This window comes from Myodes glareolus, chromosome 12, assembly GCF_982192425.1.
Source record: "Myodes glareolus chromosome 12, mMyoGla1.1, whole genome shotgun sequence".
Lineage (NCBI taxonomy): Eukaryota > Metazoa > Chordata > Mammalia > Rodentia > Cricetidae > Myodes > Myodes glareolus.
The window spans coordinates 38,885,271-38,946,218 of record NC_142037.1 but is presented as its reverse complement, the minus strand read 5'-3'; the positions used below and the strand labels follow the sequence as shown (position 1 = coordinate 38,946,218).

The 60,948-nt window shown below is 40.9% G+C and overlaps 1 protein-coding gene across 1 annotated transcript; it reads right to left on the bottom strand.

Annotated features, from left to right (window-relative positions):
• Positions 1-7,394: 7,394 nt before the first annotated feature.
• On the bottom strand, positions 7,395-45,885 carry Sucla2 (succinate-CoA ligase ADP-forming subunit beta). Its single transcript, XM_048421914.3, has 11 exons — positions 45,734-45,885; positions 39,136-39,316; positions 36,903-37,002; positions 36,611-36,773; positions 31,311-31,439; positions 28,981-29,119; positions 17,584-17,745; positions 17,350-17,492; positions 15,451-15,571; positions 13,887-13,975; positions 7,395-8,179 (listed from the first exon to the last, which is right to left on the bottom strand). The coding sequence occupies exons 1-11, from the start codon at positions 45,821-45,823 to the stop codon at positions 8,105-8,107; spliced, it is 1,392 nt and encodes a 463-aa protein (XP_048277871.1). The 5' UTR covers positions 45,824-45,885; the 3' UTR covers positions 7,395-8,104.
• Between the last annotated feature and the right edge of the window lie 15,063 nt (positions 45,886-60,948).

The following is a 60,948-nucleotide window of genomic DNA, read 5'->3' as shown; positions in this document are numbered from 1 at the left end:
ACATGCTGAGAGCTGCAAGACAGAAATGCCAAATCACATATAAAGGCAGGGCTATCAGAATAACAGCCTATTCCTCAACAGAACCTTTAAAAGCCAAAGGGGCTTCTAACCATGTATCTCACAATCTAAAGACAACAGTTGCCAACCCAGACTGCTACACCCAGCAAAGTCATCTGTCAGAACTGAAGGAAAAATAAAAGCTTTTCATGATTTAAAAAAAAAAAAACACTAGAGGAATTATGACCACTAAGCCAGCTCTACAGAAGGTATTTGAAGGAATCTTTGAGGTTGGAAAACAAAAAGCAAAAACCACCCACAAGGCCACAAGAAATAATAAACGATGCTAAAATAGTCAAGTGAGAGAGGAAAGATAACTACAGAATCAATAAAATGATAGGAACTGAATATATTTTTCAGGGACAACTCTGAGTATTAACGGCCTCAATATCCCCCAATCAAAAGGTGCGGTAGTGTGGCGGCTGATCTTGGTGGCCAACTTGACTATGAAATAATCCAGGAGAGACACTGAGACCCCATCAGAGTGTAAGACTGGCGACCTGCTCTTGACCAGTGTCTCAGAAAGACTCTTGGCGCCAAAGTCGGGGGTACAGCGTTTTTAAAGCCAAAACCCACACAGACCACGACTACATCAATGAATGATCTGTTTCAGCAGAACAGAGCAGTTACTCCACACAACAATTCACTCTGATTTATACTTTCATCAGTTATTTTAGTTTATGTTTCATTGATACAAACATTATTTTGGTTAATGCATCTGGACCTTGGTCAGGGTCACGGAAATCCCAAATAGGTTGCCAAGGTGAATGTGGCTGTTGGGGATAGAGGGCTGAGAAATAGAGACCTTGGCTCCTTCAGCTACACCTGGAGTCAATAAAATGCAACTAGCCCAGCACACCAAATATCAAAGAAGGAAGCAATTTGGGATTTTTGTTTGTTTAGGGGTTTTGTTTTGTTTTGTTTCTGTCTGCTTGCCCTCACTCTCGCTGGCAACTTCATCTAGCCCACTGCTGGGACATTCCTTCGCTGCTATTAGAACCAATTTTCCAGGACTCCAACATAGGCCAAAAAGCAGCTAAGACATCCGGTCTCATGGATGGAACAACTACTCCCCCCACCCCAAGATAGATAGGATTTCTCTGTGTAAAAGCTCTAGATGTCCTGGAACTAGCTCTGTAGACCAGGCTGACCTTGAACACAGTGAGATCCACCTGCCTCTGCCTCCCAAGTCCTGGGATGAAAGGCATGCACCACCACTGCCCAGTCAACTACTGTATGCTTGACTTTTGTTGGGAGACAGCCATTATTGGACTAGCCGGACCACAGCTGGTAAGCCACTCTAATAAATCCCATATATATGTTCATTCCAGAGAACCCCAATACAAGTCGGAAGATAAAAAAAGCAAGAACTCTTTGTTGCCTCCACGAAACACATCTCACCACAAAAGACATAAAAAAGGTGTTCCAACCAGCAGACCTAGGGAACAAGCCAGTGTCACCGTTCAATATCTGAAAAAAGACTATAAACCAAAACTAGTGAGAAAAGATAATGAAGGCTACTTCATACCAATGAAAGGCACACTCCATCAAGATGACACTAAAATCCTAAATATATACGGACCAAATGCAGATATAGCCAATTTCATAAAGTACACACTACAAGACTTAAAGCAACAGATTCACCCCAGCACAGAAATAGCGACTTCAGTATAATATACCACTCTCACCAACAGATAGGTCATCCTCACAAAAAAGAAAACTACCTGAAATTACATCAAAGATCAAATGGATCTAACAGATTTCTACAGAACATCCCATCTAAATATGAAGAATTTTTCTCAACAGCTCACAAAACTTTCTATAAAATAGATCATATATGAGGAAACAAAGCAAGTCTTAACAAATAATAAGAAAAGCAAACTTAATGTACACACAAAGCCATGGAGATTGAACAACACACTACTGAACAGTGGGTGTGTCCTTAAAGAAACCAAGAAGAAAATAAAAACATTCCTAAACTCACATGAAAATGAAAACACAAAATAACCTCTGAGATACACTGAAAGCAGTCCTGGATGATTTTTATTTTGGCTCTAAGTGTACATTAAGAAATCACAGAGCTCCCAAACAAATAACTGAATGACTGTAGCAGCTGGAATGAGAAATGTCCCTCATAAACTCAAGTATTTTAACACTTGGTCTGCAGCTGGCAGCACTGTTTGGGGAAGTTATGGAAGCGTTAGGATGCAGAGCCTTGTATGTCAGTAGGGATGGGCTTGGGGAGGGGGGGTTACTGCCTTATTCTACTTCTTGTTCTTTGTGATCTGTCAGCTTCCTGCTCCAGCCACCTGCTGCCATGCCGTCTTTGCCATTACCCACACCCTGTCTGGACCGGTAAGCCAAAGCTGCTTTTGGTCATATCTATTACATCAACAGAAAAGAGTAACTAATATAATGGTTAACCTTCAGGGTCTGGAAAAACAACAAGAGAAAGAGCTTCCTAGGACCGACCAGAGTAGGAATGAATGGATATGGAAACAAAGTAACAAGGCAAAAAGAATCAATGAAATAAAGAAGTCTTTGAAAAGGCAAATAAATAAGATAGACTCTTAGCCAAACTAAACACACTTGAATTTACTGGAGAAAACTGGGGTCATACAAGATACCAATGAAATTGAAAAAGCCATCAGACTTTTTTTCAGTTTTTTCTTATAAAGATTTACTTATGTATATAACATTCTGCCTGTACATATATCTGCAGGCCAAACAAGGGCACCAGATCTCTGTATGGATGGTTGTGAGACACCATGTGGTTGCTGGGAATCAAACTCAGGACCTCTGGAAGAGCAGCCAGTGCTCTTAACTCCTGAGTCATCTCTCCAGGCCCAGCCATCAGATCTTACCTAAAAAACTATATTCCACTAAATGAAAGAAGGGGATGAATTTCTAGATGTATATGATCTACTAACATTAGACTAACATAAGAAAAACATTTAAACAGGTCTATAACAAGCAGTGATATTGAAGCCATAATTAAAAATTTCTCAACTAAAAAAATCCTAGGCTCTGATATATTCACTGGTAAATTTTACCAGATCTTCAACATCCTCAAAATGCTTATAATAAAGAAAAGCAGACAAAAATTAACAAAATACTTGCCAAGAGAAGTAAAAACACATCATTTACCATGATCAAGGTGGCCTTAGTCCAGAAACACAGAGATAGTTCATATGCATGAATCAGTAAATTAGATGAACTGTCTCAAGAACAGAAATCAGGGTCATGAGTAGATGCAGGAAAGGCTTCTGACAAAATCCAACACTGCTCCATGTTAAAAGTACTAAAGAAACTCAAGGAGGAGGAACACACTTCAACATATTGAAGGTTATACATAGCAAGCCTATAGCCAATATTATATTAAATGAAATAGAAGCAATGGTCTCAACCTTCCTAATTCTATGACTCTTCCATACAGCTCCTCATGCTGTAGTGACCTCAAACAAAATTCTTGTTGCACTTCATAACTATAAATTTGTTAGTTATAAGTCGTAAATATCTGTGTTTTCCAATGATCTTGAGTGATTCCTATGAAATGTAATTTGATCCCCTGGGGGTCACGACCCACAGGTTGAGAGGCGGAATAGAGGGTAACTCACAGCATTTTTACTGAAATCAGGAATAAGACAAAGTGCCCACTCTTTCCACTCTTATTCTGCAAGTCTCAGCTAGAGCAATGAGAAAAAATCAAAAGGAATACGATACACAGAAGAAGAAATAAAACCACCTATATTTACATACATAATTCTATACACAAGACACTAGAGAGTCTACCAGAAAACTTAGAACTGATCAACACTTTCAGCAAGTTGGCAAGATAGAAAATTAACATAGAAAAATCAACAGTCTTCCTATACACCAAGGACAAGTATACTGAGAAAGAAATCTGTTCACAATTACCAAAAGACAAACCAATAATCTTGGGAGAAAGACCTACAATGAACACTTCAATGCTTTAATAATGAAGAAACTAAGGAAGACACTAGAGGATGGAAAGACCTCTTAGGCTCATGAATTGAGAGATTAGTAGTGTGATCACGGCCATGCTACCAAAAATGATCTACAGTTCAACACAACCCCATTCAAAACTCTAGAGACATACTCCACAGAAACAGAAAAAAAACAATCTTTTAATTCATGTTTAAAAGCATAAAAGTCTCTAGATAGCTAAAGAAATCCTAAACAAAAACAATGCTCATGATATCACCATTCTGATTCCAAATCTACTACAGAGTCATAGTAAACAAACAGACAAAAAACCAGCATGGTACTGTCACAAAACCAGACACGAAGATCAGGGGAATAGAGCTGAGGGCCCAGAGAGAAGCCCATGAACCTACAGCCTCCTGATTTTTTACTAAGATGCCAAAAATACACACTGGAGAAACCAGCATCCGCCACAAATGGAGCTGGGGAAACTGGTTTTCTACATGTAGAATGAAACTAGATCCTAATCTCTCAACCTCCACAATGGATTAGGAGCCTCAACATAAGACCCTTTACCCTGCAACTGATAGAAGCACAGGAATCCACTTCAAGTCTAGGCACAGGGAAGGGAAGATCTTTCTAAAGAAGACTGATCACACAGAAAATAAAGTCAATAGTCAGCAAACAAGACCTGATGAAATTGTAACGCAGTCAATAAATGAAGAGGCAGCCCAGAGAATGTGAGAAAATCCTTGACAGCTATACACCAATGTGCAAATAGCTTAAAGAATTAAAAATATAGAAAATAACCCAATTTTAAGGGATGTGGAGTAGGGGACTGAACAGATTCTCAAAAGAAATAAAAATGGCTAACAGGACTTTCTCTTCTTAATGTTAAGCAATGATTTAAATATTCAGCCATCAGGGAAATAAAACTATCTTGACCTCACGCCACTCAGAATGGTGACCAAATGTTAGTCAGGATGTGGGGAAAAGGGACACATGGCCTCTGTTGATGGGAGTGTAAATTAATAATACAGCCCGTAGAACCAGTGTGGAAGCTCCTCAAGAGGCTAACACAAGAACATCCAGCTATACCATTTCTGAACATGCATCCAAAGGACTCCACATCCAGCTTGTACACAGATACTGCACAGCCACATTCTCTGCTGTGCTACTAACTAGACAGGAAACTGAACCGGCCTAGATATCCACCAACTGATGAATAAGTAAAGTATGGTGCATGGACGGAGCAGAATCATCACCAGCTGCAAGGAAAAATGAAACTGGGAAATTTTCAGGAAAATTAAATAAACTGGAAAATCCACTAAATAAGAACTAACCAAGGCCCAGCTTTGACATTTTAGACTTGTGGGTTTAACCTAGAGTGTCTGGAGAGTCAGGAAACGAGGTGGGAGGGGCATCAATGGAGGAGAAAACAGAATCCATGCAATAGGAAACCAGGTACATAGAGCTTTAAGTGGGGATTAGGCAGGGTCGGGGAAGGGAGTGGAGAGGGGTTTCTTTTTATTATTATTATTAAAAATTTCTACCACCTCCCACTTCCTTTCTCCTCCTCCCACTCCCCCTCCCCTTCCCTCTCCAGTCCTAAGAGCAGTCACGGTTCCCAGCCCCGTGGGAAGTCCAAGGTCCTCCCCCCTCCATCCAGGTCTAGGAAGGTGAGCATCCAAACAGACCAGACTCCCACAAAGCCAGTCCATGCAGCAGAATCAAAACCCATGACCTCCTTAGCAAACAGGGAAATGTAAATCAAAACAACTTTGAGATACCATCTTACAACTGTCAGAACAGCTAAAACTAAAAACACCAATGATATCCTATGCTGGAGAGGATGTGGAGTAAGGGGAACACTCATCCATTGTTGGTGGGAATGTAAACTTGTGCAACCACTATGGAAATCAGTGTGGCGGTTTCTCAGGAAACTGGAAGTCAACCTACCTCAGGACCCAGCAATTCCACTCTTGGGAATATACCCAAGAGATACCCAATCATATTACAAAAGCATTTGTTCAACTATGTTCATAGCAGCACTACTTGTAATAGCCAGAACCTGGAAACAACCTAGGTGCCCCTCAATAGAAGAATGGATAAAGAAAGTGTGGCACATATACACTCTAGAGTTTAACTCAGTGGTACAAAACAATGACATCTTGAATTTTGCATGTGAGGGTTTTTTTTTAAACCAAGACTAAGGATGTATTTAAAAGCCTTACAGAAGCCCACTACTTATACACTAATTAAAAAATAAAATTTAAAAAGCAAAAGGATTATTTTTCCCCTTGAGAGAAGGTCTTTCTAGGTAATTCTGGTACTGATCATGCAGACCACAATGAATGATCTGGCTCCACCCGACAGAGATCCTCCTATATGAGTACAAATGTTAGTCAGCAAAGCACCCCTGATTTCCGGGAACTCCTGGCTTCCTTATCTCAGCCCCTCCGTGTCACCATGGACACACTGAGTGGACCGATCCTGACAGTCGTGCACACGGCTTTGGAATCCCAGCTCTTTGGAGTCACTTGAGAACCAATTTCTAAGTCAACACTACTTACTGTCTGTTGTTTTCAACTCTTTAAACTCAAACCTTAAGTTTTATATTTTACACTACAAATTACTGACGCCTGAAAACTGACTTCCACACACATCTCTCACTCCTGTCCGCACAGAAGCACGTGTGGTTCTCACTGCAATTCTTTACACTTGGCCCCCGCGTAACGTTTATAGTTGGTATTTAAATTTTCTTCCAAATACATTTCTTTGCCAGATAGAAATATGTCACCAAAATATCAACAGCTTCGCATGCTGCCTGAGCACTGATTTTGCTTTTGCTTTTCCCTCCTGGCTATGTGCATATGCTAAAAGTAATATAATCAAGGAGATTTAAGTATCTACCAAGCCAATTAAGAGGCAAAATTAGGATTAGTAATGTAACTCAGTAGCCAAGTGTTTGCCTGACACAGGAGGTCACAAATTCAAACCTCAAAATCATCCGTGTAACCACACGAATACTTAAAATTTGTTTAGTCTCCACAGAAACTACTGCAGTGTGTATGACTATAACTTAACTATCACTAGAGATTTTCAGTATTAAAATGGGCTTTTTAAGTAAGAGATAGAGAGGGCTATAAAGAAAAAGGCATCCCACATACCCGCCCCAAATTCAAAGATACAAACATACACATAAAAAGTAGTAACGATACGTATTAGAAAGTATGCCTGTGAACAGAATTCTACTGAATCCTCCACAGAAAGCTTTAGACATGTGTGTACTGTCATGTACAGCCGTACAATCTACAAATGGGCTCCTTACTTACTAACATGATCACCTATAACTGCTATTTCAAAAGAAAGAAACAATAGACTACACCAAATTACATTGGGAAACTTTTATTAACTTAAATTGGCAATCTTAATTTTGCCCACCAAGTTCTTTATTTATGTCTTAAGATTTAGGTTGATAACCCTGCAGGTGTTTGTTTACCTGCAGAAACATGAAGACTTGCAGTTATCATTGTCTTGTAATGATTAAAACGATGTTCAAATAATCAACAAATTACTTCTCTAAAATACTTAGATAATATTCTGAGGAGTGCTTCAAAGTTCTGCGTATAAATAATGATTGATACATTTAAGATATTGATGCTGAAGATAAATAGTTCTTATATAAAACATTGTTTTCACACACCACTGTTCTAATGAGGCAGTTATTAGATATACTTTCATACTAAAGAATAAAGCTTTATCTTTGTAGTTAGTTATTTTATTTATAGGACTCTTAGCAATGAAGAACTTTGTATCCAACAACATAAAATAGGCATACCGCAAGTGATGTTCTGTAGAGGAAGCAAAAAAGATGGCTGAAACAAAAGAAACCAGCAATTTGCATCGTACATTCTTTATATAAACAGTCCATTCTGAGCAGCAGACTCAAACACAGACAAAATGCTTTCAAAGGTTCGTGAGGCGCTACGTGGGCGATGACATTCCCCACACACTGAAAAGGAAAGGGACAACAGCAGAGACCACAGTATAGTAAAGAGCTACAGCCATTAACACTGTCAGCCAGCCTCCAAGTTCTCACTCAGATTGGCAACTGAAACTTCACATCCACGTGGGCTGCTTTAGCTAAGGTCACAATTTCAGAGAGCTTCACAACCTGGAAGAGAACAGGGCAACTCTGAATCTATGTTCATAAAAGGTGAACACACATTATAAACCAAAGCAAAATGAATATAGAACCTTTTTCACTTAAAACACTAGGGATATTTTGACATTGCTGTAAGTCACACAACTGCCTTTAAGGAACTGACACTTGCAAGACTGTCAAGTCTGACATTCTTCATAACCAATGGTCAACTAAATATGTCTGGTAAAGATCTATACTTGATATGTCTTACCTAAATTTTATCTTGAAGACAAAAACAGTGAGTATCCTTGTAAGATATCCCACAATTCAAAGCACAACTAAATAAAACAAAACTTACTTTGAAAAGGCTTACAAGCTTAATTTATAATATTAGGGTAGGAGTTTGGATATAAGAATTGCTGGTATAAGTTGGACTGGGACTGAACGAGCATGTGATCCAACCAGATTTTCTGAATGTGGCCGGACTCTCTGAATGTGGCTGGCCCGGAGCCTTTCTGAAAAGCCATTGACAATGACACTGGGACTTGTTTCCTCTGCATACACTGGATTTTTGGGATCCAGTCCGTTTGGATACTCACCTTCCTGGACCTGGAGGGAGGGGGGAGGAACTTGAACTTCCCACAGGGCTGGAAGCCCTGACTGCTCTTAGGGATGGAGAGGGAGGAGCGGGGGGGGGGGGGGGTGAGTGGGAGGGTGTTGGGAGGAGGGGCGGAAATGGAAACTTTCATAATTTAATAAACTTTGAAAAAAAAAGAATTGCTGGTATATTTTCTGTGAGGTAACACTAACCAACAAAAATTCTAATGCCTGTAAGATATGAGAATATCTATTTCTATACAAAATGTCATACAAATTAAACATCTAAAACCAAAACTCAGCTTCTCTCCTAGTAGAGTAGTTAGAAAAAAAAGAGTCTGGAGTTAGAGAAATATGTTTAAATAAGTGAATTTATATAAGCTATTTCTTCATTTATATATGGAAATTTCACCACCAGGAGAATTCCTGTGGAGGTGGGGGGAGGATTGTCAATCATAGTCAATACTACAAACTGAACTTCCAGTTTAGGAGAAAAATACAGAGAACAGAAGAACATAATAAATAGATGAAACTCAGGGTTACAACTATTAAATCCAGAACAAGAGAGACTCTACAGGACTACAACAAGTATTTAGCAGATAAACTCCAGAGGAGGATTACTTTAAAACATGAGGGCTACAGATTAATATAAAGCTGCAGTACAAACAGTCTGACCCCAAATCTAACAGAAGAGCCTAGATGGTATGAGATAACTGCTCAACTTTCACAATGGAATGGCACATCCTGTTTAGACAACAGGAATTCTTAATGTCAGCACACTACTTCACCTTCATATACATGATTTGGATGTATAAAGTGATGCACATGGAGATTTACTAATAATGAACGAGAAAACAAATAGGTAAGAACTTAGATTAGACCAGATTGGGTATAAATTGGTCACTGTTTAAGATGGATAATAGATATAAGGTATGAGAGGTTCTGAAAAACAATTTTTAAATTCTCATTGCCTTCAAACTCTTTCTTCTGCACTGTACAATCTGAACAAGAGTTTCCCCTCACTTATGTTGATTCCTTCTAATAATCTCCGACGTGCTCACCACCTGACTGGATCCTTAGACAGAAATTCCCGCCTTTCCTGCTGCATCTGTGTAACATGAAGGTCTGGCTTGTTGGGGTATCTGTTCCTGCCCAGTACCCCAGAGCCAGCAAGCCCCAATAAAAATCACACACAGGACTCCATAAGATTATAAACTGATTGGCCCATTAGCTCAGGCTTCTTGTTAACTCTTATAGCTTATATTAACCCATTATTCTGATCTATGTTAGCCATATGGCTTGGTACCTTTTTCAGCTATCAGCTCACATGTTGCTTCTTTAGTGAGCTGGCGGGAATGGCGGAGGGAGCTTCCTGCTTCCCAGAATACTCCCGTTCTCTTTGCTGCACCTCAACTTCCTGTCTGGCTTTCCTGCCTATACTGCCTGCCTGGCCAATCAGTGTTTTATTAAAATATAAATGATAGAATACAGACAATTCTCCCGCACCATTTCCCTCTTTTTTTTTTTTTTAAACAAAGGAAAATACCCATAGTCCATTTGTTGGGAATGTGGGCGTAGTATTTCAGGCTACTTCCTGCTGGTTGGGGGCGCTGATAATCTTATGGGGACCTAAAGAAAATTTAGAATTATCATCAAGTCCTGACTGAAGTATCCTGTGAGTCTTGATCCTTGAATCTGTTCTGGATGTAGAACTTTGTCATCTGGGCCATCTGTTCCTATCAGAGACTTCTCAGGTGGTCTTCCTTTATCGAACCTGATTTTTCTTAACTCAGAATGAATCCACAGCCTCTCATTTTCTGTGGAAACAAAAGCAAAATCTCTTCTCCAAAGTAACATACCTGTTGACTTCAGTTTTGAAGCCAGGGTATTTTCAAAATACCTATCTTGGGTTAGTTCAGTAGCATTTATAAACAAAAGTCTTTTAGCAGCTGTTGCTTCTTCCTCAGCATTCAAACAATTCAAAGAGAGCATAATAGCATACAGTATCAAGAGTCTCTGTGTATTTTCCATCTTTATGCGGCTTTATTTTAACCTCTATTTCTTTTATTTTTTTCTTTTAACTTTTGGCTTTTTGAGACAGGTTCTCTGTATATATCTTTGTCCTGGAATAACTCTGTATACCAGGCTGTCCTTGAACTCACAGAGATCTGTCTCTTCCTCCCAGGCATTGGGATTAAAGGCATGTACTACCACACTTTGAAGTCACAGAGGTCAATCTACCTCTGCCCCTTGAAGTCACAGAGGTCAATCTACCTCTGCCTCCCAGGTGTTGGGATTAAAGGTATGTACCACCACAGCCAACTACTCCCTTTTTTTCTTTTTTACTTTTAAGATCTTTAACCTTTAGCCTGCATATATTTTTAACACACTGTAAACCATTTATAGGTTTTCTTTCTTCTTTGAATCTCTTTACTGTATATCTCTCTTTTTCTGACTACATGAGTCTTTAAGGAGAGGATGAAAGCCGTGACTTTGACGGCGAGATCCAGCCCATTCCTTAGCTTTCCAGCCCCATGGCAGAGGTACCACCAGAGCCATTTTTATCGTCACAACTCTACAGTGTTTCAAGGTCCCTGCCAGCAAGCAGGGAAATGGTGTGGGAGAATTGTCTGTATTCTGTCAATCATATTTTAATAAAACACTTATTGACCAGACAGGTAGTATAGGCAGGAAAGCCAGACAGGAAGTAGAGGTGCAGCAAAGAGAACGGGAGTATTGTGGGAAGCAGGAAGCTCCTTCCACCATTCCCGCCAGATCACTGAAGAAGCAACATGTGAGCTGACAGCTGAAAAAGGTACCAAGCCATATGGCTAACATAGATCAGAATAATGGGTTAATATAAGCTATAAGAGTTAACAAGAAGCCTGAGTTAATGGGTCAATCAGTTTATAATCTTATGGAGTCCTGTGTGTGATTTTTATTGGGGCTTGCTGGCTGTGGGGTACTGGGCAGGAACAGATACCCCAACAAGCCAGCCCTCATGTTACATATGGCGTCCAGCGTGGATAACTGCATCCACATAAAGCCTGAGACAGCTTGGGAAGCAATTCTAGAACAAAATGACAGCACTGCACGTGGTTTCTTGGTAGCAGCAATTTCTCGGGTCTGCTCTGCTTGCTAGAGGCAAGCAAACGCTCTCATCTAAGAGAGGCTTCCTGACTCAGCTTTAGCTGCAAAAACCCTGCAGCTCATTAAGAGGTCCTGCCACGAAACACTTAACGGTGTTGGTGAAAAGCTGAATGCATGCTTTTTGGCTTTCAGCCGTAGCAGGAAAAAAGCTGCGCTGTTTTAAAATGCCGGCTTTCTGGGCTGTCCTGCCAGGACAAACTCTGACTCTTGCAGGCAGGCAGTCCGACTGAGTGTGGTCTGTGAGCAGAAGGCTGCAGCTTGCTTGCTGACAGGGACCTTGAAACGACATAGAGTTGTGGCAAGAAAAATGGCTGCAGCCAGTACTTCAGCCACGAGGCTGGAAAGCGAAGGAATGGGCTGGATCTAGCTGTCAAAGCCACGGCTTTAGTCCTACCGATATTGCTTAGTAAATTAACGGCTCATGTGGTCAGAAAAAGAGACATACAGTAAAGAGAGATTCAAAGACAAAGAAAACCTCTTAATGGTTTACAGTGTGTTAAAAATTTATGCAGGATCAAAGTTAAAGTTCTAAAAGTAAAAAGAAAGAAAAAGAGTAGTTGGGTGTGGTAGCACACACCTTTAATCCCAATGCCTGGGAGGCAGGGGTAGGTTGACCTCTGTGACTTCAAGGTGTGCTAGCACACACCTTTAATCCCAATGCCTGGGAAGCAGAGACAGAGGGATCTCTGTGAGTTCAAGGACAGCCTGGTCTACAGAGTTATTCCAGGACAAAGATATACAGAGAACCTGTCTCAAAAAGTCAAAGTAAAAATAAAAGAAATAGAGGTTAAAGTAAAGCCGCATAAAGATGGAAAATACACAGAGAATCTTGATACTGTATGCTATTATGCTATCTTTGAACTGTTTGAATGCTGAGGAAGGAGAAACAGCTGCTAAAAGAATTTTGTTTATAAATGCTGCTGAACTAAACCAAGTTAGGTATTTTGAAAATACCTTGGCTTCAAAACTGAAGTCAACAGGTATGTTACTTTGGAGAAGAGATTTTGCTTTTGTTTCCACAGAAAATGAGAGGCTGTGGATTCATTCTGAGTTAAGAAAAATCAGGTTCGATAAAGGAAGACCACCTGAGAAGTCTCTGATAGGAACAGATGGCCCAGATGACAGAGTTCTTCATCCAGAACAGGTTTAAGACTGCTGCCCAAGAGGATCAAGGCTCACAGGATACTTCAGTCAGGACTTGATGATAATTCTAAATTTTCTTTAGGTCCCCATAAGATTATCAGCACCCCCAACCAGCAGGAAGTAGCCTGAAATACTACGCCCACATTCCCAACAAATGGACTATGGGTATTTTCCTTTGTTTAAAAAAAAAAAGAGGGAAATGATGTGGGAGAATTGTCCATATTCTGTCAATCATATTTTAATAAAACGTTGATTGGCCAGGCAGGCAGTATAGGTGGGGAAGCCAGACAGGAAGTAGAGGTGGAGCAAAGAGACTGGGAGTATTCTGGGAAGCAGGAAGCTCCCTCCGCAGTTCTGCCCAGACAACTGGAGAGGAAAGGTGTAAGCTGCCCTGCTGGAAAAGGTACTGAGCCATGTGGCTAACATAGATCAGAATAATGGGTTAAGATAAGTCATAAGAACTAAAAAGTAGCCTGGCCTAATGGGCCAATCAGCTTTATAATCTTATAGAAATCTCTGTGTGATTGATTTTCTCTGGGACTTGCCGGCTGTGGGGTACCAGGCGGGAACAGATACCCCAACAAGCTGGCCTTCATGTTACACATCTGAGGCTGAGCACAATCTTTATCCCCCACTGCACACACAGACAGACAGACACACACACACACACACACACATATATACACACACACATACATATGTATGTGTGTCACTCCCCAGAATTAAGTTTGTTTTCCATATAACTAGATTAAGCACTAATATTAGCAGTACTAATATTAGCATATTAGCTGGTTCATTTCAGAATCTAAATGTCTACAGATCCTTTCCATCATCAGAGCCCACTTACCATTTTAGCAGCTTCATCCAAATCATCACAAGCAAGAATTTTAAGTCCACTGTCTGCTATTAGTACCTTTGCATCATCAACTTGTGTACCTAGAAATGATTTATGCAAATATAAGTAAATGAGTTAAATATGTGTATACATATATGCATAAATATATGTGTGTATATATGCACACAGGCATACACACACATAATAAGTACAATCTTTTCCACACTATATGTATTTCAGCATGGGAGTTTCTATTATTTAACACAAATATTTAAGAAAAATATCCTAAGAACTTAGAACTACCTTGTAAAATACTTCATTTTACCATATCCATAGTAATAAAAGCAAAGCCAGAATCTCAGAAAAAAATCACAATAAAAAAAATCACTGTTATGGAATATTATTTAAACTATATTATTTTAACTATATAAAGATATGTTACATTTAAGTTGTGGAATATCGCTTTAACTGTGTAAAGGTAAAGTTACATTTGTTTATGCTGCACTTGTCTAATTATGGAAGGATGTGTGTTTAACTATGTAAAGATGTGCTGCATCTGTTTCACCCTGCCTGCCCAAGGCACCTGATTGGTCTAATATAAAGCTGAACTGCCAATAGCTAGGCAGAAGAGAGATAGTCAGGGCTGGTGGGCAGAGAGAATATAAGAAGAAGAAATCTAGGCAAAGGAGGAGGAGGAGAACACAAGGGGGCCAGAAGCCAGGCAAGTGCCAGCAAGACATGGAGACAGCAGGAAAGTAAGATAAACAGAAAAAAGGAAAGGTAAGAAAGCCCTGAGGAAACACACAGATAAAGACAGACTAAAATAAGTGATAAGGCTGAGCATTCATAACTAATAAGTCTCCCTGCCATGACTTGGGAGCTGATTGGTAGTCCAGAAGAAAAAGCCTAACATATCACATTACACAGAGCAAAACTTTGAGCACTTTTGCCCAATGTAGTAAATTTAAAAAAAAAAAAAAGTCACACTGGGTGTCTGAGAGAGAGATGTCCCTGACAAGTTCATGTATCTGGCGCTGTTTGGGAAGGCTACAGAACTCCAAGGGTAGAGGGCCTTGGTGGAGGAAGTGCATCACTAGAGATGGTTTATAGCCTTATCCTGCTTTACTGTGTGTGTGACTGAGATGTGATTTCAGCTTCCTCTCCTCACAGTGCCCGCTCCACATTATGCCTATCTTGTCCTCTGAAACTGTAAGGCAAAATAAATTTTTCCTTAGGTTGTCTTTTTGTTTTTGTGGGGTTTTTTTTGAGACAGAGTTTCTCTGTATAACCCCAGCTTTTCTGGAATTCACTTTGTAGACCAGGCTGGCCTTAAACTCAGAGATCTGCCTGCTTCTGCCTCCTGAGTGCTGGAATTAAAGATGTGCACCACCCACACCTTAAACTGCATTTGATCATGGTATTTTATCACAGCAACAAAAAAATAACTAACAGTTATTTTTTTATTTAATGCTTTCACTGAAAAGATATAGCTATTTGTAAAATTATACTTTAAATTAACTGTGCTCCTTACAATTACAGCATTTAAATGATTGGAAACAATATTTTTAACACTCACCTTGTAACCGTACCACAACAGGTATTTTGATTTCTAAATCTTTAACTGCCATAACTATTCCTTGTGCAATAATATCACATCTCATGATTCCTCCAAAAATGTTGACCAGAATAGCCTGCACCTATCAATAAAGTAAATATTAAAGGAATAAGTATTTGTCCTTTTCTTCCAAAACAGCAGGATATGTGTCTTATAAAAACAAGCCCCATAGAAACATTTTCAGATAAAACCATCATTTCCTTTTCTATCTTTCAGTTCAATACAACAAAAACTTACTTCCACTAATTTCAATATTTGCTTAGATTTGTTTTCTACTACATTCCTCATAACAAAACCTTGTAATTCAGTCTTCTTCCTATTTACCAACACAACCACTGCAGATCATACCCTACAGCAATGTCACAGAAAGTAGTTCTATTAGTGTCCATCACCTACTATTGTCTGCATTCAGCTGGAGTGATATTTCATTTGTATTTTAATAAATAAAGCTTGCCTGAAGATCAGAGAGTAAAACAGCCACACTGGTTAGCCTTACAGACTGGGCAGTAGTGACACACACCTGTAATCCCAGCCCAAGGGAGGAATATAAAAAGGGAGGAGACAGGTCTCAGCTCAGTCTCATTCTGAGATTACTGGAGGCAGGATCTCCATTTCGGTCTGAGGTAGAGGTGAGTCAGTGGCTGGCTGCTTTGCCTTTCTGACCTTCAACATCTGTCTCTGGATTTTTCATTTGTGCTACATTCAGCCCTATCAATACAATGAGCCATACTACTTCTCCAGCGCCTCCTCTGAATCCCAGCTGAGCCTGCCATCTCAGGTGCTCTTGCAGTACGCTTCCTCACTGCTGCCTGGACATCAGCCCTCTCCCGATGGGATCCGATCTCTATCAGTTTATTGTGTCTTCTTCAACAAGACTGAGGGGCCAGGTTCTATTGTTTTCCTCAACTCCTAAGAACTCAAGTTGTTCCAATACGCTGAGGACTTTCAAATCTATCTCCAATCATTAGAAGAAGTTTAACCCCTGGGGCTGGAGAGATAGCTCAGCAGGGAAGAATGACTGGTATTCTTGCAGAGGACCAGATTTCAGTTCCCAGCACCCACATTAGGTGGCTTATGAGCACCTGCAACTCCAGCTTCAGGAGATCCTCTTCTGGATTCTATGGGCACCCACTTGTACATATACACACAGACACACACATATACATGAATGAAAAAAATAAACAATGCTTTTAAAAGTATAACATATTTACAACAATTGTTTACAAGGCCACACATTGATTCTAAAGTCCTTAACCACTTGACCCTGCACTACAACAGGCACCAACTCCCAGTATGTCTCATTTTAGCTGAATCCTCAGTATAAAACAATAGTAATAATACACGAGGTAAGTAACTCTATAAGATTCCAAGGGAAAGACAGTAAAACATTTTTTTGATTCTATCCAGGAACAAGGAATATTTCTCCATCTTCTAGTACTATCTGTGATTCCCTTTTCCTAAAGTCTAATGCCAAAAACCTAAATATTGTCAGTAAATTAACAATATTTATTAATGAACTAAGTAATTATGCATGGGTACATATATTTTCACAATCCCAGGCTTTTGCAGTCAAATAATACTATCAAGACTCTTTTCCGTATAAATGGTTCCCATGCTAGTTCACTAGAGGCATTAATATTATCTTTATCTAATTTAATCAAATTTCTTCTTCACAGTTTGCTAAATTTCAACATTAATTCCGTCAAAGGTTGTCTTACTTGTATCTCAGTTATGAGATTTCAATTCCTATTTTCAAACCACGAGTGCTCTGAATTTTAATGCTGAACCAGCATAATGACATCTACCATTAACTAAGTCACTTCTCACAGCTCCAGTTCTAACCCATAGCCCCGCCCTTACCTTTTTATCGGAAGTGATAAGCTTAAACGCTTCTGTCACTTGATGGACTGTGGCTCCTCCCCCAACATCAAGAAAGTTGGCTGGAGTCCCTCCATGTAGTTTTATTATATCCATTGTGGCCATAGCCAACCCAGCACCATTTACTATCAAGAGGGAAAGATGATTCGTATAAAGAACAGAGAAAACACATGAAGTTGTGCAAAGCCAATTCTAACAAGAAAACCCAGTAGGTACCTAGGCAGCCTATGTTCCCATCCAGGCCAATGTAGTTAAGATCTGCCTTAGCTGCATGCTTGTCCCTTTCGTCTTCCTGGGTCCAGTCCTGGAGAGCAAAGATCTTCTTTTGGCGATATGCTGAATTTGAATCAAAATTGATCTTTGCATCCATACATAACACTTTGAGAGGAAAATGAAGAAAGTAATCTTAATTTTATGACAGATACAAAGAACTATCCAATAACAGACAAGCTTTAGTTTAAGAGTAAAGAGCACATTTTAATCTGTTACTTACTCAAAGCACTTCAATTTATGTACAATGAATTCAAACTGTTTCTCAAAGAAATAAAGGAATTTAAAATAACCCATTTACTTTTCCTACAGCTATTTCAGCACCAAAGAACAAAAAAAAAACTTTCCTAAACAACATTACACATGTGTAACCTTTCCAAGAATTAACTAGCTGTGTTCTTAGCTAAAAACCTTTCCCTTGGGCCCAGACACCACACCTTCTTACCACTGAAGGACACTGTTTGCTGAAAATTCCTAAATCCACCCCCCTTTTATAATGGCTAAATCTCCCACTTGCAAAACAGTGCTAACCCCGCTGCAAACTCCCCCAAGCCCTCCCCGTCCTTGCTCTCCTCTTCTCTTCCTAAAACTTGAATGGGTCAGCAAACTATGGCCCATGGACCAGAGGGCCTTTGCCTAGTTCTTTGTATTTCTGAACTGAGAATGTGATTCAAAGTTTAAGAAGATTATGAAGAATAAGCAGAAAAGGGGAACAAAATAAGTAAAACTCCAAAACCCAAGATTGTGAATGGGTGATAAAGCAAAAAATACTTAGGAACTACCAACCTGGTAAACGACTGGCTCCAGTTTTGCTCCTATATCATTCTTACTTTTTTTCCTTTAACTTTTTTTTTTTTGAGGATTATGTGCATCTAATCCAGAGCACAGCACACAGTAGGGAAGCTCTCCCCTGATCTACACCCCAAACCCCGGCTGTTCCAGACAGGGTCTTATGAGTCAATCTCACACTCCTCCTCCTTCGGCTTCCCCAGGAATTACAGGCATGTGGACCGTGCCCAGCATAAACAGCCCCATGAAGGTGACTTCTGACTTGGTCTTTCCACACCCTACCCTTTCCTCCTCAGTATAGGGTAAGAACACAGAAGCAGAATTCTGGTACAAGATTCAGAAGCTGGGAGATTCTCAACTTGGAGGAGAAGAGCTGGGGATTTTTAATGCTTCTACATCCAACACCCCCATCACTGCCTGCTTCATCATGGGAAATGGAAGTTGGAACTTGGTTTGAGGCAGAGTAAAACCTTGACAGGCCCAAAAAAGTAAACACGGATGATCAGGCTTCCCGCACCCACACAGCCTCTGGCACAGAAAGCCCTGCACAGGTTGATCTTCAAAGCACCAGAGATGAGGTTATAATCTGCAGGCCTAAGGAGCCAGATCAGAGAGCTCTGGCACAAAGTAGCTGTCACTCAGAAACGCTCGTCAGCTTCGAAGGACACACTGATTTCTCCTGATGAACTACTGAGACTGCAGCCCTCACCCGACCAGTAGAAAAAGGGCCAGTGTAGTAGGGCAGGCATGTCTTTAATCTTTCTAACTAGTATGTTCTAGGGACTACAATACTACATTTTATTGCTTCATTTTTTAAATTCGTTTTAGTGTTTACACTTATTTGTTGTGTGTTTTAACTGTAACTCTCTGAAAAAAGCTTCTGCCTATTCTTTCTTTAGACCTAATACTCAGTATTGTCTCTACTACTTGTCCTAAGTCCAGAAACAATATACTCTCCTTTCCATTTACTTTATGCTTTATTCCTTTGCTACTTGAGTGTTTCGTTAGCTCTACAATAAGAAACTTGGGGCTGGAGAGATGATTCAGCAGTTAAGTGCATTGGTTGTTCTTCCAGAGAACCAGACTCAATTCCCAGTACACACATAGAGGCTAACAACTGTAGATGCAGTCCCAGGGAACCTGACTCCCTCTTCTGACATCCTCAGGCATGGCACATACGAGGTGCACAGATATACTTTCAGGCAAGCACTTATAAATAAAAATGAATCTCAAAAAAATAAATGAGAAACCTAAAAACTACATTTCCCACAACAAGTGTCCTTGTACTGCTGTCTCTGAACTTATTAGCGGGTCCAAGTGTCTTGTACTATTCACACGTAACACAGGAATGGCTATTAAACCACTATATTTGCTACTAATATAGTTAGCTTTCCTTCTGAACATAAAGTCAAGTGAAGGCAACTCACCTAAAGACTCACATAAAATGTAACAAAAAACAGTGGGAAAGGGTGGAAAATAAAGCTGGAAGACACGCACATCCCAAGAGAAGTATAAAACACAAAGAAAGGCAGAAGCGTGAGAAAATAATCTACCATAACACTAGCTAACCACTTCTCCACAGCTGGAGAAAGATGATGAGACAGCTTGAGAGCAGAAAACGAAGGCGGAGTTCCACTTTCAAAGACGGTCAGCGACCATGAGAGGGTTACTGGGCAGATATGGAGAGGGACATCAACTCAGGACCCAGACACGGAAGTCACCAATGTAGACAAATCGTCAATAACTAAGAAGAGAAACTCAGGAAAAATTCAGCATGGAAATTGAGGTGCTAAAAAAGAACCAAATATGAAGTATGGAAATGAAAAAAAAAATCAATCAACCAAATTAAACACACACACACACAAAGAGGAAGCAGTGATTAAATCAATAAATGATCCATCATACTAAATTAATATTGATAAGAGAAAAAGTGACAATTCTTATCTTTCATTTTCTACATGAATTACATGTTGATGCACTGTTGCTTAATTTCTGTATACTTAAATTTGTATCATTTACTAAGAAACTGCTTGTCACTTTTGGTATCTTCCTCACTATGCGCATACATACTCTGTGACTTCTAATCCACTAGACAGGGCTGGAGAAAGCCTAAGGACATAGTACTGCCTGGGAACTGGGACCTGACCCTCAGTGGCTAGGGTTTACAGGCAGGATTTTACTGCTGCTGTTAATGTGCAGAGAAGATAAGCTATGGAAGCTTAGGTCTATAAATATCCTACTGCGTTCAAAGTAAAGTACAAGAAAAGACTAGAAATGCAAACAGTATCATTTTAAGGCTATGAAGAAACTGCCCGTTCCTGGAGAAGCAGTTCAAGCTGCTCTAACTGAAACATCCCACATCTGCCTAGCAAGAGTAAAACAAAAAATTTGAAAAAGAATACAGCTATAGACTTCCAATGCAGAAGCGCTACTTAAAGTCCTCTAGGCTTCACCACATTTAGTCTCTGGGTTCCGGATGTGTCCTTAGGCAGTTATTATTGCAGTATTTACAGTATCTTTGTTTGTTTTGAGACAGGGTTTCTCTGTATAACAGACCTGGCTGTCCTGGAGCTCACTCTGTAGACCAGGCTGGCCTTGAACTCACAGAGATCCACCTGCCTCTGCCTCCCAAATGCTGGGATTACAGGCATGCACAACCACAGCCTGGCTAGAATATCTTTATTCCCTAATTTAACATCACTGCAGGAACTTCTGATATTGTATTAAACAAAATAATTAAATATAATTTACTATGGGAAAAAAAGATACTTTTTCAGGATTCATCTAAAACTTTCTTCTAGCTGTAATGAGTGTATTATTTACTAGAAACTTCTGGGAGCAAATATCTGAGCTTGCCACAAGTGTGCCCGGAGACTAGCCAAAGGTTAACAAGTTAAGACTGGGAAGAGTGGCCTCTGAGTCCAAGTGGGATAGCCCAAATAGGCAGTGAATATTTCCTGTTCAGAGCTCTATGTCCACGTCAGTATATCAGAGTTGAGGTAAGGACAAGAAAACAAGGATTCACTATTAACATGATTTCTGGCCTATTTTCTCCTCTTTATATTCATTTCTTCCCAGAAGATGAATAACAAATTATCTATCTAATGAAAGCAAATACCATAAATATATGTTCTCTTGGAGTGAGCTGCCCAGGAAAACAAGTTCTCTGCTAATCCCGGACAAATTCTGTCCTAGTATGGACTAGTATTTGAGTAGGCAGATTATCTAATTCTGTAATTAAGTTTTCATATTCATTTTGATTGAAATTCTGGCAGGGAATGGAAGTAATCACAGGAGGACCTCTAGGAGATCTAATGACAACGGATGACAAGCTATTTAAGCAAATCCATTCAGTTTTGTTTTGTTTTGTTTTTTTAAAGACAGGATCTCACTATGTGGTTGACCTAGAACTCGCTATGTAAGCCAGGCTAGCTCCCGTCTCATATAGGTATGCCTGCCTATGCCTTCCAAGTGGTAAGATTAAAGGCACGTACCACTGTGGCCAACTCATCATTCCATCTTTCCATTATTCAGACAACTTCATTGAATACATTAAGATGTGTACTTCATCCTACCGAGTAGATAAGCTCCCACAAAACTACACAAAACAGCAAGTCTAAATTTAGTTACCAAATATGTCTTTAAACTACCATTTTAAAGACTGCTATGGAAACATCGCCAAATTTATACTATATATTATGTTTTATGACAACAGTTTACAAAAAGATAAATATATTTTAACGAATACTTTTAAAAGCAAACATGTACCATCTGTCAATCTGTAATGCTTATAACTAGACCCTACAATACAGCTTTCTACAGGCTCCCCCTGCTCCCAGCATAGCAGTATCCATGCCCCTAACAGAAACTGTGCTGGGATGAGGAGCTCAAGTCCTGCAGGTCACTGATCTGAGGAAGACAGTACATTTTTACAGGTAGTCACAATTCTTCAGACAAGCATGATATCTTGATTCCCAGTTTTATAATCTATAAAATAAAGACAGCAATAACACCTACCTCACAGAAGTACCTGTCAATGTTAAAGAACTAAAGAGGGAGGGCCACGTTTGGGCTTACAGCAGTAGCTGGCATTAGTACACTCTCGTTAATGAAAAATACATAGTTTTTTTTTAATTTACTATAAACATACTATACTTAGAATGAATGTTTGTGAAATGAGAATTCAAAATGTTTAATACAAAATAGAAGATAAAAAAACCATAGAGGGCAAGCTGAGATGCACAGAAGGTGTTCTATTTTAACTAAGAAAAATAAAAACAATAAGATAGAATTAAAATCTATAGTAAACACCAAAGTCTTGTTCTAGTAGAAATGGTGGCAACCAGTGGCTAGAAAGATGACTGTATGGGTAAGAGTGCTTGGTGTACAAACATGAGACCTGAGTTAGTATTCAAAGTATGATATGATTTCCATGAGTCCCCCAAAGGTCCTGTAGTTTAGAGGGTCAGTCCTGTGATATGTAGGACATGCTGGAACCTTAAGAGGAAAGGCTAGTACAGCCAACCATTAGAGGGTGCTGCTCTCTGAATGGGTTAATGTGGTTCTTTTGGTGTTGGCTAGTTTACATGAAAGCAAGCTGTAATTAAAGAGGAAGCCTGAATCCAGGATCTTCTTGGTTTCCTGCCCCCATGGTGGGGCTTGCCAATATGTTTCTGTCCCTGTAAACCCATCACCGAGAGAGGCTCGCATCAGAAACACAGCAGTTGGGCCTAGTCAAACTATGACCTCTCGCCTTCATTCTAATGCTCTGTGCATCACCTGCTACAGTTAGGTCTTAGAGATACTCATAGTTGAAAGTTAATATTCTGACCAAGGTATCTTCTCATTTCCCCACACCAGAAGCCTGGAAACCACCTTTACTCTGCCTAAGAGCTGAACATTTTAAAATTTCTTATCTAGTGGCATCACCCATTTTCTGTGTATGACTTTTTCACATACTATAGTGTACATCACAAAAAAAAGGACAGATTCAGATGCTTGGATGTGAACAGTCAAGGTACAAAAAAACCTGAAAAAGTTTATTTAACAATATTAGAAAAAGTACATTCTTAGAAAGAAGAAATAGAACCCAAGTAAAATCATAATTAACTCTAAAAACTTAAAGGGTTTTTGGTTGTTTGTTTTGTTTTTCAGAACAGGGTTTCTCTGTGTATCCCTGGCTGTCCTAGAACTCACTCTGTAGTCAAGGCTGGCCTTGAACTCACAGAGATCCACCAGCCTCTGCCTCCAAAGAGCTGGGATTTTTTTAATTTAAAAGTTCTTAAATCAAACAATAACAAAAGAACACATTACATATGAATAGTTACTAATCTTGAGGTAAGTAGAAATAATCTGATTTTGAAAATAAATGAAGTCAAAAAGGGGTCTGACCTGTAGTGCTATTTCATTTGTATTTTAATAAAGAAAGTTTGCCTGAAGATCAGAGCAAAACAGCCACTCTGGTCAGCCTTACAGACCAGGCAGTGGTGACACACACCTTTAATCCCAGTAGCCACATTAGTTTGCCATAGAAACCAGGCGGTAGTGGTGCACACATTTAATCCCAGCCCTAGAGAGGAATATAAAACAGGAGGAGACAGCTCTCAGTAAGTCTCATTCTGAGGTTCCTGGAGGCAGAATCGCCATTTCAGAGTAAGGTAGAAATAAGAGCCAGTGGCTGGCTGTTTCACTTGTCTTTCAGGTTGAACCCCACTATCTGTCTCTGAGTTTTTACTAATTGTGCTATACGATTGAATAGGAATGGCCTCCACAGACTCATGTGTTTGAATGCTTGGTCCATAGGAAGTAGCACTGTTAGGAGGTCTAGCCTTGCTGGAGGAAGTGTGTCACTGTAGAGGAAGATTTTGAGCTCTCATATGCTCAAGCTATATCCAATGTGGTACACAGTCTCCTTATGCTGCTTGTGGATCAAGACATAGAACTCCCAGTCCCTTCTTCAGCATGCTGCCATGTTTTCTGTCAGGAAGATAATGGACTAAACCTCTGAAACTGTTAACCACCCCCAATTAAATGTCTTCCTTTATAAAAGTTGCCACAGTCATGGTTGTCTCTTCAAAACAGCAGAAATCCTAAGAAGCTGGTACCAGGAGTGGGGAATTGCTGTGATAGGACTGACCAGGCTTTTGTTTGGAGGAATGTGGATTTGGGGACTTTGGATTAGGAAAGCAGGGGAATTCTTGAAGGGCGTTTAATATGCCATACTACTAGTCTGGACATGGGAGACTGGTGCTGAGGATAATTTGAACTGTGCAGGCCTGGCTCACATGGTTTCAGAGCAGAAGTTTAGTACGTGGCCTAAAGACTGTTTTTGTGATACTTTGCTTTTTGCCCTTGTCCAAAAAGTCTGCCTGAGGTGGAAGTGAAGAGCTTTTTGAATTAAAATGGAAAAGGAAATCTCCAAACACCCTAGTACAGACTCTGTTTTGTGGTTACCAATGTTCCCTCTTATGAACATTATATAACACTTTATAATGAAAAGGAGCAAGCTGAGCAAGTAAATACAAAATGTACAGAATGAGGTGAAAAGGGGCACCAGAAGGTAGAATGAAGCTAAGTCCTATGTTAAGGGAATAAACAGATTAAAGAAGAGCTGGATGTTAAATGAAATAAAGGGAGTGGTGACCTCAGGGTAAGACTCCCATCAGCTAAGTTTGTAACCTGTGAAAAGGAACTAAAAGGAAAGCTCAGAGCCAGGTATGGTGGTGCATGCCTTTAATCCCAGCATTCAGAAGGCAGAGGCTGGCAGATGTTTAAATTCAAGGATAACCTGGTCTACAGAGCAAGTTCTAGGATAGACAAGTTTAGACAGTGAAGGAAACCATTGAAAACAGAAAGCAAATGAAATGTAATTGAATAAGGAGCCATGTTCCAGCACAAGTAAGAAACAGAACTTGGCAGCTTCAGCTACACAGTTCTGGCTATAGGGTCAGGGATAGAGAAAGGGATTATGGACTCTTCTCTATGTCTAACGAAAGTCAGAGGCAAGACATATGTCAGCAGAGTCCCTGCACAAGGCCCAAAGAGGTCACTGTGTGAAGCTGTGAAAGTGAAGTCTGGACTGCCTTGGAGATCCTAAAACGATGAAGATGCCAGAGCCACGGAAGACCTGCTGAGGAAAGCTGCTAACGGGGAGTGAGACCAGCCCAAGAGAAAGAAGCATGTTGAGGTCAACAAAGACAAAAGGAGTTGGAGATCCGAAGAGCACTTTGCCATCAGACATGGAGATGCAAGCTCTGGAGTTTGACAGCAGGGGGTTGGCCTTGCTTTGGTCCTCACTATGCTCCTTGGCCTCCACTTTGGAACAACAATGTATATACTGTGCCATCATATGTTGGAAGTATGTGATCTGCTTTTTTATTTTGATTTTACAGGGGATTACAATTAAAAGATTGCATGAATCTCAGAAAAAACTTTGAACTTTGAATTTTTTAACAGTTATTCAACATTTTTTATTAATATTTATAGAGCTATACATTTCTCTCTGCTCCCCTCCCTGCCTCTCGCTTCCCACTTCAACCCTCCCCCAAGGTCCCCATGCTCCCAATTTACTCAGGAGATCTTGTCTTTTTCTACTCTCTACTTCCCATGTAGATTATATCTATGTAAGTCTCTCTTAGTGTCCTCATTGTTGACTAAGTTCTCTGGGATGTGGTTTGTAGGCTGAACTTTGAATTTTTAATACAAGTTTTAGACTGTTGTAGACTATAAGAACTTTTGTAAAGTTGGGTCCAATGCATTTCTGCATTATGTTATGGCTATAATCTACTGAGGCCAGGGAGTGGAATGAGGTAGTTTAAATAAAAATGGCCTCCATAGACTCATGTGCTTGATTGGCCTGTAGAGAGAGGTGGTATTAGGAGGTGTGGTCTCATTGGAGGAAGTATGTTACTGGGAAGGCAGGCTTTGAGGTCTCATATGCTCAAGCTATGCCCAGGGTGAGACAGTCTTCTTCCCTACTGCCTGTGTATCAAGATATAGAACTCTCAGTTCCTCTCTAGCACCTGTCTGCCTGCATGCTCTCATGCTGCCTGCCATGATATAATGGACTAAACCTGTGAAACTGTCAAACAGCCCCAATTAATTGTTTTCCTTTTTAAGAGTTGCCATGGTCAAGGTGTCTGTTCACAGCAGTAGAAACCTTAACTAAAACAAAAACTAAAAGCTTAAATAAGTTTCCCTGAGGTGAGCAAAATTAAACAATAAAATTAAGAAAAACATACCAATCAAATGTCAAAGAAGTTAGCATCTTTAATAAACAAAAAGCCTGTATACTTGGAGATATCAGCAGGATACATTACTAAGTGAATAAGACAAGATGCAAAATGCATATAGCTTACAATGTTTAAGGAAATAATTAAGAACATATTTCCTAATGTTTTAAGTAAAAATGAATAGTAAACAAAAAAAGACAACCAAAAATGAGAACAGAAAAACAGGTGAGGGCAGAGAGGTTTTTAAGGTTGAGTAAACATACTTAATTACATTGTTTTAATTTTGAGTAATATGAAACTAATATGAAAATATCTAGATGTCACCAAAGTAGTAAGAAAAACTCAACAAATTTGTGTACTATAGCAAGCAAGTCACTAATGCACAGAAACTGTAACACTTGATATAATGGGGTTTCTACAGACGTGGTTAGGATAAGGATGGTGACATTAGATATTACCCTGGATTGCAGCAACCAAAAGCATCCTTACAAGAGAAAGCAAGGAGATGAGGGAGACATACATAGAAGAGAAAGAACCAACATGGCCACCAACGCAGAGACTGAAATGAAGCACCTACAGACCAAGGAGCACTAGCAGGAAGGGTGAACTTAAGGAAAAGGCACTTCACTACAGCCTCTGAAAACGTGCACCGCTGCTAACACTGGAATTTGTGTGAGAATGAGCTTGGGCTTCTAGCCTAGAACTACGAAGGGAAAGAACTAGTTCTAAGTCACTTCAAGGTATGAATTGTTTTATCAGACACAGAAAACTGACACTGGTGAGCAAAGAGCATCAACAGAAAACATGTTCAACAAACAAGGAAAACACACACACATTAGTAGAAATCAAAGAACTGATCAAATTAGACAAAACACCATTTCTTCATGGTCAGTTTGAAGATAAAGCGCAGGATGTTAACATGTCGCGACTCTGAGGATACATGAGAATGACGGGCTAGGAGGGACAGGAGACTGACTCTGAAGACATATAACAATGACAGGAAGGGACAGGAGAGAAGGCGTGAAGAGAAACCTGCCAGGGAAAAAGATCTCATAAAACCTTATTACTGAAAGAGCAAAACACACCTTAAAATACTATTTGACCCCCAAATCTTCTAAAATCTCTATGGAACATAATCACAGATGGAGTAAAGATATACCTAGAAAAGGGTCTTCTACGTAATTTTAAGGCTAAGATGTGCAAGGCACCAACAGAGCGCAGTGTGGCCAAGTAGGCCCTGCACAGACAGCTAGTCCTGGCCGCGGCACTTCTTCCTCTGGGCACACAACATCCCAAACACACACGTAAGTAAACTAAGAAAAGCCAACCTGAAAACAAGCACATCCAGTCAAGAGCACAACAGCATTCCACAACAGCAGCTTGTAGCTGCTGTAATTCAGCTGCAACAAGTCCAAGGGCTTGTTTTCAATGTTGACTGACCTCTCTCAAACAGCATAATCAGAACAGCAATACCAGATGTTTTACATGGGAATCCCTCACTCTTCAAAAATGTTTTATTACATTGTTTTACAAACTGTGCTTACTATTATAAGACAATTTATTCATTTTAATTATCATATAAATGACTAAATAAAATTGGTTTCTTTGATAAAGAACAGAAAAAAACACAGGTAAAAAAAAGTGAAAACAGGACTACAAATCCTTAAAGAGAGCTAAATGTCCAAAAAGCCTATAAACAAAACCAAAGAAATTTCAGCAGTAGAAGCAGTTAATACAAAATTAGGGTAGGGGAAAAAAAATAACTTACATTAAAAAAAAAAAAGAGACAAAAACTGGCTACATGGAGGGCACAGTGATTTAAATGATGTGCCAGTCACACATACGCTACAGAGAGCCCAGACAGACAAGTTACTTTTCTCTAGTGGCTCCAAATAACGAAACGACTCATGCCTGAGCATGTTCTCTCACACAGAAGATCCAAGCATGCAGGCCCGGATCACAACTAACTCTTGCCACAGCCCTCATTACTCCAGCCTGGCACTGCCCCCCAGGACCCTCTGCCCAGGTGGAAATGCTCCACTTCCGTCCCTTCTGATACAATGACCCCGGGATGTGACTGACATGACTACTCACCTGGACTTTCAAATTATATCATTTTCATTAATTTAACTAGACACCTGTGACTGTGACTGACTGGTGGTCACCATATGAGACAGTACAACTCAATTTGTATTTAGTGGGTTTTTTTCAAATCTGCTTACATCAATTCATGAGAACACAAACAGCTACACAGGAACGAGTCCTGCTTGCTTAGTGGCAGCAACAACAGAGGACACACGGCACCTGACAGAAGATACGCTACCCTCTCCGTCGGCGTCCTCCACCATGGGGTTTATTTCTACCATAGTCGCATCATACTTCAGGAAAAGGTTATAAAGCTTGACCATGTTTTCTGCTGCAGAATCCAGAATGTAAGCCGGAAATCCCATCTTCTGCGCAAGCTGAAAGTAATTTGTCGTTTTTTAGTAGCAGTCTGCACATGTCCAATCAGCATTAAAATACTGCAAACAAAAACTTTATCATTTCAAAAGATGAGCCTGAGTTGTAGTTAACACTCACTAAAGAGCTGTCACTAAGGGTTTAAACAACAAAACTTGTTGTTTCAAAATCCTCACAGGGTATGTTCTACGCCCATTTTACAAATCAGAAAATGACTCAGAGGTCAAGTGCTGGCCATTATCCTGGATTACAGTCCCAGCATTCATTCCACAGCTTCCCAACTGCCCAAATCCCAGTCACCTTAAACTGGAATACAGTCTTACGTGCTCACTTTAGCAGCACATACACTAAAAATTAGAACGATACAGAGAAGAAAAAGAGACTTACATTTTGTTAAAACTACATCTAAAAAGTGGGCTGATAATCTCAATGGTCCAAACACTGATCAAAGTTATGAAAGCACCCTACTTCCCCTTTAAGGTAACACCAAGGCACGTCTATGGGGCCAATAGGACAGACACAGTTAAAGGATACAAGCTCATCCATTCAAAACTCAACTCTGGCATGCCCTGGAGATTAGGTATCTATAAGGGCTATAGAATTGAGCAGAAGCCTGCATCAGAGACTAGATATCTAGGAGCATTTTAAACAACAAACATCGAAGTCACAAGCCATCAGTCCTCGTTCACAGTTTCTATGATGAAGAGAGTATCCATCTCTTTTGCTGGGTTGCTGCCAGGAACAGCACCTAGGACCTCCTACATGCATGCCAAGTGCTCTACCACCAAGCTATTTTCTCAGCTAGAACAATTATCAGTTTCAAAGTTCCATGACAAATTTTGTCCTGATACACAGGACAGTAGTCTGCTCAGAAACACTACAGAGAATTCTTCTCTCTGTTTCAACTTTCAAAGGGTGCAACATGTTCTTGATTTTCAGTAACAGAAGAACCTTAAATATTTTGAGGGCAAATATGATTCATGTAGAGTCAAATAATAAAAATAAAGTAGCAAAAAATAAAGTAGCCAACAAAAACAAAAAAATGTCATTTGGTGAAGAGATTTTTTTAAATTAAAAATAATACTATATAAGCACCATTTCACCATACAGATTTTCATTAGTTTTATATATTATTAAATATCTGAGAAGTGCAAACTGGTTCTCATTACTCCAATATGCCATACACTGCCAAGCACTGAGAGGTGCGCCATTCCTGCTGTTTTCAAAATGCTTCGTCTTAGCTCTTACAAATATCTGCTTCCTCATCTGCACTTCATTCTCTAATCATCCCCCTCACATAACTCCTAATGAATCAAGTCTGCCTTTTGCATATTTATGCCACTCACCGGTTTAAGTCATGGTCTCACTAGAGAAAGCCCTTCTGTCCTGTGAGCCTTGTGCCAGTCAAATCCTGCTGTTGCTAGACTTCAATTTTAACAATGTTTTATTCACAGCAACTGATGAGCCTTGTGTTTATATCCACAGCAAACTATTTAACTTACTTTTATACATAAACCAAATAATCTAATTTAACAACATCATTAAAATATCAAGCAATCCTCAAAGACACCGCATTTTGTTTGTTTGGAAGGATGTATAGAGACTAAGTGGAGGGGAGGAAAGAACAGAAAACAGAGGAAGAGTAAACTAATGTGACTGTGTGCTTTAAGACAGCCTCTCTACCACTGTTCACAATTTACATGGAAAAAAATGGGGACAGGGAACATTTAAAATGACTCACACTATGAAAACAATGGTCGATAATCACCCGATTCTTCAACAAATAAACTGAAATTAAAAAGTGAGGAAAAGGAAACCTATACATAAGAAAAAAAAGTGCTGTGTGACAAATTAATAAGTCACAGTGAAGGGCCTTTTATGATCTCGACTTCTCTAAGGAGCAATAATGAGATCAGAACTGACAATGACTGGGTATGTGAAAACATTAAGGAATTATTGCTAGTGTTACTAGATACAGCAATGGCACACTGGCCCATTTAAAAGCAGTCCTGTTTTTTAAAGAAAAACAAAAATATTTATGACACCTACAAAGAAAAATACTGTAGGCACTTTCAAAAACTGTAATTTCAAAATAAAAACCGCTTTGTTTAGTGTTTTACAAAATTAACTATATTTTCTTAAGTATTATAATTATCTCACTAAAAACTAAAGATATTTCAGAACACAACATACTGCCAAAGCTTGTTCCTTTCTGATGCCTTCTACTATATCAACAGGTTCTTTAATAATGGCTTCAGGATTCTCAGCAGCCACATCTTCAATGTTAACGCCACCTTGTGCACTTCCTATCAATACAGGGCCCTATAAGAGAGGAAGAAGACAAAGTATCAAATTTTACTGTAGACACAATACAATTTTAAAATTAACCTATGCACTATCAGATTTCTATCTACTGTTCCCACATCATATTTAAATTTTCTTTACAATGTAGCATATCTCCAACAAGTGACCACTATAAATGTTTAACTGAAAGAAATGTAAAAGAAGCAGAGAAAGAAAACAAAATTGATACCTTGCCTATAAGAGAAAAAGATTAAAAAACACACTTTTATCAAATATATATAATCAAATATATGAAATATAACATGCATTTTTCACACATAAAACTGAAAGGGCATTAAAGTACTGCTTAAGTGAAAACAAGAAAGCATCTAAAGAAAAATTTGCAGGTTTTCTGAGCTCTTAGTCCTCCTACAAGTAAAGAAAAAGAAAACAAACCACCTTGCAATAACAGCCAGCCCTGGCTATTGCTACAAAAAGCATGAAGAAAATAAGGTGTAAGCACAAATGATTACATCAGCAGGGGCTGTCAGGAGAAAAGTGTACAAGGCCTTTTTAAGCTGCCAGATTTGTCTTTGGTCAGGAGAATGAAGAAAAAGCTATCTTGGAAGTTCACCATCTTTATTCCTAGACACGGCTCCTCTCCCTATCTGTCTATCAGGGAATCTGGCTATCTCCTAGTCATTCATTGCCCACTCTCAGAGGTCACCTTAAATGTTATTAGGGGTTATGAGGTGCATATTGCCTGTGGTGGTTTGAAAGAAAATGGCTCCCAACAGGAGTGGTACTACTGAGATGTGTGGCCTTGTTGGAGTAGGCATGGTCTCGTTGGAGGAAGTATGTCACTGTGGAGGTGGGCTCTGAGGTCTCACATATGCTCACAGACCACTTCCTATTGTAAGATGTAAGAAGTCTCAGCTCCTCTAGCACCGTGACTGCTTGCATGCTGCCTTGCTTTCCACCATGAAGAAAATGAACCAAACCTCTGAACTGTAAGCAAGCCACCACAATTAAATGTTTTCCTTTATAAGAGTTGCCATGGTCATGGTGTCTCTTCACAGCAATAGAAACCCTAGTAAAACACTGTTCTTAACTGCTTCCAGATGACAGGGAGGGGTAGCAGTCAGAGAACCTCAGAAGAGGACTGATTTAAGCAGCCATCATAAAACTTAATCAATGGTAACATCCTAGAACATATGACAGCCATTTGGTGATAATACGACATGAATTTAAAAATAATTAACAAAACTAAGAATTAGCCAGCTAAAAAAGATCAACATTAATAAACTCTCAAATAGAGCAAGATTCAAATAACAAAGAAATCAGTAAAAGTAAGAGAGGAAAAGAAGGAAAGAAGGAAGGGAGGGAGGGAAGGGAAAGAAGAAGGAAGAGGAAAGAAGGAAGAAAAAGAAAGATAAAAAGGGGAAGCAGGCAGGGGTGGTGCATATCTTTCATCCTAGTACTCAGGAGGCAGAAGGAGGCAGATCTGAGAGTGTGAGGCCAGCCTGGTCTACAAAGTGAGTTCCAGAGCTGTCAAGGCTACAAAAAAAAAAAAAACTGTCTCAGGAGGGAAGGAGGGAGGGAAGGAGAGAAGGAGGGAGGGAAGGAGAGAAGGAGGGAGGGAAGAAGAGAAGGAGGGAGGGAGGGAAGGAAGGAGGGAGGGAGGAAGGGAGGGAGGGAAGGAGGGAAGGAAGGAGGGAGGGAAGGAGGGAGGGAGGGAGGGAGGGAAGGAAGGAGGGAAGGAGGGAAGGAAGGAGGGAGGGAAGGAGGGAGGGAGGGAAGGAGGGAGGGAAGGAGGGAGGGAAGGAGGGAGGGAAGGAGGGAGGGAGGGAAGGAGGGAGGGAAGGAGGGAGGGAGGGAAGGAGGGAGGGAAGGAGGGAGGGAGGGGAGGGAAGGAAGGAGGGAGGGAAGGAGGGAGGGAAGGAGGGAGGGAGGGAAGGAAGGAGGGAAGGAGGGAGGGAAGGAGGGAGGGAAGGAAGGAGGGAAGGAGGGAAGGAAGGAGGGAGGGAGGGAAGGAGGGAGGAAAGGAAGGAGGGAGGGAGGGAGGGAAGGAGGGAGGGAGGAGGTCAGCGTGATGGCTCAGCAGGCGATGGCCCCGGAATACTCCAGGTTCCACAGGCAGAAGAAGGAGGAGAGAACTGAATCCTCTAAGTTCCTGACTTTAACCCATATACTACGACACAGATGAGTGCGGGCAATCATTTGCACATACACACAAAATAAAATAATAATATAAAAAGAAAAAGGAATTAGAATTGTCTTCCAATTTAAAAATAGATACCTATGAAATAATATATAAAAGTAGGTGAAAAGCCTTTATTCAAACTTAGTCTATGATATCTTTCACAGGTTAATAAAGATTTGTTCATTCTCTACAGGCATTTGAAAAGTATTTCAAAACGAGCTTTAGTTTTAATTTTTAGGGTTTTTTTTTTGGTTTTTTGTTTGTCTGGTTTGGTTTTTCAAGACAGGGTTTCTCTGTGGCTTTGGTGCCTGTACTGAAACTAGCTCTTGTAGACTACACTGGCCTCAAACACAGAGATCCTCCTGCCTCTGCCTCCGAGTGCTGGGATTAAAGGCGTGTGCCAAAACTGGCTAGTTTTAATTTTTAAATCCGTCATAATATTTCAAAACAATTTAGTTTCTAGGAAATAGATAGCTATAAGTTCAAATATATTTACACTAATAATGTTATTTTCACGGTCTTTATTTTCTTTTGTCTTTCAAAAATTCTTCCCTTAAAATAAGTTTGAATTTAAAGGAAATAGTAGCCATTCACTATAGTAAAGATCTATTTAAGAAAAATTTTATGGAATTGTTTTAGTACTTTTTACAAAAGCCAAAATCTGACAGCCAAAATCTGACATGAACCACTTGTTTAACAGATTATCAAGTTTACTAGAAAAGTAGCAAAGTCCATTCGATTTTTCTCAGGACAAAGGTAATGAAAAGACAGTAGGCAAATGTCAGTAACTCACTTAACAAAGCATTAGAGTGGTCACTCCATGTCTGTTGTTCCGGCACACCAACCCACAGACCAGAGGAATCTCCAACTAAAGTATAGAAGAGAGAGGCGCGCTGGCTGGCCTGGTACTCCCTAGGAAGCCCAAGTAATCTCAAATTCAAAGAGTCTTCTGCTTCCTGCATCAATTTCCTCAGTTCTGGGATTATAAGCAGGCATAACTATACCTAGCCATGTGAACAACTGTAATTCAATCAATAAATACCCTTTGCTTTCTAGCTGTAATTGTTGACTGACATTTAAGATGGTTGGTTCTAAAACCTGGGACCTATTCATGCTATTTGAGTGCTGAGTCACGTCCCCAGCTGCTGCCTGATTTGTTTGGTTAACCAAAACCTATGCATGGGATTTCTCCAAAGTTGATCATACTCTAGAAAGCACAACCAATTCTGCATCAATCTAAGATGATAGTATCAAAGAGCTTTATAATTTGCCATCCTGGGATGTAGAGAAAAGCTCTGTCTCCAACAAAATGAGCATTGTGCTTTTGGCCAAACGACTTCCCTATTACAGTATTCTGTCTGAATTAATACACATACTTTTACAATTGAAATAAAAGCATGTTTCCATTAATAAGACCCAAATACTTCTCTGAATATTCAAGTTCTTAAAATGAACTCAAATTTGAGCCTTCTCTCAAATGCTCTATCTTTAATAACATATTCAGTTTCCTTAACAATAAAACATTCAATTTGCTGCATTCCCTATACTCAAGGTAAGCTATTCTGGCCAGAAGTTGTAATCCTAGCACCCAGGAGGCTAAGGCAAAAGAATTCCTACTACAAGTCTGAGGCCAGTATGGGTTTCAGAGTAAGACTGTCTCAAAACAAACCTTTAAAAAAAGAAAGAAATCTGGGCACAACACAGTACCCCATAATCCTCTGCAGGTAGCAACAGGTGGGTCCTGGGAGCTTGCTGATCTCCATACAGCCCCATGGCGCATACCTATGCATGCCTGTACACACGCACACATGAACATACACATGCACACTCACTAGCAAAACAAAACCTAAAGTCTCCCTCGGTTTGTTCAGGTATTTACTAACACGACAATAGGTACTAATGTATACCAAGTAGGAAAAGAATGTGTAAAGAAAGGAAGTGATAAAACACAACTTCTGCAAACCTGTGTGATGAGATTAGTGTCTTGCAATTTCTGAAATAACTTACAAAATTAAATTATACCACCCAGAGCAATCTTTTCCTTCACTGAAAAATGAAAGAATGCTTTTTAAAATCACATTAAGTGGATTCTTGCTACCACCTAGTGTTATACCTCAAGAAATACCACTTATAAAAATTAAAAACTTCAAGATGCTTGTATTAACTAAACGTTACTAGTTAACACACCAAGTAGTCAATAAAAGCTTACTGAGCTCAGAAGGCCAGTTACAGTACAGGATATCCATCACGCATCTTGTCTGGGAAAGGGTGTGACTCAAGTTGATGCCTCCTATGTTCAATGTTTGAACGTTAGGGTCCACAGAGGGCAGCAGTACTAATGTCCCTTAAATTGCTATGTTCCTTCAAAACTCTATCACTCACTATTTAATATACCCCTCAACTCATACCAAATAACCCAGTTAAACAAAAAAATCTAACGAAGAAGAAAACAGAATATACCCAGAAGTGGAAAAAGAACACGATGACGAGAGATAAATGTTTTTTGTTTATTCTGACTTTCGTTTTGATAAGACTATTTTGCCACACAAGAAACTAATGTTCTCAGTTCATTAACTCAATTATGATCTCCAGAGAGTTAAGCTATTATTAATGAACATTAACAACTTGAAAACCCAAAATATTAAGTATTACAGTAGGGTCTTTCCAATAGTTTTTTTTTTTTTTTTGGTTTTTCAAGATAGGGTTTCTCTGTGGCTTTGGAACCTATCCAGGAACTAGCTCTTGTAGACCAGGCTGGCCTAGAACTCACAGAAATCTGACTGCCTCTGCTTCCCAAGTGTTGAGATTAAAGGCGTGCGCCACCACTAGCCAGCTCAGTTTTTAAAAAATTATATTACATGTCAAATTTTACCATACTGTTTTTCAAAAATGACAAATTCTCTGTGTGAGTTATGGATAATACTTCTTATTCCTCATATACATAATGGTCAACTTCTGAAACTGAAAGTCATAAATAAATCCTCGTGTCTTGTCTACAAGTACTCACTTGAAATGAGCGCTCCATTGTTATTGCAAAGTAATATTCTCTCCTTGGATATTTCCGCTCACAGATCAAAACTTGATTGCATATTCTGCCCTTCGCTCCCGTCTGCTTGGTGATCAAATTTTTCCCAATCATTTGGGAGGAAACAGCTTTTGCTTCTTCTGGACTATAATAAGAAAAAAAATTCAAATCCTTCTGTTTTCCATGTGAAAAAAACCTGTACACAAGTAAAGCTCAGTGTTTTCTCAATGCGGTGATTTAAATAAAGACTTTTCTTTTAAAAACTGTGACTTACGAGAAGACTATTTTCACTCCTCCTTTGAGGCCACTTGTAAACGTTCCTTTTCCTCTGCCGCCAGCTAAAACCTGTGCCTTTATCACAACATCCTTTGACCCTAGAAGAAAATTTAAAGCACAACATTGAGACTAAAACATTTTCTTAAAACTTCTCATGACTGGAGAGCCTAGACAGTGCCCTTCCACTGGCCTCAAGGCAGAGCTCCCAAGGCTGAGAGATGACCTGGTGATTTTGCAGAAGACCCACATCAGAGCATCACAACCACCTGTAACTCCAGTTCCAGGGAAACCCCACGCCGTCTTCTGGGCCCTGTGGGCAACTGTATACATGTGGTACATATGTACTCACAAAGGCACAAACACTACACACAAAAAAATTTTTTTTAAAAAGTAACATATTTTTAAAAAGTCAGAGATCCCACCTGCCCTTCTCAGGGCTAAATCCTAATCCATAAAAGTTGTCACAAATATAAAAGTATCAAAATAATTGTCTTGTTTTTTTAAAAAAAAAAAGTTTTTCAATTATTGTTTCAGGAAAAAACTCAACTAAGTGAAGAAAGTAATAATTTGAAAATAGGTACAGTTTTACTGACTTTATTAATAAATAAATCAGGGCCTGCTAACATTGACCATACACAAATTCAAACCCCAGTGCATTTCACTAAAATTAGTGTTCCACAAAACTTTTATTGAATAATCTGAAAAAATTGATTATAACAATAAAAACTATAAAGTCATACTCTCGAGTCAAGAAAACAGTAGCCATCTCACTGAAAACAATTTATATAGTAATTTTCTCATTTTTAAAGAACATTCTAGCTTTTAGAGCTAAAGTAAGTGTAAGTTTAAACACTTCTTAGTAGTCTAGGTTTAACACTTAGACTAGCTGCTCTGTAGTCTGTGTGAAAAGCTAATAAGCACAAAGTTCACCAAAACACATTTAAAGTCATAGTATCCACAAGCCCACCCAAGATGACTGCCTACTCACCTACATAAAAACTGCTCACACTTCAAACACAAAAAATGATGTACAGACACTACACTATTTCATTATGTTTTCATGCTAAACCATTTAAAATGTAAATTTAGGCTTATTTTCTAAAATCAAAGCTTGTTTAAGATACTTCTATAACAAATTAATGGAAGTTATTAAGGATTCTCTCAATAAAAGAATGCAATGGTAAATATGGGCAACTCCAGAACCTGTTTAACAAACTCTAATACGTACTGATTACCTAACTGATGTGGGATTCCCCTCTGTATGTTGTGAATATCTTTGGTTAATAAAGGAATTGCTTTGGGCCTCTAGCAGAGCTATGGTGGACAGAGCTAGGCAGGGAAAACTAAATGAAATGCTGGGAGAAAGGGGGCGGAGTCAGAGAGACGCCATGGAGTCACCACCGGGCACAGATAACTTTGCTGGTAGGCCACGACCTCATGGTGATGCACAGATTAATGAAGATGGGTTAAATTAAGATGTAAAAATTAGCCAATAAGAAGATTGAGCTAATGGGCCAAGCAGTGATTTAAATAATATGGTTTCTGTGTGATTATTTCAGGGCTGAGCAGCCAGGAACCAATAAGCAGCTTCCTCCTACACCTAACTATCAGGCATCCTTCTAAGCCTTTGGGATGGATCGGTGAGCAGGTAAGACACCGCTTGCTCCTAGGGAGCTTAGCCTAGCTCAGCTTCTTCATCCCTATTCATCTGTTTCCCACATGGGAAGCAAAGATGTCCATGCCCCCTCTCCACAACCACACATGAACAGCTAAGAATCCCCACCAAAATTTTTCTAAAACAAAACAAAAAACCCTCACCACGGCCACCATCCTTCAAGCTACAAAGGATAAAGACTCACTTTCCCCATAAATCTGTTCTAGCTAAAAAGAGGGTTTCAAACCACATCCTATCACCAATATAAGTGGTTCCTAAGTCACTACACTACAGCTTAAAATCATCGTATAATAACTGTAAATTTTCAACAATTGTAAAATACTACCTTCTTAAAAATTTTTTTAAAAAAAGGCCAAGTCAAATTTGGTGGCATGCACCTAATCCCAGCATTTTTTTAAGAGGTAAAGATAGGAGAATCTTAGTTCAGACATCCTTGGCAACATGAGAACCTACCTCCCAAAATAAACGTCAAAAGTTATCAAACCACAAGTAAAGCTTACATCTTATCCAAGTTTGTGATAAGATGACTAATGTTTGCTTGTTTGTTTTTAAATACCTAATTTTTTGGCGATTGCATAAGCTTCATCTGCCGACTTTGCCACGAAGCCTTTGGGAACAGAGATTCCAGCTTCCCGCAATAAATCCATACTCAGGTATTCATGCAGTGAGAGATTCCTTTGTTGCTGCTGCTGTATTTGGAGTCCATGCTTGTTAAACAATCCAGAACTTCCCAGACCCTGAGAAAAGAATGGAGGCATATTTAAGCATGACAGTGCTCTGGCAGTTGTTTTACAAGAAAGAAATAACAATGAACCGCCTCTTCACGCTTGGTTATAGAGTGCTACATTAAATCATTCAAACACAATAGAGTACCTGAATTGCAATGAAAAACTAAAAGCAGGCCTACCAGTTAAATATCAGGTGTTACCTTGTAACTTTTTACCTGCTTCCTCATTATCCACCCCTAGTCCTTACTTGATATCTGAGCTTCACCACCTATCTCACTAGCCTACAGGAAATGGCTAGCTAAATGATAAATTCAGAGGCTCTACAGTCAATCTCATCTTTTCCCACGTTGTTTTCTGTACCCTTCTCTGGGATTTTCACTACCTGGCATTAGATAACGTGAGAGCAGAATGACTTGGGGAACGTGCAACTACAAACCCCTCCCCTTTTCAATCCATGCTGAATGTTCATTCACTCTATTAAACATTTAAAGCACATGGGAACTATAAATAGAAGAGTGCAGTTATCCTTAAGGTAAAGTCTAGTGTATATCTGTGCACAAGGACAGTTAGTAAACAAACATACCAGCTGGCAGTAAGAATGAGAAAGAATGCTCATAGAGAGAAAACTACAACCTCCCTGTTTTCAGTTTAATCAGAATTATGACCAAAAAGGCCAAAGGGGTGGCTCAGAGAGGGTGTTTGCAGTACAAACCTCGTGAACTAAGTTTAGTCCTCAGATCCCTTGCAAAAGTGAGTGTCTCTCTCTCTCTCTCTCTCTCTCTCTCTCTCTCTCTCTCTCTCACACACACACACACACACACACACACACACACACACACATACACACACTTTTCTTATTAAACAGAATGTCAAAAAGAAATCTTTAACTTATATCTTCCTGCTGAACGAGAGAGAAATATGCAGCTAGCTTTGCAGCTTCCACACTCACCAGTTAGATCTCTAACATCTGTCAGTCCCAACACCTCACATCGGTCTAAGCCAAACCTAATAAAATGCTGAAAACCCTGCCTTTCCTAATTTTAAAACCCTCAGTTCCTACAATCCTTACGCTTTAGTCATACACCCCCATTACTAACGCATGAAATCAAACACACAAAAACATATTTTCCATCCAAAAAAAAAAAAACTAGTAACTTAAGACTTAAAGAGCTTTACATAAAGTTTGTTTCTTGAAATGAAAGAAATTTATTTTTGAACTACTGCATCAAAATTAAAACTGTTTCTTAAGATGGGATTCCTGGACTCCATTCTCTATAAAACCAGAATAGCTGAACTGGACTCAAAGAAATCAGAACTGGTAATAAATCACTTAGTTGATTCTTATAGACCCTAGTTTGAGCACCTCTAACCTAACAAGTCAATCACATATAATAGCAATTTATTGCTAATTCATCATCTAGTTAAAAGCGTGGCTAAGGTTGACAACATGGTTCAGAGGTAAAAGTGGCTTGCCATACAAGCCTAGTGACCCTGAGTTCAAGCCCCAAAACCAGTAAGGATGGAAGAAAATTAACTCCACAAAGTTGTCCTCTGAACTCCATGTGCACAAAGAGTTCACACACACACACACACACACACACACACACACGGGAAGGGATGAGGAAGAAGAAACGATAAGAGGAGGAGGAGGAGAAGGAGGAGGAGCTCTCTGTGAGCTGACAACCCAGATATCTATCATCTCAGTGGAGATTTCAAAGTTGTACACAAATATAAAAACCAATATAGCCATTGAATCAAACCATAGATTTTATTGCACATAAACTAGACCTCAAAAGAAGAAGGGAAAAACCTAGACAAACCTAGTGAAGGTAGTCACACTCATTTCTTTAATGTTTCTCTAGGAGACAGTGTGCCACTAATGCTGAAAACTTCAATGCTGAGGCTAGAGGGTTAGGAGCACATACTGTTGTTCTTTCAGAGGACCCAAGTTCTGCTCCCAGCACCCACACTGAATGGTTCACCGATGCATGTAACTACAGCTTTGGGGGATCAGATTCTATGGCCCACACACATGCAGATACCCATGCAAAGTCACACATACACATAATTAAAAACAAAGAAATCCTTAAAAAAAATCACTCACACACAAAAAAAGTTTCTAGCTGGGTGGTGGCACAAGCCTTTAATCCCAGCACTTGGGAGGCAGAGGCCAGTCTGGTCTACAAGAGCTAGTTCCAGGACAGCTAGGGCTGTTACACAGAGAAACCTTGTCTCAAAAAAACCAAAAAAAAAAAAAAAAAAAGTCACTCAGCAGTCTACATCACTAGATGGCACCTCCAGAACGAACGCATCAAAGAGAAATGCCACAGAAAAGGATGCCACTTTCTAAAACATAAACTCTAAAGGGTACTGCGGGACTGCAAATCACTCACTTTAACTCAGTGATGAAGTTCCTGCACACAGGAGTGCACTGTGGCTATCTGGGAAAAGGTCTTAGTCCTCTAGGACTGGGGTGTGTTTGTCTTGGTCTGGTTTATTTTGAGATGGCCCAGCTGGTCTAGAACTCCAGGAATTAAGTGATCCTAACATCTCAGTCCCCGGGTAGCTGGTACTGCACATACTAATGTTTATTCTTGTTTATTCTATTTATTGGTTTTGCTTTATTTTGGTTTTTAAGACAGGGTTCCTCTGTGTAGCCCTGGCTGTCCTGAAGCTCGCACTGTAGACCAGGCTGGCCTTGAACTCACAGGGATCTGCCTGCTTCTGCCTCCGAGTGCTGGGATTAGATGTGTGGGCCATCACACCTGGCTAAAAAAATTTATTCTTAAAGAATACGCACACACACATACATACACATTCTTAAATGTATACATTCTTAGAGAATATATGTGTGCGTATGTATGTATGTATAAGTATGTAGGAGTGAAGTGCCATGATACTTGCAACTCACTCTCAGGTAGTTGAGCAGAAAGAAACAGTGTGATTTTGTGTGTGTGTGTGTGTGTGTGTGTGTGTGTGTGTGTGTAATTTTTGAGATTATAATTTAATTACAGTATTTATTCCTTACCTTTCCTGTCCTCCCTCCAAACTCACCCATACACGCCTCTCTTCTCTCCTTCAGATTCATGGCTTTTTCACTAGTTGTTATTGCATGTATATATGTATTCACATATACATATATAGTCCTAAATATATCCCTATATGTATGTATGTTTTCAGGGATGACCGTTCAGCACTGAGCAACTAACTGATGTGCTCGCCCACGTCCAGCTTTCTCTTAGTTGCCTATAGTTCTTGGTGTAGGGTGGAGGCCTTGTGGGCTTTTCTTCATCCACTTTGGCCTGCCCATTGGTGTCATCCTTGTTCAACTCACATTTGGGCAGTCATGTTGGTGAGACCTCATGGGGATAGCCTCTGGTGTTACTAAAAGGCACAATCTCAGAGCAAACTCCCTGCTTCTGACTCTCTGGCTCTTACAATCTTTATGGCCCCTCTTCACCAATGTCCCCTGAGATTCAGGTATGAGAATGTTCTGTAGATGTATCCATTGGGACTGGACTCCACAACTCTGCATTTTGATTGGTTGTGGAATGTGGAGTTTCTGTAGTGGTCTCCATTTGTTGCCAAGAGAAATCTCCTTGATAAGGGGTGAAGACTACATTTATCTATGGGTATAAGGACAAATGTTCATAGACTGTTGTTAGGGACGATGCTGGTTTAATAAATTAGTGGTTGTTGATTCTCCTCTCAGTTGTTGATAACCATGACTTCAGTAGCACTGAGTGGTAGCTACATTTCTAGTACACAGCATGGTCTCCCTCTTATTGAGTAGTTCTTAAGTCCAACTAGAAAGTCGTTCATTACCATCAAGTTCTGTGAGCCGTGACTAAACCCTCAGAGTACCACGCTGTTGGTGTGGTTCACAGGCAACACAGCAGGGTAGAACTCTTGGTTGTCTCCCTCCTTTGGGAATATTTCAGGGTACCTTTTGGTACCATGAGAGCCAGTCTTCAGGGAGGGGGCCTTTGGAACAGTTCCAGATCAGGGATCTCTGGGCCAATTTCTGAAGCACATGGTGTCTTCAGGAACTGAGACTGACCTTCCACTTCTTTGAGGTAACCAAGGGCAACAACAGTAATAGGCCATATGTTTTGGGAGTTTCTTGGGCTAACAACAAAAGAGGGCTTCTCATATCTAGTACTTAGATTTTTGTTAGGTGATTTTTGGCTCACATGGAGCCAGGTGGTGGCAGCGTCAGTGGCAGCAGCAGAGGCACACGCCTTTAATCCCAGCACTCGGCAGGCAGAGGCAAAGGCCAACTGATCTCTGTGAGTTGAGGCCAGCATCATCTAGTGGAGTTTCAGGACAGCCAGGACTATACAGGGAAACTTGGGGCGGTGGGGTGGGGGTGGGGGTGAATGGGGGGAGGGAGATAGGGATGCTCAATTAGTTGAAAGCATTACAGTACCTACTGTACTACTGTTGGAACACTTTCACTAAGTTGAGTTTGATTTGGTTGGTTTTATTTGGAGGAGGTTGGTTTTTGAGACAGGGTTTCTCTTTGTAGCCCTGCCTATCCTCATTCTATAGACCAGCTGACCTGGAACTCAGCCATCCACCTGCCTCTGCCTCCCAGAAGCCTCGGATTAAAGTCATGTAACACCATGCCCAGCTCTTTAAAAGAGTTTTAACATCTAAATTGTGTCCTTGCAGCACCAACTGCTATAACTTCCGATTTCCTTAGTTTTAAACTCTATTAGCAATACAACCCCTGCACAATTCCAAGGACGGGGCAGCATCAGAAGTTACAGTTGGATAGGGGAAGGGGTTTAAGTGCTCTACTGCAGTGGCTGTGGGAAACACTAATGTACTTCTATTTTAAATCATCCGGAAAGGTGGCTATGTATGTTCTCATCACAAAGAAATGACAAATATTTCAGGAAACAAAATACTCATTACCCTGATTTGATCATAAGTATACATGAATTAAAGCATTATGTATCAAATAAAAAAAGGAAAATTAAGGAAAAAGAAAAATGACCAATTCCAAGACAAACCCACGAGTTCTTTTTAAAGAACTGAATTACTAAATTTAATGTGTGACTTTGAACAAGTTTCATCCTAAGAGAATGTGTCCACATAAAGAGCAAGATGTCAGACTCCTGGTAAACTCCAAAGATATATACCCTTAATGTTGGAGAGGCAGGAAAGAAACGTTAACAAAGACAGCACATTACACATCCCATAGGAAGAAGCAAAGGCATTTTTAACAGAGTTTCCAAACAAATAAACTATTACAATGAAACAAAAACCCTTCTGTTGATGAAACCCTTACTCTCTAAACTTGGCAGCATTACTTAAGGAAGTGCAGTGGAGGGCCTAAATCTTTTCAACTAAGACGTGCCTGAAGTGACCTCAGAACCTAACCCAAAACTCTGGAACTATCTTAGGAAGCTGATCTTGCTCTTGCAGTTTTAAGGTATCAACACTGAGGACCGATTTTTATAGGGCTTGTTGTTGTTTAAGTGGTTTGTTTTTGTTCTTTTGAGACAGGGTCTCCTGCAGCCTAGGCTGGCCTTGAACTCTCTAGGTAAAAAATGACGACCTTGAATGACCTGATCCTTCTGCCTCTACCTTGAGTGCTAGGATTCCAGGGATGCTGGGGCTGGAACCCAGGGCTTCCTATATGCTGGGCAGGCACTCTACCAAATGCACAACACCCCCAGACTCCGTTTTTCTGTCCTTAAGTTGTAGAGCGGACACAAGCACACAGTTTCAGAAAGGGACAGCTGTGGAATTAAACCTCAGCCATCATCTCGGCTGCTGTCTCTTAGGCCAAAGTACTTAAGATCGTCATCAATGGCAACGAGTCTTAATGACAACCCCAGGGCTGCTGACAAGCCTGACGACCTTAGGTCAACATCTGCCACACTCTAAATGTCAAGAAGCAAAGCAACAAACAGAAGTCGGTACTACCACTTCAGCCTGTCCAGAAACGAAGCGCTCCGAAAGAGTCCTTCCCTACTCTCCCGGCTCATCAGCTGGAAATCAAACTCGTTGATCGGGGCTGACCGATCACGGCTATTTGGGGAGGGTAGGTAGGCCGACTCGGCTGGAGCTCCGAAGCCCTTCCCACCGGACGACAGCCCGGGACGCGAAGGTACACTTGAAGGGCATCCCCCTTACCCAAAAGGAGCCCGGAAGCGTTCACCCACGGCCAGGACGGCCCCAGGCTGCTCTTAGCGAGCCCCGCCACGCTCCCGGAGCCGAGACGGGCAGCCAGGACGTCGGACCAGGCCTCCCGAGGACTCGGGTCGGAGCGGAGCTGCCCGAGCGCCGGCTAGCACTCCTGGCTCGCAGCCTCGTCGCTGCGCCCCACAAGGCACCCGGGACGTGCCAGCACCGCGGACAGCCCCGCCGCCGGGCCGCCGACCCCCCGAGGCTGAAGCGGGCTGGAGGACCTACCTGGGCGGCGGCCCGCAGCGTAGCCTGCGGCCGGTGACTCCTCAGGGCGGCCGCGGCCAACTGCCGGCCGTAGAACATGGACGCCGCCATTTCTGAGTCCGACCCGTCCCCTCGGCAGCGCGCAAGCGCACAGACGCCGCCGCCGCAGCCGCGCACCAGGTCCTCGACCCCTGAACAATCCAGGGGGCGGGGCCTCGGGTTAACCTTGTTGCTGCCGGACTGGCCTGGTTAGGCAAGCACAGAGCTGACTTTGACCCTCAGAACTTTCACCTAGGCCTCAAAGGGTGCCCCAGAAAACTTCCTAGAGAACTGCAGCGTTGCCATATCTTCCCTGAGCCCTAGTGACCTCAACTCAAAAACGGGGTTAATTCATGATGGTGAATGTAGGTTTGTTTTGAGTCTTTAGGATACTAAAGCTTAAATAAAACAGACAGCGCCCTGCTACTCGGAAGTTTGTCACTCACTAAAGCTGACTATACTCTGAAAACATTAGCAAAATATCTTTGAAAGGGGTGGCTTAGTGGTTAAGTTGGTACTGCTGTTGCAGAGGACCTAAGCTCAATTCCCAGCACCCACGTCAGGAAGCTCATTACTGTCTATGAGTTCTAAAACCCTCTTCTGGCCTCCCTAGGCATCTACGCCCATGTGCACATACATACAGCATCACACACACACACACAATTAAGAGAAAATACTACCACTTTTGAACTGGAAAACATATTAAGTGAGGTAATCCAGGACCCGGAAAGACATATTACATGTTCTCTCTCATTTAAAGATCCTATCTTTAAATTGTTATAAGTATTCGTTTGTGAGCAAAGGTTAGAGTCCAGGAAAGTACAGAGGAGCCCGCGGGAGAGGAGAAACTAATATTCCTGGGGCGGGTGTGTGGTAACCAATAGGACATGGGTGAGAAAAGATGGGGAGGTAAAGGAGAGGAGGGAGGGGATCAATCAAAACCACATATAAAAATGTCATAAGGAAACCTGTTAGCTTTATGCCAATTTAAAAAAAATATACCCACCCCAACAAATGCCTGGTGACGTTTACCCACAATCCTAGCACACTGGAAGCTGTGGTAGGATGTCAGCGAGACCCTGTCTTAGAGAAAGAGGGAGCGAGAGAGAGAGAGAGAGAGAGAGAGAGAGAGAGAGAGAGAGAGACAGAGAGAAGGTGGGGAAATACCCCACTATAAATGAGACCCATCAGCATCCTGTCAAGGAGGGGGTAAGAACCTCATAAGGTCCCACCCCTCCCTGAGGATTAATTGACAGTCAATGGTTGATGGTGGAGAGGCAGTTTCTTCAGTGGAGTAGCCGACACTCCTGTAAGCAAGCCTACCGAAATTCATTCAGTCCTCAGAGAAAAGACATCAGAGTGAATTGAGGTTAATTGGGAGAGGAAAGGGGATCTGCAGAATTGAGAAGGAAACAAAAGAAGACAACGGTTGAATATGACCAAAATATATCCTATATTGGGACTAGAGAGATGGCTCAGCAGTTACGAGCATTCAGATGTGATTCCCAGCACACACATGGCTGCTCATACCATCCGGAACTCCAGTCCCAGAGGATCTGATGCCCTCTTCTGGCCTCCAAGGGCACCAGGCATGCAAGCAGTACACAAACATACATGCGGGCAAAACACCCATATGCATAAAATGAAAATTTTAAATGTATTAAATACAAATATGAAATGCTATAATTAAACCTGTTATTATGTGTAGTTGATATATGCTAATTAAAATAGTTTAAGTAAATAAACAAAGTAAGAAAACACCCAGCCCCACCCAAGGGAAATTAGGACGTTTTTATTAGAGTCCTTAGGTGGAGCAGACACACATCATCTTAATTTCGCTTCCTGGCGCTGTGATCAAACACCCTGACAAAAGCAAGTTAAGACAGGAAAGGGTTACTTGACTCCCAGTTCCAGGTTACAGTCCAACCTTGTGGGAGAACAAGATGACAGGAAACAGCTAGGCACATCACTTGCACAGTCGAGAGCTGAAAGCAGTGGCTTACTGTCTGCCCACAAGTGCTCAGCTGCTTTCTCTACTCCCCTATAATCCAGATTTCTCACCCAGGAAACAGTGCCACCCACAGTGAGTGGGTCTTCCCACAAGAATCCTGCATAGACATACCCACAAGTCAGCCCAATCTAGACAGTCCCTCACGGAGACTCGATTCCCAAGTGATTCTGAATTGTGTCAGAGTCATAATTAAAGCCAGCCATCACAAAAGCTTGTGTTGGGCCATAAAATCCCCTGACAGACCAGTGACTGGGGTCTGCTCCCATTCCCAGGACCACAGAGTTTACATGTGTGGAAGAAGTACCAGGAATGTAGCTCAGTTGACAGAGCGCCTAACTGGCACGCATGAAGCCACGGCTTCGACCTCCAGCACCACCAAAACTGGGCACAGTGGCACATATCTGTAAAGTCAGCATTTCAAGTGCTGGAAGCAAGAGGATCAGGAGTCCAAAGGTAATCCTTGAGCGCATAATAAGTTCCATGATGTGGTGATAACATTTTGTGTGGAACAGCCCTCTTGCCTGCAAAGAGACTGAACTTTTTCTAGATGTAGCAGCTGAGTTAATGATATTCCTTGAGAGCATTTAAGACTGTGTATCCTACGTGTTGCCCTTCTGTGTGCTCAGCCTGTCTGAGTTTAACCTGTCCTTAGGAGTACAATGTACCAACCTTACTATGTTGTGGGTGTCCAGCTCACTCAGCTTTTACAACCTAAGTGAAATGTTCAGCTTTACTCCTAAGTTACACACTCTTCCATGCCCGGATGCAGAACAACAGATGTGAGTATGTGTGTTGTGGAGTGGATATCATTTGCTGAAAGCAGCCAAAAAGTTGAAAGCAACCTTAAAACCAATACCTATAAATGTCAGAAGCAACAACTGGATATAGGTTGATAACATCTGTTTAGAGGGTTTTCTTTATTGGTTTGGGGTTTTTGAGACAGGATTTCTATGTGTAGCCCTGACTGTCCTGAAATTCACTCAGCAGATCAAGGTGAACCTGAACTCCAAAATCTGCCTGCCACTGCCTCCCTAGTGTTACCCAGTCTTGTCTACAGAAAAACTTTGAGGGCTACATAGAGAAATTGTCTCAAAAATACCAAAACAAAAACAAGAACTAAAAAAAAACCCACAATAACCATGCGAATCCAAGTCCTTTTAAGGACACATGGGTAAACCTAGATATTCTGGGTACCCAGATGCCCCGTTTAAAAAATTTTGGAAGGTAAAGAATGATTACTCCTCCCCCACCAGGATTAGGCAAACAGTCTTAAAACAGGGAACTGAAGCAGGGCAGCGTGACACACATCTTTAATTCAAGCACGAAGGAGGCAGAGGCAGGCAGATCTCTGAGTTCGAGTCCAGTCTGGTCAACTGAGTGAGTTCCACGACAGCCAGGACTACACAGAGAAACCCTGTCTCGGGAACAAGTCAGAGGACTAAAGTGAGTAACTGGGAGAGAGATCCCCGGCTAGGCAGACGGATGGGGAGAGAGGTTACAACTAGGTAATAGAGATGGCGAACTGCCAAGGTGACTGGCTTTCTCCTTATCCTCCTGACCTGAGAAAAAGCCTGGAAGCTAAAAACAAGGTCCTTGTGGGTTTTTTCTCCTGCCAGTGGAGGCTCCCTACTGACAAGTGACTCCACTAGGACAAGGGGAACCAGGGAATGACTATGTGACATTTGTGGGCCAATCAGCCATCCTGTCTTTCTTCAAACCAACCAACTCTAAATTAGGGGAGGAAGACCCTTCCAAGACTTAAAACCCCCAGGCCTGGAGAGGAGCCTAAATTTCCACCCTCCTGGGTCCTGTCTCCTTGGTGGATGGGCTCTTTCCTTCTGTGCCTGCTGTATGTGTGTTTCCTTCCTTACCCCTTAGAAAAGTCTTTCTGCGGTTGCTTGATGTGGGATTCCCCTCTGTACACTGTGAATATGTTTTATTACCATTGCTTAATAAAGAAGCTGCTTTGGCCTATGGCAGGTCAGATATAGCAGACTGGAAGAGATCTAGAGAGAGAGTAGACAGAGTCAAGGAGATACTACGTAACTGCCAAATGAGACAGATGTTGGAACCTTACTGGTAGGTCACAGCTTCATAGTGATACATAGATTAATAAAAATTGGTTTATGTAAGATGTAAAAGCTAGCTAGAAATATGCCTGGGCCATCTGCCAAATAGTATTATAATTAATACTGTTTCTGTGTGATTATTCAGGTCTGGGCAGCTGGGAAATGAGTGAGCAGCCTCCATTTAAAGTTGCTGATTCTGCCCATTCTGTTTCCCAGGTTCAGGATTTCTCTGCTGTGGCCTGTAACGCTCCCACTTTTTCCTGCCTTTTAATTCTTTAACTGTCAGGACAAACAAACTGAATGGAGAGCCCTAGATGGTAACAGAAGGACATTATGTTAACAGAAATAAGCCAGATACTGGAAGATAAGTACCAAATATTCTGTTTCACATATGAAACTTTGTTATGGGGAGCCCAACAGAGATGAGCACTCAGACATACTTCATGGTCAGTTGAAAATCTTTATTCTAGCTGGCTGGGACTACACTCAGAATTCATGACCCAAGTGTAGCGTTGGGTGTTTAGGGGACGGAATTTGTTTGTTTGTTTTTGCTATGGGTTTATTTACACTCTCACTCTGTTAATCCAATGTAGATTTGAGGTACACACAAAGTTGTAGGGACAAAATAAGACAGATCTCCCACCAGCCCTAGACACTTTAAGATAGTTAGAGATTATGTTACGTTTAAACAAATATGATCTTGACCCAAACTCAAAACCATGTTCACAGTCTACATAACCCATCAGTCTCTGGGGGTTAAAGCATTTGCAAATGTAATAAACTACCAAGAAAAGCAAAGAAATAACTTTCAAAATAGTCATGGCTTCCCCTGGAGCAAAAGAGGGCGTGAGCTAGAGATGGGTTTCTAGAGACTTAGAAATGGGTGCTTTTTGACTTAGGCTGCACTTACCCTACTGTTTCCTTGGCTCATCTATTTAATTATATGAGTATGACCTACATATATCTGTTTATATACTATTTATGCTTATCTTGCTATTACCTTTATTCACATATGTAATTATACATGTATAATACATATGCATAGGGGAAAGGGTTTTTAAAAGCAAAACCCATGTTCTAGTATCTCACTTTAGGACTGCAGGGGTAGGTTTTATGCAAACAATCATTTTAAAGAAGCTAAGATAAATTATCTGGGGTATCTTGACTTTGGATTCCTAGAATAGAGTTGGGTAATTTTCTATGTGGTTGTCCACCAAGTAGAACAAATTCTAGTCAAACCTAAAATGGCTTCAGTAAGAATATAAGATGGAGGAACCTCTGTACTAATCTTGCCCTGTCACAGGTTAAGAAAGGACTTGAAGCTAAAATAGAAGCTAGGAAGGACTGAGGTAGAGAGAGTAAAAAGGGAGGTTTCATTTGCTCTGTACACACATGTAGTGTGGAAATACCACACAGAAACTCACTAATATGTGTTAGTAGATATTAGTGATGCAACCAGTAGACACTAGTAATTTTTTAAGACTGAAGTTGCTTTACCCGAAAGATTCTTTTCACAGCAAAAATGTTTGCAAGCCTTATTTATCCCAGGGTCTTAGAAACTGGACTGGACAGCACAGGGCAGCAGAATAAGAACCAAAATAGAAATGAAGTTGGGTTTACAGTAAGGAAGAAAGGGAAAAATGGCTGCCAAGTGCAACCGAGTTCTGCCTTTGGCTTCTGTACTTCTCCACTGGGACGGTAAGAATGACAAGATGAAGGGGAAAAGACTTTAATCTTCCCCATCAGTCCAGGGTTGTTCTCTTCACCTTCCAGTGCCCACGCCCTCCCAGATGAGCCTTACTATGGAGGCAGAGGCAGACCCACAGCCAAACACTAGGCGGAGTTGGGGAATCCTATAGAAGAGGAGGAGAAAGGAGTGTAGGAGCCAGAAGGGTCAAGGACACCAAGGGAAGCATCATACAATCAACTAACCTGGGCTCATAGGGGCTCACAGAGACTGAACCAACAATCAGGGAGCCTGCATGGGACTGACTTAGGCATGTATAGTGTGGTCCTCTTGTGGGACTCCTAACAGCGGGAGCAGGAGCAATCTCTGATTCTTTTACAGGCCTTTGGGAGCCTACTCCTCAGACTGGGTCGCCTTGCCCAGCTTTAATACATGGGGAGGTGCTTAATCTTACTGCAACTTAATATGCCTTGTTTTGCTGATACTCATGGGAGACCTACCCTTTCTGGACAGAGAGGAAGGAGGAGGAGGGCATTGCGGGGGGGTGGAACTGAGAGGGGAGGCTGCAGCCAGGATGTAAAACAATAAATGAATAAAACAACAACAACAGTGCTGTGGAGAAAACTCCAACAACCCTGCTCACTCTAAACCTTTCCCCGGGGCCGACATGAATAAGAGCCGTGTAATGGATGGGAAGCTAAAGTCTCACATTTACTTCCTTAGTAGTCGTCCAATCCAAGCCTGCATTTCACAGAGGGAGAGTGGAAGCTGAGAAACTATGTGTAAGTCACCCATTGTCACAGGTTCTGTGTAGCTATCCCCAGCTCCGGGAGTAGAATGAGAATTAGGGTACAGTTGAGATCCATAACTCTTCCAGCAGTTGATTGGATCCCTCTCATCTTTTTTTGAGACAGTTGTTTTTTCTTCTGTGCAGCCCTGGTGGTCCTAGAACTCACTGTGGAGGCCTCTGACTTACAGAAATCCACCAGCCTGTGGATCTCTACGCTGGAAAAACTCTGCCCCCAAAAGACCTATATAAGCCTGCTCCCACTCAGCTCTCCGCTGTTTGTCACCTGAGCAGAGGCAGCCACCCTCTCGTGTTTTTTCCAACAAAGCTCTTGTGTAAGGTTGGTTGTGCGGTGTGACTTTGTGATAGTCCTTAGCTCCCAACTGCCAGGAAACCTTTTCCCTCAGAGCTGTAACACTGACACAACAAGTATACTCTCACCCCCAAATGGCCACACTCAGGAAAGGCAAATGGCATTATAAAATTTGTAAGAGCTGGGCACGAGAGTGCATACCTTTAATCACACCAATATGGAGGCAGAGACGAGATCTCTGTGAGTCCAAGGTCAGCCTGGTCTCTGAAGAGAATTCGAGGACAACCAAGGCTACACAGAGAGACTTGGTGTCAAAAATAAAATAAAATTTATAAAATAATACAGTGCCCACTTAAAACCATGTCACTCCTCTTCATTGCCATAAGAGGACACCATACTCCCTACAGAGAGGGTTGACTTTTCTCTCTGAGAATTCTCTCATTTTGCTTTTATCCAAAGTGCCCCCCCAAGACTCACTGTCTTCAGGTATCCAGTGGTTTCTTTATTTGGGGGACAGGGCTTCTCACTGAACTGGGATCTTGCAGATTTGACTGGGTTGGGTAGCCAACAAGACCCAGGAAGCCTGCCTCAGTACTGAGATCACAGGCATGGGAGGCTGTGTCTGGCCTTTTACCTAGATGTTGGGGATCTAGATTCAGTTCTTATGCTTGTTCTGCCAGCATTTTACCAACTGAGCAATTGTCCCAGTCCCCACTGGGTATATTCTATTTATTCATTTCTTTATTGTGGGTTTTTGCTTTTTTTTTTTTTTTTTGAGACAGGGTTTTTCTGTGTAGCTTTGGAGCCTGTCCTGGAACTTATAGACCAGGCTGACTTCGCCTCCCAAGTGCTGGGATTAAAGGCATGCAACAACACTACCCAGCTTTATTCTTTTATTTTTAAAAAAGTATTTATTATTTTCTGTGAGTATTTTGCCTTCACGTATGTCTTCTGTGGACCACGTGCCTGCCTGGTGCCCAGAGGTCCGAGGTCCAAAGAGAACATCAGATCTTCCGGAACTGGAGTTACAACAATGGTTGTGAGCCACCATGTGGGTGCTGAGAATTGAACACAAGTCCCTGCAAGAGCACCAAGTGCTCCTAACAGCTCAGCCATCTCTCCAATGTGCATATTCTGTTTAGACATCTTTAAATGAATTCTGATCTGGCAAGCACTAACCCCCATACTTGGAGGTCCTTGTTCCTGGAATGACATTTTGGTGGCCTGGCTGGGGACGCTCCTTAAAGCTCTTGACCTCTCCATTCTGTGCTATAGTCAGTGGCCAACTGGCTCAAGGGCAGCTAAAGATGTCTGACTGAGACTGCTCTCCAGTAGGATCTGAAGGCCTAGGAGCTGGAATTCCAGGCCACTTTGCCCCTCAGGTAAAAGCGAAGGAATGCTCTTCCGTATATTGTAGAAAGCTTTACTTCCTATTGCAGCTGAAGGGCCCTGCGAGGCTGAACATTTTAGTAGGACCAGCTACTTTTCTTCTTTCTGGGAGAGCCCCCACTCTCAACATCGGGGAGTGTTGAAGAGGGCAGCTTGTCCAGGGCCGGTGCATACAATCTGTGAGAACTCCCTTAGTCCTGCCCCGCCTCACTGTTTTTACCTTCATTGTGGCCATGGTGTTCACGTGTGGCTACTGTGTTCACATCTGCCATCTTCCTTCCAAGACAGGTTCCCTGGTCCAATACACCCACATGTTTTCCCTTTCTCCAGGATGGGCGGGTCCCCTGTTCCTCACAGCTAATCTGTGGCCAGTTTCAGCTTGTGAATATCCCCTCAGGGCTGGTCTAGCTTGACCAGTTGGACCAGTTTAGATCCAGAGTGAAACCATCACAGGCTGGAAGGCGGCTGCTTCTCTCGTGTGTGTCCACAAGGAGAGCACTGCTCAGGAGTCAGTTCAGTGAGACCAGAACTCAGACCACACAGAGAGGTCTGATGATCTCTGGGGCATTTCCAGGGTAAAGGCTCCACCTCTGATGGGACCCACAATAAGTGCCCCATCCTCTATTCCCTCTGACTCACTCTGATGATGTACCCTCCAAAAATGTGTACAGATTTGTGCTTCTGATTCTCAAAAAGAAAATTCATTTTCCTTCTAACAGAATTTGGCCTTCTAACTTCCTGATGGCACAGTCAGTAGTAATAGCCTACAGTTAGGCCTCTTGTGTTGCAGTTTATGAAAGAACTCTGACATTCCTCCGGCCAAGCTTTCACGGCCTTCCAGAGGTCCCTTAGCTAGGGGAGAGAGGCCATAGTGCCTCACCATATCCTCTTACACTAGACTCTCTCCACAACACTCAGCCTTTTGAAATTAAGGGTTATTTCCACATAGCCTGACATCCAACACTCTCAATCTTCCCAGAAGGTCAAAAGGACTAACCCTTAAGAAATCTCTCAGTGGAGCTGCTCCCTTGCGTGCTGGGACAGGGCTGTGAGTGCAACCCAGCACGAGGGAGTGCCTGTGTTTCAATAGACTGCCTGAAGAAAGGTAGACATTCTGTCAGTGAAGTCCCTGCTCAACAAGGGAACCTGACCTGGTACCAGAAGATCCAATATAGAGCAGTTGAAGGAAAAGATGGGCAGACGCCAAGGCAAGAACTCCTCCAACAATCTAAAAAACAACATGAAATCACCAGATCCCAACGATCCTACAATAGAAGGACTTGAACCTCTTAATTCAGAAGAATTGGAAAAAAATGCCATGATGAAAGCAATAGAGTCCCTTAAACAGGATATGAATAATTCCCTTAAAGAACTGGATGAGAAGTACAAAAAAAGGATTGAAGAAATGAGTAAAGAAATGGATGAGAAATATAACAAAAAGTTTGAAGAAATGAGTAAATCCGTGAATGATACACTGGGAAACCAAGAAAAAACAATCAACCAGATAATGGAAACAGTTCAAGAATTGAAAACTGAAATGGAGGCAATGAAGAAAACACAAAACGAGGGCCGGCTGGATATGGAAAATCTAGGTAAACGAACAGAGACTGCAGAATCAAGCATAACCAATAGGATACAAGAGATGGAAGAACGAATCTCAGAGTCTGAAGATACCATAGAGAAAATAAATGCTCAGATCAAAGAAATCAGCAAATCCAACAAATTCTCATCACGAAACATTCAAGAAATCTGGGACACAATAAAAAAAACCAAATCTAAGAATAATAGGGATTGAAGAAGGAGAAGAACTGCAGATCAAAGGCCCAGAAAATATATTCAACAAAATTATAGAAGAAAACTTTCCCAACTTAAAGAATGATATTCCTATGAAGGTTCAAGAAGCATACAGAACACCGAATAGACTTGATAAAAAAAAAAAACATCCCCTCGCCATATAATAATCAAAACACAAAACATACAGATTAAAGAAAGAATAATAAGAGCTGCAAAGGAAAAAGGTCAAGTAACTTATAAAGGTAAACCGATCAGACTTACACCAGACTTCTCTATGGAAACCATTAAAGCCAGAAGGTCCTGGATAGAGGTACTGCAGAAACTAAGAGACCATGGATGCAAACCCAGACTACTATACCCAGCCAAGCTATCATTCACTGTCAATGGAGAAAACAAAATATTCCAGGATAAGAACAAATTTAAACAATTCATAGCCACAAACCCAGCCTTACAGAAAGTAATAGAAGGAAAATCGCAACCCAAGGAATCCAACATCGCCAACACTGCCTACAATAACTCAGACATCTAGCGACCCTTCACGAGCTTAACTCAAAGAAGGGACACATACAAACTCTATTAAACAAACAAACAAAAAATCATAATAACTGGAGTCGACAACCACTGGTCATTAATATCACTTAATATTAATGGACTCAATTCACCTATAAAAAGGCACAGATTAAGAGATTGGATACGAAAACAGGATCCAACATTCTGCTGTTTACAAGAAACACACCTCAACCACAAAGACAGACATCTACTCAGAGTAAAGGGTTGGGAAAAGGTTTTTCAAGCAAACGGACCTAAGAAACAAGCAGGTGTAGCCATTCTAATTTCCAACAAAATTGACTTCAAACTAAAATCAATCAGAAGAGATGGAGATGGACATTTTATACTCATAACAGGAACAATTCACCAGGAGGAAGTCTCAATCCTGAATATCTATGCCCCTAATATAAAGCCTCCTACTTATGTAAAAGAAACACTTCTAGAACTCAAGGCAGTCATCAATCCACAGACACTAATAGTAGGAGACTTCAACACTCCTCTCTCACCAATGGACAGGTCAATCAGACAGAAACCCAGCAGAGAATTAAGAGAATTATTAGAGGTATTGAATCAAATGGACTTAACAGACATCTATAGAACATTCCACCCAAATAGGAAAGAATATACCTTCTTCTCTGCAGCTCTTGGAACCTTCTCGAAAATTGACCACATACTCGGTAACAAAGCAAACTTCCACAGATACAAAAAATATTAGTAACCACCTGTGTCTTATCAGACCACCATGGATTAAAGTTAGAATTCAACAACAGTGCTACCCCCAGGATGCCAACAAATTCATGGAAGTTGAACAGTCAACTACTGAATCACCCCTGGGACAAGGAAGAAATAAAGAAAGAAATTAAAATCTTCCTTGAATTTAATGAAAATAAAGACACAACATACTCAAACCTATGGGACACTATGAAAGCAGTGCTAAGAGGAAAGTTCATAGCACTAAGTGCCCAATTAAAGAAAACGGAGAAAGCACACATTGGAGACTTAACAGCACACTTGAAAGCTCTAGAAAAAAAAGAAGCTGATACACCCAGGAGGTCTAGAAGACTGGAAATAATCAAACTGAGGGCTGAAATCAACAAAATAGAAACAGAAAAAACAATCCAAAGAATCAATGAATCAAAAAGCTGGTTCTTGGAGAAAATCAACAAGATTGACAAACCCTTATCCAAACTAATCAAACGGCAGAGAGAGAACTTGCAAATTAATAAGGTCAGAAATGAAAAGGGGGACATAACCACAGACATAGAGGAAATTCAGAGAATCATTAGATCTTACTACGAAAATTTATATGCCACAAAGTTGGAAAATGTAAAAGAAATGGACATTTTTTTTAGATAAGTACCATATACCAAAGTTGAACCAAGACCAGCTAAACAATCTAAATAGACCTGTCAGTCGTGAAGAATTAGAAGCTGTTATCAAAAATCTCCCTACCAAAAAAAGTCCTGGACCAGATGGTTTCAATGCAGAATTCTACCAAAACTTCCAGGAAGAGCTAATACCTATACTCCTTAATGTATTTCACAATATAGAAACAGAAGAGTCATTGCCAAACTCTTTTTATGAAGCTACAGTTACCCTGATACCAAAACCACACAAAGACACAACCAAGAAAGAGAATTACAGACCAATCTCACTCATGAACATTGACGCAAAAATACCAAACCGAATCCAAGAATACATTAGAAAAATCATCCATTATGATCAAGTGGGCTTCATCCCAGAGATGCAGGGTTGGTTCAATATACGCAAATCTATCAATGTAATCCATCATATAAATAAACTGAAAGAAAAAAACCATATGATCATTTCATTGGATGCTGAGAAAGCATTTGACAAAATTCAACACCCCTTTATGATAAGGGTGTTGGAGAGATTGGGTTTACGAGGATCATACCTGAATATAATAAAAGCAATATATAGCAAACCGACAGCTACCATCAAATTGAACGGAGAGAAACTCAAAGCCATTCCACTAAAATCAGGAACACGACAAGGCTGTCCACTCTCTCCATACCTCTTCAATATAGTGCTTGAAGTTCTAGCAATAGCAATAAGACAACATAAGGGAATCAAGGGGATTCGAATTGGAAAGGATGAAGTGAAACTTTCGTTATTTGCAGACGATATGATAGTGTACATAAGCGACCCCAAAAACTCTACCAAAGAACTCCTACAGTTGATAAACACCTTTAGTAATGTGGCAGGATACAAGATCAACTCCAAAAAATCGGTTGCCCTCCTATACACAAAGGACAAAGAAGCAGAGAGGGAAATCAGAGAAACATCACCTTTCATGATAGCCACAAATAGCATAAAATATCTTGGGGTAACTCTAACCAAGGAAGTGAAAGACCTATTTGACAAGAACTTTAAGTCCTTGAAGAAAGAAATTGAGGAGGATACCAGAAAATGGAAAGACCTCCCCTGCTCTTGGATTGGGAGAATCAACATAGTAAAAATGGCAATTCTACCAAAAGCAATCTATAGATTCAATGCAATTCCCATCAAAATCCCACCAAACTTCTTCACAGACCTTGAGAGAACAATAACCAAGTTTATATGGCAAAACAAAAAACCCAGGATAGCCAAAACAATCTTATACAATAAAGGAACTTCTGGAGGCATTACCATCCCTGACTTCAAACTCTATTACAGAGCAACAGTGTTGAAAACAGCTTGGTATTGGCATAACAACAGAGAAGTCGACCTATGGAATCGAATAGAAGACCCAGATATTAACCCACAAACTTATGAACACCTGATTTTTGACAATGGAGCTAAAGGTATACAATGGAAGAAGGATAGCATCTTTAACAAATGGTGCTGGCATAACTGGATGTCAACCTGTAGAAAAACGAAAATAGATCCATATCTATCACCATGCACAAAACTCAGGTCCAAATGGATTAAAGACATCAACATTAATCCGACCACTTTGAACCTGATAGAAGAGAAAGTGGGAAGTAGTCTACAAGATATAGGCACAGGAGACCACTTCCTAAGCAGAACCCCAGGAGTGCAGACAATAAGAGAAACAATGAATAAATGGGACCTACTGAAACTGAGAAGCTTCTGTAAAGCAAAGGACACTGTCAGTAAGACAAAAAGGCTACCTTCCGACTGGGAGAAGATCTTCACAAACCCCTCATCAGACAAAGGTCTGATCTCTAAAATATACAAAGAACTCAAGAAACTAGACACTAAAACCCTAATTAACCCAATTAAAAAATGGGGTACTGATCTGAACAGAGAATTCACAACAGATGAATTTCGAATGGCCAAAAGGCACTTAAGGTCATGCTCAACCTCCTTAGCGATCAGGGAAACGCAAATCAAAACAACTTTGAGATATCATCTTACACCTGTCAGAATAGCCAAACTCAAAAACACCACTGATAGCCTATGCTGGAGAGGATGTGGAATAAGGGGAACACTCATCCATTGTTGGTGGGAATGCAAACTTGTGCAGCTACTGTGGAAATCAGTGTGGCGGTTTCTCAGGAAACTGGGAGTCAACCTCCCTCAGGACCCAGCAATTCCACTCTTGGGAATATACCCTAGAGATTCCCTAACATAATGCAAAAGCATTTGTTCAACTATGTTCATAGCAGCACTATTTGTAATAGCCAGAACCTGGAAGCAGCCTAGGTGCCCCTCAATAGAAGAATGGTTAAAAAAGGTGTGGAACATATACACATTAGAGTTTTACTCAGCGGTAAAAAACAATGACATCTTGAATTTTGCATGCAAATGGATGGAAAAAGAAAACGCTTTACTGAGTGAGGTAAGTCAAACCCAAAAAGAGGAACACGGTATGTATTCACTCATAAGTGGATTCTAACCATAATTAAAGGTCTTTGAACCTGTTATTCATGATCCTAGAGAAGCTAAATAAGAAGATGAACCTGATGAAGATTATTTAGCTATCCGCCAGGAGGTAGGAAATAGACGAGAGTCCCAGGTAACCTCGGGTGCATGGAGGGGGTGGGAGGGTTGTTGGAAGGGGAGACGGTTAGAAAGAAGGGAGTAGGGGAGGAATGGGCAAAGCTCAGTGGACCGGGATGTGGGGGAGGGAGGAAGGATGAATATGGGATCAGGGAAGAATATAGTTCAACTAAGGGAGTCATTTTTGGGATTACAGGAGACTTGATTATATATGGGATCCCAGGTCCAAGGAGAGATCCCCAGATTGTTCTCTGAACAGAGGAGAGGGTGCCTGAACCGGCCTTGGCCCATAACCATACTGATGAATATTTTGCTTATCACCATAGATCCTTCATCTGGAGATGGATGACGATACAGACGGAGACCCACATTGGTGCACCGGACTGAGCCACCCAAGTCCAAATGAGGAGCAGAAGGACGAAGAAAATGAAAAAAGAAATAAGGACTGCGAGGGATGCTATCACCCACTGATACAAGGGGACGGATCTAATGAGAGCTTACCAATGCCAGTTGGACTGGGACTGAACGAGCACAGTGATCCAACCAGATTCTCTGAATGTGGCCGGATTCTCTGAATGTGGCTAGCCCGGAGTCTTTCTGAAAAGCCATTGACAATGACACTGGGACTTGTT

Excerpts from the sequence above, each read along its gene's own strand:
- Sucla2 (XM_048421914.3), bottom strand. The coding sequence starts at position 45,823 with ATGGCGGCGTCCATGTTCTACGGCCGGCAGTTGGCCGCGGCCGCCCTG. Across the intron at positions 36,774-36,902 it reads GGAGTGAAAATAGTCTTCTC|TCCAGAAGAAGCAAAAGCTG; the intron begins GTAAGTCACAGT and ends TTCTTATTATAG. Across the intron at positions 31,440-36,610 it reads CAATGGAGCGCTCATTTCAA|GGCCCTGTATTGATAGGAAG; the intron begins GTGAGTACTTGT and ends CCTCTCTTATAG.